The sequence below is a fragment of the Anabrus simplex genome, chromosome 2 (genome assembly GCF_040414725.1).
Source record: "Anabrus simplex isolate iqAnaSimp1 chromosome 2, ASM4041472v1, whole genome shotgun sequence".
NCBI classification, from domain to species: Eukaryota; Metazoa; Arthropoda; class Insecta; order Orthoptera; family Tettigoniidae; genus Anabrus; species Anabrus simplex.
In genome coordinates this window covers 756,446,738-756,518,826 of record NC_090266.1, presented here as the reverse complement: position 1 = coordinate 756,518,826, position 72,089 = coordinate 756,446,738, and positions in this window count along the sequence as shown.

The following is a 72,089-nucleotide window of genomic DNA, read 5'->3' as shown; positions in this document are numbered from 1 at the left end:
CGATCACCATCAATTTGACTGGGGAAGGATTATGACGGACCTTCTGCCTCCTTGGTTATCCATTGTGTCGCCACTCCGCGCACTGACGTTTAAGTTCTGGTTCGTATGCCCTGGCCAAAAATTCATCGATGGCGATTATTCGTGACAATAATTGATCGCCATCCTTTTGCCAGCCTGCGAGGTGGTCGGAGCACATTGCATAGCGCACCCACCCTTGAACTTCCGTCAGTGCATGCGGTACCCACCGCGATGCGATTTTGCGCAGTTGGAGCTCTTTACGCAATATCCTATGGACGGTGCTTTTCTCGATGCCACTGACCCTCTCTAACTCCAGTAGCGTCCATCGTCTGTCTTCATCCAGAAGCTGCTCGATGACTGCACGTGCCACGTCGGTCCTCACACTGACAGGTCGTCCCGAACGTTGCTGATCACTGGTTGACACACGTCCTTGCTGAAACTTCCCAGCCCACCGTGCTACTGTACTGTATGGTAGGGCCTTATTCCCCAGGCCTTCCAATAATTCCTTGTGTCATTCCATCGCATTTCTCCCTCGGAGAACGGCCATTTTGATATAAGCGCGCTACTCAACACGGGTTACTTCCATCTTGCACGACACTCACCAACTGACTGATTTCACAGCCCTCGCTGCGCTACTACCAGATATCACCAGAGCCACTTGTTGTTCTGCATACACACTATGCCTGCAGAACTTCCACACGACACATATACGTTTATGATCTGTTCACATATCTACAAGGAAAGACATGGTTGCCGTGACTTTTGCCCCAATCTTCGTAGATTTGAACACCTTGATATAGGGTGTACCTGCAATTGTTTGGAAGTTAACACATTGGCTGATAGCCTTGCCGTTATATTTTTTGGGCAATATGTTGACATATTTGTGATGAAATCGAGCCTCCTGCGTCGATTGACACCTTGATATAGGTTGTAGCTGGAATTGTTTAGAAGTTAATATTTTGGCACTTTGAACGCTAATAGCCTTGCCGTTATGGTTCATATTGGCAATAAGTTGATAGATTTCTGATAAAATAGAGCCTCCTACAACGATTGACACCTTGATATGCGGCGTAATAAAATTGTTTAGAAGTTAACATTTTGGCACTTCAAACGCTGGTAGCCTTAAAGTTTATTAAAAAATAGTCAATTGGTTTCGATGGAAATATCAATGTAAGGATTGATCTTTCGAATTGAACCTTATACTAATAATCTGATGATGGGAAAATTGCCGTTATCGTTCATATGTGCAATATGTTAATATATTTCTGATGAAATTCAGCCTTCTGCGTTGACTGACACCTTGATATGGGGTGTAGCTGCAATTGCCCTTAATTAGTCCCATATAAGAGCCCTTGTATAGCAGCCATCTTGCGCATTAGCCCCTGTGTCAGCCTTCTGTTATGTTACGACCCTATGAATAAAGCATACGTATTAAGCCTTATAGTCGCCATCTTGTTCCAAGTTCAGCTCCAAATCCTGGGAGGTTAACTTATGTTAACGCGCGGTCAGCGTAACGTTAGGCCTGCAGTTTGCCCGTGTATCTAACTTGAAGTGTGCGTCGGGTATTTTATTCTTCATTAGGGAATTCTGATAATACGCGAAATCCTGCGGAGCAAAATTCCAGCACCACGTTGTTTTTCTTATTCTTGATGCATACATTGAGTATTCAGTATGGTGATAGGTTAGGTCCTCTATATTATTATCAGGGTGCGTGATTGTACCTAAGTCGCGAAGTTGTGGAAACAATGAACTTTGTATTCCCTGTCTCAGGAAGGCTAGTCAACTTGCTCGCGCAGTTACTTTTTTTTTGCTAGGGGCTTTACGTCGCACCGACACAGATAGGTCTTATGGCGACGATGGGATAGGAAAGGCCTAGGAGTTGGAAGGAAGCGGCCGTGGCCTTAATTAAGGTACAGCCCCAGCATTTGCCTGGTGTGAAAATGGGAAACCACGGAAAACCATCTTCAGGGCTGCCGATAGTGGGATTCGAACCTACTATCTCCCGGATGCAAGCTCACAGCAGTCACTTTTTGGCTGATATGTGCATGCTAGTCTAAATGCGAAAAAAAAAAACCAACGAACTTAGTATTTCATGTCTTAGCAAATACTTCCAAGTCTATTCAACTTGCACGTGCAGTCAATTCTTTGCTGATATGTGCATACTAAGCTAAATGCTAAAACAATGAACTTGTTATTTCATGTCTCAGCACGTACTTCCAAGAATAATCAACTTGCTCATGCAGTCAATTTTTTCTGAAATACATTTCCTATCACGACTTGACTTTTGCAGCATTCTCAATTCGTACTAACAGTCCACACTTAGTCTTCAGGGGAAAAGAAAGCTTGCCATCGATTTTTTTCTCTTTTACAATTCAGCTCTTTACTTAAGCTCTTTAGTGCTGAGTCCAAGTAAGCTCCAGGTTCGAATCCTAGTCGGGGAGTTGGGATTTCCCGCAGCTCAAACGTTAGGTGTTTCGAATTAAGAATAACACTTGAGATGCATGTATATCCAAGTGAGCTCCATGTTCGAAACCCAATTCGGTCGGTGACTTTTTGTTAATTTCTTGTGGCGGTAAAGCTTTTAACGTACAGTCACGTTTGTTTGGTGCCTACGTACAGGAATCACAGGTTCGAATCCTAGTCAGGACGGCGATTTATTGTAGCTCTAAGGTTGCGTGTTTTGAATTTAACGAACAATTATTTACTTAGCATGATACTCAGCAGTCCAAAGGGAAGAGAACTGGGTTTCAATCCCTATCATGTGTATACAGCGAATATTTTTTCGGTTCTGAACGCGAAGTTTTAATCTCTAAGTGATGTCAACATTACCGTAGGCAGCTAAAAGTCTCTATAATTCAAATCTATAAGCACGAAATGTTAAAGTAAAAAATTCAGTGTTCCAAACACTAAAAAGCCAATAGCGCGTCATGCATCAGTTCACACACTAGCGTTTTGGATGCCAAAAAAAAAAAAAAAAAGGCGTATGGCTTTTAGTGCCGGGAGTGTCCGAGGACAAGTTCGGCTCGCCAGATACAGGTCTTTTGATTTGACTCCCGTAGGAGACCTGCGCGTCATGATGAGGATGAAATGTTGATTAAGATGACACATACACCCAGCCCCCGTGTCAGCGAAATTAACCAATTAAAGTTAAAATTCCCGACCTTGCCGGGAATCGAACCAGGGACCCCTGTGGCCAAAGGCCAGCATGCTAACCATTTAGCCATGGAGCCGGACTTGGATTCCGCAGTCGGTTAGCTTCGAGTCTCAAAGATGTTTCCCAATATTACGCCCCCTATGGATAAAGCATATGTATTAAACCTAACACCAACTTCCTAGCACCATGCCGCCATCTTGCGCAAATCTCAGCTCCAAGCCCCCTGGGGGTGCCTTTCAACATTACGCTCCTCATGAATAGAGTACATGTGTTAAGCCTTACACTATCTCACAAGTCCTATGTCTAGCCGCCATCTTGTTTCAAGTATAGCTTTCCCCAGCCTCAGCCTCAAAGCCCCTGGACCATGTCTCATCTTGTCTAGTTAGGTTAGGCCTGCGATCGAATCTCAAACTTGAGTCTGTAACGCTCTTGTAAAGTTAAGCCTGGCATCAAATGCGTTCCTGTTAGGTTAAGCTGGAACTCTTGTCCATAATCAGGTTGGCAGTTAGTTTAAGCTGGCATTCTTGGGTATCAAACTTGGGACTGTATAGCTAACCCCCTTAAGCCTAGGGTCGAATCCAGGACCTGTGAGGTTAAGCTTGGAGTCGAATCTGTACCTATTATGTTAAATTTACACTCTCGACTACAATCACGTTGGCAGTTAGGTCCAGCGTGCACTTTTGACGTCAAACTTAGGTCTGTAAGGTTAACGCCCTTAAGCCTAGGGTCGAACCCGTGGTCCGAAAGGTTAAACATGAACACGTAGCCAGTGTAACATCGTGTGAGGTTAAGGGTGAACTCTTATCCGACCACCTTCCTTTTCAAATTGCCCGCCAAGTAAGGTCATGTGAGGTTAAGCATGTGGTTTCGTCAGCACATTCCATGAGGTGGAGGCCTCTCCCGGGGGCCAGGTGATGGTGGTAGCCGCAGAACCATCAAAAAATAACTACTGACTTGTAAGTAGGCAGCAATCAGCAATTTGTGAGAGTAGTGATTGATTGTTGAATATAATGGTAAGTGTATATACGGGGTTATTCTAAATGTGTTACCTGAAAGTATCAAGTAATAATTTCGAAACTACTGATTACAGTTTATTCAGACGCATGTTGAACCTCGTGCCATATCATCAAGTTTTTGACCTAGCCAACAGACTTTGCTCAATGCACTCATCTCGCTTGTCCGGCGGGAAACGTGGTGCAGTCGCCATGGAAGTGTACAACGGTGTGGAGTATTATCTTTGGTTTCATAAAGTGAAGTCACAAATTACCGTCACATACCTCGTGTATCAGACCACGTTGTGGAATGCGTGAAATGAACGTAATAACGAATTCCATAGAAGTCGACACCTAGAGCAAATTTAGAGCTGGCCGAATAGAGCGACGGCGACTGTAGTGTAAAGAGCACAGGTTGAAATTTGGCCACACGTTGTGTGCTTATGACAAACAGAAATGTGGACATGATATACAAGATCGAAGAAGACGGTAGTTTTCTAAACACTCCTGCACTCGCGCGGGATACGTGTTGGTAGCCCAGCCATTTTAATTTCTTTTATTTTCCGCGTAATAGCCAACAGCGATGGAAGAACGTGGTTTCTAGTACGTTCCTTCCAGCTAATCTTGACGACTTTGTGAGCGTTTGCACTTCGAATGAGTTGGATCAGTGCATAATTTGGCGTTGAAGTTGACCTGTAGCCCGCGCGAGTAGTTCAGTTACTATGTCGGCGGCTGGAGCTTGCAAGTAGGATGTTATCCGATAGTGGCTACAGGAAAATAGTGTTGTGCAAAGTGACAGTGATGATGGAAAGGAAGTCTGAGTTACGGAAGAGGTACACTGTTCTGATGCCGATAGTGACGATATCAATCAAGATGGTTATCAGGCTTCCTCAGATGACCAGCAGGGGGATAGTGATGGTAGATATTACTACGGGAAGGAAGTTTACCGGACTGAAAAACATTCGTACACGAGCTCAGAGCACAATTCTTCACTTGTCAGGTCCTTAAGTTGAAGCTATGGGGTACAGACTGAGATGGAATATTTATAACTGTTTCCACATGAGAAAGTTGAGAACATAGTTTCGACCTTTCCTAAAATATAAATTGAAGTGGTACAATATACACATGCACGTGAAAGAGATGCAAGGCCTACAGATGAAGATGAAATTCGTGCGTTTTTGGTATTTTCTTTCTAATAAGGTAATCAGATTTCAAAGCAGGCGACAAGGTAAGCCGGTGCTATTTGTGTGATCGGAGTAGACACATCAACGAGGAGGAGAATCTGCCTCAATTTTTCATCTCGTGTGCGGAGGGATTGAATAGATGAATGAATTAACTACGTTGTTCTTTATGCATTTCCTCAAAAACATAAATATATTGAACCCATGGACTTTGTGTCCCAAGAATTTTGAGTCTTAAAAGTTACCACATGACTCCCCATGTCAATCGTCATGAGAAGCTTGAATATATATTTATATCGCAGAGGCGATACGAGGCAGGACGATGGCAGCTTTCTCTCGCACGCTATGAGATGTGACGTCATCCGCGCGTGTCGAAGGTGGATGGATACAGAAGAAAATTTTGGTTCAATAAGTATATTTAAATAAAGGAATTAGCAATGAACGTAGTATAATGAGAGTCCTGTAATTATTTGTAAGACAACTGGTCTTTAGTAAGACAGATTTGAGATTGGTAAGCCATTTCTGTGGATATTTCATGTAGGACGCTCGTGTCTATTTTACCCACGCTGAGTCGTCGGAATATAGTGCCTATCAAATGAGGTCAATTAACCAGTTAATTTGGTACGAGATGATTTTAAATGATCATGAAAAATGTCACTAGCAAGTTAGCACCTACTTCGTTACCTCAAAAACTGTTTTAAATACATTTGCACGAAGTCGAAAAAAGTACACAATTTTCATGGCGGCAAGAAAAAAATGCCTGAGGGGGGACCGAAGCTATAAATATGAGGGGACGCCATCTTGAAATACCCTACAATTTATCATTTGAGCTCGCGTGAGAGAGTTATACTGTTGAGTAAATCGATCGTCGAGAAATAGACTGAGTCCAAAAAATACAAATTTTTGGCCGATGTGGCCGGGGTCTTGACTCCAAGTGGAGGTAATTTTTTTTATCAAGGAATTAATCTGACGTAAAGACGGTCAAGATGCCAAAGTAATATTGGTGAAAATATAATTATTGTGTTGTCAAGAAACGTAGGCAACAAATCCAATAATTCGAGTTCGATCTGCCAAGACACCGAGTGAAGGGCATTTCCTTTTTTTATGCTTTGCTTTTCAGGAAAGAAACATGAATAAAACCAAATGTGAAGCCAGAAATATTAAAATGACTAAATAAAATGCCAGAGGGTTGCTGGTGAGCCAAAAATGGAAGCTGACGTGCAGTTAAGGGAGGTGGAATGTCATCCTAGCGCCTATTATACCTTGTTTTGTGATATAAAATTCATATGTATTTGTAATGGGTATTTATGACGCAGTTTGGTCGCCCATTTGTTTTGTGAATATCAGAAATATGACGAAAGGTCATTTGTTTTCTTTTTCTGCTTGGATAAATTTTATAAATTATTATGAGTGCCGTGTAATGTGTTGTAGATAGTCAATAATGAGGATTACAAAGTGACATCACGTCCAAAGTAGATCGTCATTTCCGTGAAGTTATTGCCTGTATTTTTGTGGTATCAAGTAATGATGTTTTTATCTGACGTAAATGTTTTCTGTTTGAGTTATGATGAAGGTAGTACAAGTTATCCGTGGTTACCTATTTTCAATCGGGTGTAAGCGCACAGTCGTGTTGAGTAATGCAGATCGGTGAATTTTGCCACGAAGTGTAATGTTATTCTATGTCCGTTTAAACTGTGTCTGATTGACAATGAAGAACAGTAAAGTTTGTCAGTCATTTTTGTGAAAATCCAGTTTTTAAAATGAGATCATGTTATGCGAAGTTGTTCATTATTAAAGTATTTGTTTGTAATTATGTGTCGTGGATTCTAGGGATTATTATTCCATTCTTTGTCAGAGAGATTTGTCGAGTTTGAGACAAGAGGTTAGATTTGTCGTATCAATTGAGGTAGGATTTGTGAATCAGGTAATTGGAAGCCTGTAAATGACGCCGGTACTTCTGCGTGAGCCCGAGGAAGATATTTGTATAATGTTTGAGATGGGAAAGTGTGAGAGAATCCACGTAAGTATTAATATGCGACGTGTATAATTATTGAATGACATCTCAAAAGTAAATCTATGTGCATATCTGTTTGGGTCAAGAATGTTGTATTTGTTGTTGTATTTGCGAAGTCGAAGAATTCATTCTTGTGAGACCAGTTAAGCGTGAAGGTAGGACAGATGTTTTGTTTCAAAGTGTTGACAAGGAGGGTTGCTTGTTTCCGATACCGCCAACTGATCGAGTTCGCCGCTCGGAGATAGCGGTATTTGTGCTGCCTGTTACATGTTGAAAATGAGATTGTATTCTTTAGAATGGAAATCGTAATGTGCGAGAACTAGTGAAACTTTTCATCCGGGAGTAACGTGCAGGTTATTAGATAATAGTAATTTGTTTAACCGAGATCTGACGGTATATTTGAAACCACGAAGTTAGACTATAATGAGCAAAGTTAGCCAAGTTCAGGGTGTATAAAATAGAATGATGGTAGTAGTGATTGATATCTTTTTGAGGGGTGCACAAAGCTTTATGGAAATGTCATGATGGGATATGACATAGTAATTGGCTTACATTTTACGGAGAGTTACTTATGCAGAATTTTGTTTGTTCTGAATTATTAGGGTTATCCAAGTATTAATTGTACCGGGCGGTACACCTCTACGATGCAAGTTCAAATCTTGCGCCAATTGAAACTTTTCTATAGGAGAAACCCTGAACTGTAACAACTGAATCAACTCAACTGTTTATCAGAAGATGTCACTGGGTGTTTTTGAATTGCTTTTGTTGACCAAGAAGTGTGGGCATTCTCTAACAGATATCTCCGCTAAAAAACTATGATAATGCACTCTGGTGCGAAGGAATGAACATTCTTGGAGAAATTTTGTATTCATAAGTTTTGTCTTTACTAAATTTGGTTCTTTCATTTGAGGGTTGGCAATATTAAGCTTTCTTTCCGCCTGTTTTGAATTTAACCAATCCTAAATATCTGTAATTAATTTCCCACCAATAGGGTGTTTCTTCATCGATTTGTGTGTAACTTTTGCTGTTGCCAATAAACGTTTGTGGGCGGGTCTTAATCATTCATGAAAGGTCTCGAATTTTCAGCGAGGGTATAAAAACTGTTGATTTTCTCGTCTCCGGGCCACTTCAATAACATCTAGCTTTGCGTGTGGATATGTAACAGGGGGCGGGAAGCGCCTCATTCTTCGGGCAACAGATCTTCAACAAGGTCATGGCCATTTAACATCTTTTCTTGCTAGCTCAGCAATTTAACTCGCGGGGAAGGTTCGAAACCTTTAATATGTAACCAAACTTTTTAAAATGTAAATCCCATTTCAGTCTATGTAAAAACTACAAATCTCTTTAACCGTTTCTTCTCTTCCTTAATGTATTAAAGTTTTCTCATACGAGTCACCTCCCTAGCTTATGATTAGCCCCTGTGTAATCGGCCTAGCGCCACTTAGGTTTTAAAATTTGTATTTAGGAGTGCTAATTCACGCCTCCATCCCTTTTGCGTTTTGGGCCATTTAAATTAACCTAGTATTTGCCCACTGAGGCCCAGTAGATTGGGTACGAGATACCCCTGTTTCTTTATAAGTTATGCCTTGATGGCAGTTTAGTGTAATAGTCTGTTATTGCCTTTATAGGCTCGAAAGATCGAGAGCGGGTCAGCTTTTTATGGTGTTGTGGTAAAAGTGCCTTAGAGAGGCTTGAGATGTGAAGTTGGGAGCAAGTGCTCCATGTAATGAGGGGTTTTCTGCCCTTTGGTAATTTGTGGTTGTTAGCTGAGAGCTCAGACTTTGGGGCTCGTAGCCCAGAATTTGTAATATCCTCTTAACTTGTGCTTTCGTTTGTAAAGTTGCATTGTACCTGATTTTTCTTTATTATTTCACCTAGTGAAAATTGTTAAATCTTGTTATCAGTTGAAAATATAACCTTTATTTAAATTTTAAAATTCATCTTTCGGACTTGTAGTTAGACCCATTCCAGCCCGCACCTTCTTTCACCTCTGCTGATCCACCAATATCTCGGAACATTAATAATTGCTAGTATTAGATTAAACTTAAAGTGTGATGTCGTGAAACAAGATATAATATTGGAAATAAATTATGTAAATTTTCTTCCAGCTGCACGATAATAAAAGACGATAAACATGATCAAAGAAATTAAAATTAATTACGTCAGAATTTGGGTAGGGACTTGTGAAAGAAACCATTCGTCCGCAGAGATAGAATTTGTTGTTAATTAAGATTCATAAAATCATTTAAATTTATTAAATTATTAAACTCAGTGCAAACCGTATTCGTGAAATAACTTAAAATCAAGTGAATAACTTGAAGGTGCATTCTGGAAATCTTAGTTTATTTTTCTGGGAAAGTTCAAATATTAACGTAACGCTTAAGGGGACATATCCGAAGGTAATGGATTTCACAGCCACAAAGTATTGTGAGCGTTGTTGTTGTTGTTGTATTATTTTACTTTGACTGACTGAGTATTAAATGAGCTGGGATTAGTAAAGTGGAAACATTGGTCAGCAACCGATATAACGTAATTGTGTTTAGCCCTCAGCTTAGAAACTTGGATGGTCATGGGGTCATCAACCTCAGTGACTTAGATTAAGGCCATATGCCACTATAGCAACATTTTCCTTGCGGTCATCATCCACAATGTCTTTAAAGTAGATTAGAAATTTAGAGGTCGGTACATGACATAGTCGCAGGTCACATTGATTGAATTAAGGGTCCATGCCGTACAACCACTGTATGGCACACACCGATTGGACTGCCTTAATTATACCCAGAGTCCAGAGTTCGTGTTACGAGGACTGGACCATCACGAATCATTATGATGGTACATGCAGTCTCACATGGAAGCCGAATTTAAGGATTGCCAGACTTTCCTTTCTTCATTCATAATTTGTGACAATGGTTTCTAGTAAGGATGACCATCAGTCCATTAAGTCAAAGGCTCAAACCAGCATTCTTCTCCTGTGTGTTGTAATTATTGTCGTGTTGATGGGACAAGATGAGTCCAAATGATACTGAGTTCTAAAATTTTTCCTCGTTGTTTCTTAAATAAAAACAAAATATTTCTTGAATAGACCTTTCATTCGAGTAGCTAGATTCAATAATATAAAATCCCACCTTACCTCAGCAAGTGACGAAGAGCCCGAAACGACCCAAGAGACATATCTCATACTAATTGCTGATACGTCAGGAAGGTAGGTATCCTTTATGGACCTCCAAGGTTTCAATATAATAATAGGCTCAATAAAAGATAAGATCGAGAAACTGACTAACAGATGATTCAGGCTGAATTTTTTTGTTTTTTGTTTTTATTATATCTCAATATTCAGTTCGCTTTATTCGATATTTTTATACTAAACTATTCGCAATAAACCTCCGTTAGAAATGTGAAAGATTTATTGTTATAATAATTGTGTCGGCTTTACATCCCACTAACTACATTTTTACGGTTTTCAGAGGCGCCGAGGTGCCAGAATTTAGTCCCGCTGTAGATATTTTACGCGCCAGTTTATCTACCGACACGAGGCTGTCGTATTTGGACACATTCAAATACCAGCGGACTGAGTCAGGATCAATCCTTCCAATTTGGGGTCAGAAGACCAGTGCCTCAACAGTCTGAGCCAGTCGGTCCGGTTACTTAAGTTCTGGAAAACTAAAAATGTCCTACACTTTTTCGAATTTACGCTCTTTTTCAAATACGTAAAAGTGGAAATTACATGGTTTTACTAATTATAGAAATAAAAGTATATTAATCTAGAAAGTCGCTTAACTGTGTGTAAGGGGAAATTACATGGTTTTACTAATTATAGAAGTAAAAGTATATTAATCTAGAAAGTGGCTTGAACTGAGTGTAAGATGTATTAGACTTTCATGATAATTATTTTCTAAGTATAAAATACAGCATGTAAAGAAATTAAATAAACGAAAAAATAAAATAAATTCGTGGGCTTCATACGTTGTGTTCCTGTTACAAATTTCACGCGAATGCCGGTGGTTTAATAAGCTTGCGTTTAATGATGACGTGACCTTTCACCTTAGTTGTACAGTAAACCGCCACAATGTGAGAATATGGGGCGCACAGAAACTGATGGACTGCCTTGAACCTACCCGGGACTCGCCAGAACGGAATGTGTTTTGTGCATTAAGTTCGCCGAAAGTGTATGGAACATTTTCTCATGAGAAGGCTGTGACTGGCATCACATACCTAGATCAACTACCTGATGACACAGATGTAAGTGGATATAGGAGAACATTTTATTTTCCAATCTTATTTCATTACCACCGCGAGGTCACTACGTACCTATTCCACACCACTCCTGCTTGGATTGGTCGTGGTAGGAACATAGCTTGCTAACCACGATCTCCCGACTTAACCCTGCTGGATTTTTCTCTGTGTGGTTACGTGAAAGATGACTGGCACATCCCTCCAATTCCAAAAGCTCTCCAAGTACTTCTTCAACGGTTCAACGCTGGGGTTGCTCGGGTAGATGCAGACATGCTTAAGCGTATCTGGGATGAACTTCCGTACAGGTGGAATATCTGCCGAGTGACAAAAGGAAGTCAGATTTAACATCCGTAAAATCTTGATGGTATGACACATTTTTTCATTGGAAATAAACTACGGAGTTACTTAATGTTATTTTCAGGTAACTGATTTAGATGGTAGTGGCGGCGGTGGTGGTGGTGGTGATTGTTGATTTCAGACGGAGTAAAACTAGCAACCATCCTCTATATAACACTAATCAGAGAGAAGAAATGGAGGGGATAAAAATAAGAGGTGTCATACTGAACGAGGCTGCAGAGTGCTTAGGTATTATTTCACTTCGAAAAATGAAGGCACAGGCCAAAGGAAAACAAGGGCCACGGAGGGAGTGGACATGAAAGAATCCCTAGACCTCGCCACCTAATACCGTCGGGGTCGGAAAAGAACAAGAGTTGACCATGGGAGGTCGGATAGGATACATGAAAGTGAGGAGCCTGGCATAATTAAGTGGAAGCAATGCCAGGACTCAGCCCAGGGACCATCGTTGCCGACCCACGCTCCCAAGTTGAGAGCCCCTGGGGCCCCTTTTAGTCACCTCTTATGACACTCAAGGGATACCGTCAGTGTTATTCTACCGCACCCACCCACAGGGGGACTAATTTAGAATAACCTTGTAGGACTATATGTAGGTATGTAAGCATTTATTGGGTCACCGTGAAATAATGTAGAGCTATAAAAGTGACGGCGTTCTATTCCTAACAATATAATGGAGTTCCGGCGTACGGAAATTAAGGTTTGAAAGCTTACATTTTCGCACGTGCTTGCTCTGCACATGCCGCGATTTATAGGTCTGAGAATAGAAATACTAAGCGATTTGGCTTCCGTTAGGTCTACATTACAAGTGTCGCTGTGAGAAATAAGTTCACGGAAGTAGATATTGTTCGAACTTCATGCTACATACACGTGCAGTGCATTTCAGAGTTCAGTTTGCAAGTCTCTAAGTACTCCGTGGCCTCGTTCACTTTCAAGCTTTTTGTCTTTAAACCACTAAAAATGAAATCTCTGTAGTTGCAGTCGCCTAAGCGCGGCCACTATCCAGTATTCGGGAAATGGTTGGTTCGAACCCTACTGTCAGCAGTGCTGAAGACGGGTTTCCGTGGTTGCCCATTTTCACACCAGCCAAATACTGGGGATGTACCTTAATTAAGGCCATGGCCGATTCCTTCCGATTCCTAGCCCTTTCCTCTTCCATCGTCACCTTAATACCTCTGTGCCGGTGCGACATAAGGCAACTTGTCTAAATAGAATCTAACCATTATCGCCTAGGACTTCCTCTGCTTCTCTTACCCTCCCCGACCAAGTCTCTCATTCACCCGGGTTAGCTATTCTCATTCATTCGCCTCACTTAACCGAAGCTCTGAAGCAGTTTTATACACACAGCTTCCTCCATGTAAATCATCCCTAACTTAACCAATGTCTTCTCATTCTTCCTCCTGTCATCGATCCCACCTCTTCTTGAGGGGGCGTTAGCCAGATATAAGTCATAAATTATCATATTTACCAAAAATAATTACGAATTAATTTACCACTTAATCAAAGCAAAATTTGTGACATAACTTAAGCCATCAGTTGCCCTGAAACTAGCGTGCATAATCACTGTGGTTTACGTCATATGTTGCTAATAATTGTTAAAAAATGTTTATAAATATTATATCACTTCACTAAAACAATGTACATCATCAAGTCATCCAGCAAACCCAGTGCTCTGGGCCTCTGTATTTATTCTCTTGTAAGCCGGTTTAACAATCAGTATTAGTTACTTTTTGAATTACCTTAATTTTTCATCCTTAATGCTTTAAAATAAAATTACATCTAATTCTGACAATAAAACAATTTTACAGAAAAAATTTTCGTGACATTATACATGACAGAGATTGTCTGAAAGAACATAAAAGCTGCTCGACTAAGTTTAAGAAAGCGGAGATTGTTATTAGTGGAATACTGTGTAGAAGGGATACTGACTGGAGGGTGATTGGGGATTTAAATGAGACTATGGAGTGGGTATGTGGGAAACTGGGAGTGAAATTTCTAGATCCAAATGGGTGGGTAGGAGATAGGGATCTGCGCTCAGATGGCCTTCATTTAAACCGCAGTGGTACGTATAAGTTAGGAAATTTGTTTGGAAGGGTAATAGGGAGGTACATTCAGGGAAACGGGATGGCCTAGGGAGCGGTGATAAGGGAACAGGGAACTGGAAATCAAGTAGGGATGACATAAAATTGTTAGTGTTGAACTGTAGAAGTATTGTAAGGAAAGGAATAGAATTAAGTAATTTAATAGATATATATTCACCAGATATTGTAATAGGTGTTGAATCATGGCTGAGAAATGATATAATGGATGCAGAAATTTTCCCACGGCACTGGATTGTGTATCGTAGAGATAGGATAGGAAGGGTGGGAGGCGGAGTGTTCATTCTGGTGAAAGGAGAATTTGTAAGCTACGAAAAAGTTAAAGATGAGACACATGAAATTCTAGGTGTAAGGCTCATTTCTAAAGATAATAGGCAACTTGATATATTTGGAGTGTACAGATCGGGAAAGGGTAGCACTGACGCGGATTCAGAATTATTTGATAGGATAGTCAGCTATGTGGGAAACGACATGGAAAGAAATGTGATTGTAGCGGGAGATCTGAATTTGCCAGATGTCAATTGGGAAGGAAATGCGAACGACAGAAAGCATGACCAACAAATGGCAAATAAGTTAATATGGGAAGGACAGCTGATTCAGAAAGTGATGGAACCAACCAGAGGGAAAAATATCCTGGATGTCGTGCTGATAAAACCAGATGAGCTCTATAGGGAAACTGAAGTAATAGATGGTATTAGTGATCATGAAGCTGTTTTTGTGGTAGTTAAAAATAAATGTGATAGAAAGGAAGGTCTTAAAAGTAGGACTGTTAGGCAGTACCACATGGCTGATAAAGCAGGCATGAGGCAGTTTCTAAAAAGTAACTATGATCGGTGGAAAACGGTAAATATAAATGTAAACAGACTCTGGGATGGGTTTAAAGAAATTGTTGAGGAATGCGAAAACAGGTTTGTACCATTAAGGGTGGTAAGGAATCGTAAAGACCCACCTTATTATAATAGAGAAGTAAAGAGACTAAGAAGGAGGTGCAGACTGGAAAGAAATAGAGTTAGAAATGGCTGTGGAAGTAAAGAGAAATTGAAGGAACTTACTAGAAAATTGAATCAAGCAAAGAAGGCAGCTAAGGATAATATGATGGCAAGCATAATTGGCAGTCATACGAATTTTAGTGAAAAATGGAAGGGTATGTATAGGTATTTTAAGGCAGAAACAGGTTCCAAGAAGGACATTCCAGGAATAATTAATGAACAAGGGGAGTGTGTATGTGAGGATCTTCAAAAGGCAGAAGTATTCAGTCAGCAGTATGTAAAGATTGTTGGTTACAAGGATAATGTCGAGATAGAGGAGGAGACTAAGGCCAAAGAAGAAATAAAATTTACATATGATAACAATGACATTTACAATAAGATACAAAAGTTAAAAACTAGAAAAGCGACTTGAATTGATCAGATTTCTGGGGATATACTAAAGACAATGGGTTGGGATATAGTACCATATCTGAAGTACTTATTTGATTATTGTTTGGTCGGAGGAGCTATACCAGATGAATGGAGAGTTGCTATAGTTGCCCCTGTGTATAAAGGAAAGGGTGATAGACATAAAGCTGAAAATTACAGGCCAGTAAGTTTGACATGCATTGTATGTAAGCTTTGGGAAGGCATTCTTTCTGATTATATTAGACATGTTTGTGAAATTAATAACTGGTTCGATAGAAGGCAATTCGGTTTTAGGAACGGTTATTCCACTGAAGCTCAACTTATAGGATTCCAGCAAGATATAGCAGATATCTTGGATTCAGGAGGTCAAATGGACTGTATCGCGATTGACCTGTCTAAAGCATTTGATAGGGTGGATCATGGGAGACTACTGGCAAAAATGAGTGCAATTGGACTAGACAAAAGAGTGACTGAATGGGTTGCTATATTTCTAGAAAATAGATCTCAGAGAATTAGAGTAGGTGAAGCTTTATCTGACCCTGTAATAATTAAGAGGGGAATTCCTCAAGGCAGTATTATCGGACCTTTATGTTTTCTTATATATATAAATGATATGAGTAAAGGAGTGGAATCGGAGGTAAGGCTTTTTGCGGATGATGTTATTCTCTATAGAGTGATAAATAAGTTACAAGATTGTGAGCAACTGCAACGTGACCTCGAAAATGTTGTGAGTTGGACAGCAGGCAATGGTATGTTGATAAACGGGGTTAAAAGTCAGGTTGTGAGTTTTACAAGTAGGAAAAGTCCTCTCAGTTTTAATTACTGCGTTGATGGGGTGAAAGTTCCTTTTGGGGATCATTGTAAGTATCTAGGTGTTAATATAAGGAAAGATCTTCATTGGGGTAATCACATAAATGGGATTGTAAATAAAGGGTACAGATCTCTGCACATGGTTATGAGGGTGTTTAGGGGTTGTAGTAAAGATGTAAAGGAGAGTGCATATAAGTCTCTGGTAAGACCCCAACTAGAGTATGGTTCCAGTGTATGGGACCCTCACCAGGATTACCTGATTCAAGAACTGGAAAAAATCCAAAGAAAAGCAGCTCGATTTATTCTGGGCGATTTCCGACAAAAGAGTAGCGTTACAAAAATGTTGCAATGTTTGGGTTGGGAAGAATTGAGAGAAAGAAGAAGAGCTGCTCGACTAAGTGGTATGTTCCGGGCTGTCAGCGGAGAGATGGCGTGGAATGACATTAGTAGACGAATAAGTTTGAATGGCGTTTATAAAAGTAGGAAAGATCACAATATGAAGATAAAGTTGGAATTCAAGAGGACAAACTGGGGCAAATATTCATTTATAGGAAGGGGAGTTAGGGATTGGAATAACTTACCAAGAGGGATGTTCAATAAATTTCCAATTTCTTTGAAATCATTTAGGAAAAGGCTAGGAAAACAACAAATAGGGAATCTGCCACCTGGGCGACTGCCCTAAATGCAGATCAGTACTGATTGATTGATATAATACGTTCAGGAAAAATTATAGTTAGTAGAGAAAATAGTTCCCGAGAAAATTAATTTGTGAGAAAATGTATAAAACAAATGACAAGCACAATAAGTACACTAACTCAGTCGATGCACTAAATTGTTCAATAAATATACCAAAATGCTCAAAAAACAGTTCTCACAGAGGTTCAATGGATCCTTCTAAATGATATTACGCGAAAAACAGAAAAATATAATATCCACGGTCTTTTCCGGTTAATGCCCCATTAATAGCAAGCATTCTTGCTACTTACATGTCTGTTACTTCCAACGTACGATTTTGGCATCCTGCGTTTACCCAGCGTTTACTCTCATACTATAGCAACAACGATTAAGAGGGCTCACTTCTTCCACCCACAAAATAGTGTAAAAGTGAGCTCTCCGATTTAGCATTGTTACATCCTAATTCGTTTTCCTTTAATATACTGTCATCCTAGGAGAAAATGCCTATTAAGTATTTGAGATGATCCTCCTGTTCCGATTTCCCGTATTGTGACGTGCGGTGAGGAGAGTTTCTCCACTGGGACGGCGGCTTCTTTATCCCATTGCGAGGAAATGATTCTCAATGGTACGGGTTCTTACATATCGGTGTTACGTAACATTCAATTAACGAGTGATGAGGTCATTGTGACACATCTACCCGCTCTTACCATCTGAGCTAGCCGTCGGGGTTCCCTTAAATCAACATCTTGTACACAATGGGTTTCCACATGAATTCTTAGATCAGCTCTTTGGATTGATGACCTAGCAGCTTTCAAGACTCGAAAGGCTAGCGCTCCGCTACATGAGTTACTAAGCCTAAGTTTATAGTGACTTGATATGCTGCTATGTTTAAATACCACCTCTGCCTATCATTCTTAGATCAGTTCTTTGGGCTGACGATCGTGCAGTTTTCAAGACTCAAAAGGCTGGCGCTCTGCCGCCTGAGCTACTCAGACCAAGTCTCCATAGACTAGATATGCCGCTATGAGTTTAACGTAACCTCTGTCTGTCATTCTTAGAACAGCTCATTTGGCTGATGACCTTTCAGTTTTCGAGAGGTTATACTCTCAGCTAGACCGATTACAAAACCGAAAGAAGCTTCGGTGCTAGAATTAGATTTCATCTTAGGTAAGATCTATAAATATGTATGTCGCCTATACAGTATCAAGACAGAAACGCACAGCCTCCAAATACAGCTGTAGCGCGAACTGTTTTCGGTTCTGAACACAACGCTTTAATCTCTAGGCGATGTAAACATTACGGTATGAAATTATAAGACTCTAGGGATCGAAAAGTTAAAAAAAATGACTGTTCCGGACACTAAAAAAACAGAAGTGTGTTACGCATCAGCACAAAAGCCAGCTCAGTTCATTGCGTGGTCGCTCAGCTCCGAGTCCCTCACGTAACCGTCCAGAGTTACGCCCATATAAACAATGCATAAGTTTTATGCCTCCTACCCTAGTCCCATAAGAGCAACGTGTGATCTTGTTCAGGATTCCAAGTCCAGCTCCAAGTCCCTGATGTCACCCTCCAAAGTTATTCCTATATAAGCAATGCATACGTATTAAGCCTCACACTCCCTCCCTAGTTCCGTAAAAACATTGCATTATTGCCACCTTGTTCAAAAGTAGAAGCTCAGCTCCTTAGCCTTGAGATAGCTCTTCAGAGATAGGCATATATATGCAATGCATACGTAATGGGCATTCCGCCACCTCCGTAATCCCACACGAACAATGTATCCCGCCATCCTTTTCAGGATTCCAAGTTCAGTTATAAGACTCTGAGGTCACCCTGCAGACTTCCGCCCATACAGGCAATGCAAACCTATTCGTCCTTACCCCCCCCCCCATAGTCCCAAGGCAGAAATGCATAGCCATCGTCTTGTTTAAAAGCCGTAGCTCAGCTCAGAGCCATACAGTAGCCCTCCAGATTTAGTCAATTATAAGCAATGCGTATTATTCGTACTAGGCATACGTATTACGCCGCCTCCTTAAATCCCATAAGAACAATGATGCCGATCACTGTCTTCCTCTTCTTCAGTAGATCTGACACAGCTCCAAGACCTCAAAGTAACTCTCCAGATTTAGCCCCAGTGAGAGTAATGTATCACTAGTTTCCCCCATAGCAAAAAATTCTAAGTTACAAGTTGTGAGAGACCTGATGAAATATATACGTAATGCATAGTGTCAAAGTTTGGTCATACCGGATATTTCATTCGTGTTAATTGTAACAGCATGCAATTTTGCTCACCAGGCTTTTATTACTAGCAGCTGTGTTCAAGGATATTGCATACATCACATGCCCAGGTGGCTTCACCGTATACATAAGCGGATTCCTGAATCCACACAGTGGTCGGTATCTCATATCATTATGTTCTTAGAAAGCACGTGAATATCCACTTCATATTTTCTGATCTCCTAATACCATCAGTCTTGGCAATTCACATCCATAAATTCAGGCAGGTCAGAACTCCCGTCACCATACCAAGCTATACTCGAGAGAAGTGCCTATTCCTCGAGTACACTCTCTCTACGGGGGTTGGCAGCATCTGCTGTGACGCAGCTCTTACAAGTTAGCCCCATAAGAGAAAATACATGCTCACTAGTCCCTGCGCCGGCTCATAATTAGTATGAGGAAGAGATAGCTGAGGAGGAGCAAGGGGAGGTTTAGTTTGAGGAAGAGGAGGAGTTAGTAGAGGGGGAGGATCAGGCGGAGTTTGAAGAGGAGGTAGAAGTTGAGGTTGACGAGGTGGTGGTAGAGGCGGATGTGGAAGAGGAGGTGGAAGCGGAGGTAGAGGAGGAGGTTTAGAGCGAGGAGGAAGAGCTGGAGTTTGTGGAGGAGTAGGCGAAGGTTAAGTTTGAGGAGGAAGAGGATGAGGAGGATGTGGAGGATAGGATTAGGCTCGTTTAAGTTGCAGAATTAGCCGAACCCTACAAGAATCTAACCCTTGAGCTAGAGATCGTCTTAAAAGAGCATGCATGAAATAACCTGTAAAGGAAGGATACATATCAAATTCGCAATTTTCTAAACACTTCTACCCTATATTTTTGCAAATATACGGACAAAGAGCAGAAACGTTCTGTGGAGGTGTGAGAAAAATAAATCGAAACATTTTGAGCTAAACATAAATTTTCTGCAACTATTGGTTGAGGATATATTTAATTTGCAATGTAAGGGATAATTTCACCACCCTGACCTATTTTTAACTCTAAATGTTATTTAAAGTATCATCCGAAACTGTTCTCCCCTGAAACGCTTTAAAAATCAGGGCTGAGTTGATAAATTTCAGGATATATTTTAATAAATTTTGACCTAAAATCAATTGTATACAACGATCGGGTGAAGAGATAATGAACTGTTTTCACCCCATGTGTATTTTAATCTAAATGTCATTTAAAGTATCATCCAAGATTTCAGAAGTCAATTTTACCCCGACATTTTGAAAAGATACAGTCGGGGTGAATTTATATATATCACCCGTTATACGATAATTTTTAATAAATGCTCACCTAAATCAGTTTTATACGATGATTGGTTGAGGAGACAATGAATTTTTAAGTTAAGGGAGGCTTTCAGCCCCCCCCCCCCCCACCAACTTAACATTAAGTTTTGAGCCTCTGAAGTAGCTGTCTAAATTTAGGTTCATAAGAATAGTGTATAGTCGCTCTCTTGCCTACTTAGGTTATGCCCGTTAGGTTAAGCTTGTACTCTAGCTCAGCTCCAAAGCCCTGAAGTCACCCCCACCATAAGAAAAATTACAGTGGCCATCTTGTCCAGTTAGGTTAAGCCTGTTACATTAAGCTTGCACTGTTAGGCATCGAACTCACGTTTGTTCGGTTAACACCCCTAAGCCTTGGTTGAACCCGGGCGTAAGCCTGAACACGTAGCCAGCGTTACGTCATGTAAGGTTAAGCCGGCACACGTGGCCAGTCACGCTCAATTTTCAAATCTCCCGCGTTGTGACGTCAAAGACTCGTTAGGAGCAGGTCTCTCCCACGCGCGTGTGGCCGAGGCGGCCGCCGATCCCGCGAAAATACACTACTGGTGAAAACACATATTTTGGCCTATTGATGTAGGCCTACTCCATAGCAGGAAGGGCATTGCAATTTTGTTAGATATTAAATGCTGCATTGTACCTCTTGCATACATCCAAAAAGTGGCCTACGCCCATACACTTTTCCGTATCATTCAGGAAAATCGAAGACTGCTCCAGCTTATATTGCTTCAATTGCGGACGACAGCCGCTTCCCCTATTCTTATATTACAAGGGATGCGTTTATATAGCCTACACGCACCACATTGTGTCATTTCTTGGTGGTTTACATCTGTAGTAGCCTAGCTGTTAGACCCCTTGACAACAACCATCATCATCATCAGGCTGTATGGATCTATATAGGTATACACAAAGTGCCCTGCGAATGCCGTACTTTCTACTTGTATGCATGGGACGGCCGCTCGCATAATGTTCCTCAGAGCTGCCCGTCAAATGCACCCCCTTTAATTAGTAAGGCTCATTTTCGAACGCTCAGTAGTAGGTTGGTATTTGGTGCAGTACAACTGCAGTTGCTGTCAAAATACCGACAATTGCTGGTATTTTCAGCAACGACGAATGCATAGACATAATTTTAATCAATGGAAAATCTGGTCGGAATGCAGCCTAAGCTCGCAGACTGTTTGCGCAGGAGTTTCCAAATATTCGCCTGCCTTCTATACACGCATCTCGTTTAAAAGAGTTTCAATTATGAGCTAATGGATCTTTGAAGGCACATTCCACATACAAGCAACTTTTTGGTAGAGTGGAATGTCTGGATGTGTATAAATTAACGAGTTACTAAACTTTACTTTCTGCGTTTTAGGCGTGTTTAAAAATGTACCCTATTACAGAACGTGTAATGACTGGTATTTGTTTCACATCCGAAATACAGTACGTTGTAGCGTTCCTTTGTAAACCAGCTATTAGGCATTCCATTCATCCTTAGTGCATGCGGGTCACTTAAATGTAGAAAGTACTAGGCTGGAGGGCCAACTGGTATACGTACACATCTACCCCCCCTTTGTATATCATTAGATGTAACGCTGAGGGTCCAGCTCCTTTGCTTCTTTTACTGAATGGCCAGCATAGTGGGCTTTCTTTCAGGGGGCCCCGAGTTTGATTCCCGACCAGGTCGAGGATTTTTACATTGTCTAGTTAATTCCTCTAGCTCGGGGACTGTGAATTCTTCTTCAACTTATACATCTCCATTTTCGTACTACACATCACACTGCAAAACCACCACAGAAACACGCAATAGTGAATGTATCCATCAGGATAAGGTTGACGTCTGTAAAGGCATCCGGCCGTAAAATTGGACTGGATTCATACAAAGTGCCGATCCCTCGAAACTGGGAACGAACTATATGAAGAAAAAGAACAAACTGTGAGGTTCATCGCCCTAATATTATTGACTTTATGCTGAATATTTAATTCAGTTCAGTTCTTAAAAAGTGCTGAACAGCACGCTTGACGTCATGCGAGGCAACGGAAATTGTGTACGCTGCCACTACACGTACGCAGGCTGAGGAATATATTCCCATCAGATGCCTCACCGTAAGTCGCATGTCGAATGAGGCCTGATACTGCCACAGAGAACCAGACTTCTTCGCTTGATATTCCGTCTTAATTTTCTCTTATGTAATCCGCATCGTTCAGCCATAACAGTAGCACACTAGGGTAGTGAGTCGAAGAAAACTCGCCCTCGCTGATCGAAGAACGTTAGCATGACCTCTCTCACATCGGGAGAGGAGCGGTTAGAAGGAGCTTTCAATGGTCAGAAGTTTTCGTCTATGAACTATCTTGCACATTTTTGTCGTCAAAGAAATGATGTTATACGGTCCGTAATTGATCCCGCTCTTCTCTGCAAACACAATCACTTCCTTTCCATCAGTCGAAGGTTGTAGCACCCAGTTCTCAACTCATCGTTCAGTGTGTGCTTTACACGTTTCAGTTTGATATTCCAAGAGTCACGTATTGCCATTTATTTCTTTGCAGCCCTGTGAGCTGTGATTTGTGCGGAGCGACCACTGCGTAGAATATGATTTCATATTATATATTATCTCCTTTGTCTTGATCTCCATAATGGAAGGTTGAATACACCATATATTCCGGACTAAACACATTCCTCAAGCGTTCAAATATTCCAATTGGTCTGGCACCTTCCGCACCCAAAACCTGAATAATATCTTGGTTTAATCCCTGGACGACTCCAAAGAGGTCGTGCCCTGAACAAAAAACTCCTTCATGGAAAATAGTGTCATGCAAAACACGCTCTTGGCTCGGTTCATATTTGTCGAGTATGGCTATGACCGAAGTTTGCTTCTCAAAGGCGAGGTGAGCTATGTTCGTTCGACTTTGCCCCTTGAAACTCGCTCCTTCACGAGCTATCTGAGTCAGAGTTAGAAGTTCTCGCCTCCCTCCGTCCTTGCTTAACCGTACTCTGCTAAGTTTGACTCGCGTACCTTTATCTCTCGAAATATTACGCTTTCGCGTCAATGGTGGACTCATTACTGGGCATGAAACTGTCAATAATTTAACTCATAATTTTAGACTGTGTTTCTACACTATACTGGGCTGAGGCTGCCTCGTATGTAAGAAAAACTGGAAATAATGTAAATATCACTCGTGTCGGAAATGGTTAATGAAGTTAACGTGGCGCCACGTGTATTGCTCCTGGCTAGCGTACTTTGCTGATCTATATACACATTATTTATGCATAAGCCATATATCTCACTACTAGCCATATGGACGTTATTTTGTGTAAAATGTGTAAGTTAATATGTTCTTATAACACAAAGTTTAATATAAACCAAAAAATTACTGAAAAACATCCTGTTTGCTTAAGGTTTTCTATCCAAGGAGGTATGGCTAGTGCGGAAGCTCTGATTCAAATTTGGCAATGAATTGAAAACTAATTAGATTTGTTATGGTTATGGTTATTATGAATTAATAACGAGTCATTGAATTGGTCTGAGTCTAGCTGACTCCTACGACCAGTAAAAAGTATTCCTGCTTTACTAAACTTTCTTTAGCTGCTTGCACTGGTTGCTGGAATGCACTACGGTCGTCTGGCAACTACTGACAGAGTAGGCAGACTGATTTTTATGTTCCTTCCACCAACGCAGTAGGTCGTCATCATCTTCAACAGCAGTAATCCCTACTTCTTCACCGGCAGCTGAGCTGTCGCTTATCTACTCACTGAAGTATTTCTTCTTCTTCGTCGTCTTCTTCTTCTTCGGCTCCTGTAGGCTGGTCGATGCATGCACAGTGCGATGTGAAGGATGTATAGAGGAAAATGGATACAATTAGAAATAAAGTAACTAAACAAGGTGTTTGATAGACGTTGGAATACAATTAAGTAACTACAGACTGCAAATTATATTACGAACTTGATATACAGATACGTCTGACTTCGTCCATTACGGCCTTCCTTTCAACTTCTTCTAACATGTTCAGGTGACGAAACGGAGGCCATGGAAATGTGGCTATTTTGTGTACAGGTAAAACATGTACCTTTTTACTTAAGAGCTTACGGAATCCCTGAATGTAAAATCAAGGTTCAACATAATATTAATGTAATGGCTATAGGCCTATGCATACTACTTAATTGGCATAAACTGCAGAAGTAAATCATTTACAAATATCTCACAATCTGATTCACTGACTGAGCAGTATTGCCGCAGTTTTCATTTTTACAAGTTATTTTACGTCGCACCGACACAGATAGGTCTTTTGGCGCCAATGGAACAGGAAAGGGCTAGGAGTGGGAAGGAAGCGGTCGCGGCCTTAATTAAGGTACCGCCCGAGCATTTGCCTTGTGAGAAAGTGGGAAAACACAGAAAATCATTTTTAGCGCTGCCGACAGTGGGTTTCGAACGCACTATCTCCCGAATGCAAGTTCACACCTGCGAGCCCCTAACCACACTGCCAACTCTCTCGGTGCCGTAGTTTATGGAACCACGACAGTACTAAGTGAATTGTTGGTGCTGTTTCATGTCCCAAGTTCGTTGGCTGAATGGTCAGCGTACTGGCCTTCGGTTCAAAGGGTCCCGGGTTCGATTCCCGGCCGGGTCGGGGATTTTAACCTTCATTGGTTAATTCCAGTGGCCCGGGGGCTGGGTGTTTGTGCTGTCCCCAACATCCCAGCAACTCATACACCACACATAACACTATCCACCACAATAACACGCAGTTACCTACACATGGCAGATGCCGCACAACCTCATCGGAGGGTCTGCTTTACAAGGGCTGCACTGGGCTAGTAATAGCCACACGAAATTATTATTATGTCCCAGGTCTATTTTTTAACCTCACAATTGAAGCCATCCACATTTTGGAAGGCATTATGATTTCGCAACAATGCAACAATTTGATCATACTGCTTAAAAACAGACTGTAACATCGTATGGAGACTATTCTACCTCGCAATAGCTTCTTTTTTTTGCACCGAGCTCGATAGGTGCAGTCGCTTAAGTGCGGCCAGTATCGAATAATCGGGAGATAGTGGGTTCGAGCCCCACTATCGGCAGCCCTGAAAATGGTTTTCCGTGGTTTCCCATTTTCACATCAGGCAAATGTCGGTGCGACGTAAAGCAAATAGCAAATAAAGTAAGCTTCTTTATGCACCGTTATTTGAAGCTGGACAGCAATACAGTTTTTCTTTTCAGGTACCTCACCAAAGCCTTTTCGGCGTTTACTGTGTTCTCAGGGACTGGAACATCTTCCACAATAAGTCCCGCCTTGTGAAATACGTGCGCAAGTGCTGTATTTATGCAATGGACAACACAAGGAAGATGTCTATGATCACCAAGAGCATTCTTTAAGCCTGAACCCTGATCTGTTACGAAAAACATGTCTTTAAAATCACACTGAGTTATATTTAACTCGGACATCCTTTCGTAAGATTTACTTTCACTTGTTTTCTTTGTATCTGGAAATTTCGTAGTAAAAAGCACATTGCTGAACAGCTTCCACTCTCTGTCTATACGCTGCGTAGTCAGCGTGACTTAACGGATCTGGTCGTACTGGTCAGTCCATATATCTACAGTAGCCGAGCTACATTGTAGTGCATGGCAGAAATAATCAGACGCATTACTTCTCTTCGTATTTCGTCTGCCTTTGCATGGACGTTTCCACTAATGGTGGAAAGATGTGGTAACACATCATCCTCCCTAGTAGGCAAATTTCGCATCGAACATGCCCTGTCCAACGAATTGGAGCATGCTAGCTTACACGTTCTACTCATGAGTGGTGGTGATTTTGTAAATAAGCAGCAAGACACATGTTGCTCCATCTTGGTTACCCATCTCAAGTTCGAACAATTCACGCCACTAATGGAAAACCTACATCTGGATGCATGTGTAGTTCAACTCACAGATGTTATTCAATCACAGCAATGATTCCATGGTTTCTCAAACATTTCTACCTAAAATTGGATTACGCATATTACATGAGAATTATTTTATAATACTACACAATAATCCACTGGGTCTTGCTGCCCATATCTAAAATAATAATGTTATTTGCTTTACGCCCCACTAACTACTTTTGCGGTTTTCGGAGACACCGAGGTGCCGGAATTTAGCCCCGCAGGAGTTCCTTTACGTGCCAGTAAATCTACCGACATATTTGAGCACCTTGAAATACCACCGGACTGAGCCATAATCGAACCTGCCAAATTGGGGTCAGAAGGCCAGTGCCTCAACCGTCTGAGCCACTCAGCGCGGCTGCCGTCCATATCCAGGGCTATCATGGTCAAAATCTAGCTTGCAGTTTTTTGGTTCACTGTTGATATAGTGATAACATGTATCGGACCCCCAGTTTTACGTGGACACGAACCATTGAAATTATACTTCTCGTTTCCAAAAAATTCCCAAATGCATTGGGCGTGTTTCCAACCGTGGCCACCTTCGGGAGAAGTTGGTGACAGCATCACTCGGCTATCTCGCCTTTAAATCATGGTCAACGTCTCCGTACGAAGTTTCTCTGATAGCATGCTTGGCTGTGGTATCCGAACTTGATAAGGAAGGAAACATCTGGGCTTTCATGTTAGATACCACTCAGGCATTATCCTGGAATTGAAGAAGGAAAACCAAGGAAAACCGCATCTAAAACGACAGAGAGTATAATTTTTAATAATAATAATAATGATAATAATAATAAACAAAGACAAAGACACCTCCGTACAAGCCATGAAGGCCCTTGGAGGAGTGAAAGGTAAAGGTTTCCACCATTGTTAACCGCGGCATGTGATGGGGTAGAGTGGTTAGCTCTTAGCCCGGCCGCCTTTGCCCCCACGAATTGACCTGGTACTCATTTTTGGTGTAGGCTGAGTGAACCTCAGGGCCATATGCACCTCCGGAAGTGGAAATCTTGTTTCTTAAATTTTACGACTTCCTGAAGGGGATTCGAACCCACGTCCTTCCGGTCGAACCGAGCACGCCTTTACCGCCTCGGCCAGGCAGCCCCTTAATAATAATAATAATAATAATAATAATAATAATAATAATAATAATGTTGAATCCCAAACCCAAGGACTGGTGAAATCTTCAACAGTTCCACCACCGGCTGGCAAAGGAAGAAATTCTGATGCTTTAGTGAAATGAGGACTGAAAGACAAACCGGTTGCTTTCCTCATGGAACCAAATGGCATTATTGCCAATCAGTTTTTCAAGTGCAATAAAATGAATACGTCAACAGAACCTGTAAGCGACATCCTCATAGGAACTGACTGCATAAGATGTAAGTTTTCTATTTTTTTTTTCAATTTGCTTTACGTCGCACCGACACAGATAGGTCTTATGGCGACGATGGGATAGGAAAGGGCTAGGAGTGGGAAGAAAGCAGCCTAATTAAGGTACAGTCCCAGAATTTGCCTAGTGTGAAAATGAGAAACCACGGAAAGCCATCTTCACGGCTGCCGATGTAAGCTTTCAGCGGCACTGAAATGTGAAAGGCGTAGGAGTGGGGAGGTAGCGGCCGAGGTATTAATTAAGGTGCAGTCTAAGAATTTGCTTGGTGTCACAATAAGAAACTACGATAAACCATCATGCCTGATGATAAGTGGGGTTCGAACCCTCCATCTCCATATGCAAGCTCACCGCTACGTGGCCCGAACCGCGGTAGGAGATGAATTCTTCTCGAACAATATGAATTTTCTTCCTTTGCGGGTTATCCTCACATGGCGGAATGCAACAATCGTACAAGTATTTAAATCAACCAGATAAGATTTGGGATTCGAAGCCAAGTCAACCGGGCAAGAAGCCACTATGGTGACACTAAGAGCATGGCGGCAGTCTCTGGTAATCCTGTTAATTTAATGCTAATAAATTATCGTTGCTCTCCAGTAGTTGGTCGACAGTTCTTGCAGGATTATAAGTAGCTTAGATATTGGTGACAAACAAAAGCGGAGGATTCTAGCCGATATCGTAAATAGCCGATATCCTCTGGTGGTTTTAGCAGCGAGGGCCGTGTGCAAATGAAGAAGGGGATAATTCTGCCTTATATCGAATAGAGGCGCTATTTGCTTGGTGATTCTGTTGATGAAGGGGGAGGATTATTAAGACAATGGCCCTTCTAACCTGAGTGTCTGCATCATGTACTTGGAGCACGTAGGCGGAACCCTCGCTGTCCGTGCTGATGATTTATATTATTGTAACCCAGGAAAATGGGAATTGCATGACTAACATCTCAAAGACTCGTGGAAGTACGGCCAGTAGGCTGTATGATCTGCCAGGTACTCTTCTTCATCCACGCTTTAATATTAAGTAGTAAACGCCTGCTTCAAACTCACTTCAAGCGATATTTAATTCTGTTATCGTAATATGATGAAATGTAGACTAGATTTCCTCTAAACATTGATTTCCCAAAGGGAGCATCATGCTTGGGTTAATGAACATTGTGCAGGCATGGGTGAGTGGTGTATTACAGCGGAGAACAAGTCGGCTGCTGCTTACCATTAACCTTTACCAGCACACAAGAGCCTTACAGAATAGAAGTAAGGAAATTTACAAGCCCCTCTTATGCTCTAATATTTAAATATTATATCATCCAGTTCCAATCACATACAGTCCTATTGCATTTAGCGAAATCATAGAATTCAGAAAACTACTTAAATGAAGTAATGTTCTGTTGTGAACTGAACCGATATTCATTAAGTTCCTCTTTGCAAAGAATTATGTTTGGTGTATGTGATTCATGCCGATTTGAGTTTATTTTTAATTTAATTTAGTGATATTGGCTTTACGTACTACCAACTACTTTTAGGGTTTCCGGAGACACAGAGGTGCCGGAATTTCGTCCTGCAAGAGTTCTTCTACTTGCCAGTAAATCTACCGACACGAGGCTGACGTATTTGAGCACCTACAAATACCACCGGACTGAGCTAGGATTGAACCTGCCAAGTTGGGGTCAGAAGGACAGCGCCTCACCGCCTGAGCCACTCAGCACGGCGACTTCATAGTAATAATAATAATAATAATAATAATAGTAATAATAATAATAATAATAATAATAATAATAATAATAATAAAGTGCTTCCTGAAAGGTAGATTGTACGGGGCTAAGAAACACGTAGGCCTATGCCAATTATTTCATACACTTGGTTTTACGTCGCACAGACACAGATACGTCATAAGGCGACGATGGGATAGGAACAAGTTAGGAGTTGGAAGGAAGCGGCCCTTGCCTTAATTAATTTACAACCTCAGCATTTGCATGGTGTGTAAATGGGAAACCACAGAAAACCATCTTCAGGTGGCTGGAACGCATTATCTCTCGAATACAAGCTCACAGCCACGCGCCCCTAATCGCACGGGCAACTCACTCGGTATATATGCCAAGGTGTGATATTAGCCTGTTAATACAGTACGAAATTGTAAAATAATAATAATAATAATAATAATAATAATAATAATAATAATAATAATAATAATAATAATAATAATAATAATAATTGTTACGGGATACACGTGGAGCAGAAAGAGTTAAAAATTAATTTAAAAACATGAACTGAAGGTTGTATTTCTTCAAAAACAACAACTTAACAAATTTTCACTCAGTGAGCATAACAACATGTTAGGTACAAAAGCAAATAAGGATGGAACACTCCAAGAATAGGGAATTTAACGGGTTTGGGCTTCAAGCCCTCGATTTACAGTTTCTGAGCTACGAGCTCAACTTTACAAAATTTCAATTCAATTCAAATTCAAAGGAACAATTTAGTCAAGGGCAGAAATCCACTAATTCAAGAGCACCAGCTCCCTAAATTACAATATCTAGTCTTCCAGAGGCACTCTTTACTATTGCAAAACTTTGAAAAGAGCTAACAGGCTCTCAGTTTCTTCCAGCCTACTCAAGGCAACATTACATCAAAATCTGACAATCTCTGGCCTCTCAAGGCAAGGCTTACAAATTGAAATAGTTTTACACAGGGGTATCTCGTACCCAACCTACACAGCCTTTGCGAAAAAGAACAGGTTAATTAAACGGCCCGAACACAAACTGAATGGAGGCGTACACTGCGCTCCAGATAATGAAAAATTAAAACCTACAGGGCTCTCGGCCGATGAAACAGGGGCTAGCCCCAAACTACTGAGATGGATCGCATGGAAATAACTTTAATACATTACAAAACAGTTACTAAATCGTAGTCGCCTCAAACCAAGATGAAGGGGAGCTCGAGAGGGTAACTCACTCTCTATCCCCGATTTACAGTTAAAGACATAATGAAATATTACGTTAGCCGAAAGAAGATTTAAATTTTAGAAAAGTTGGTTACATCATTAAAAATTCGGACCTTCCCCTCGGATATGTCTGCGGATGTAGCTACAAAAAATAGGATTTAGGTGGCCATACCTGGCTGATGTTCTACCAGCCGAAGAAAGATGCGCCCCGCCTTCTGCCTTAACACACACACTCAGAAATACGATGATCAATTGACAAGGTATCCAGAAAAGCCGCAGTTTATATACCCTCAGGGAAGGTTCGAGAGGATTCTGGACTAATCCAGATACACCATCTCAATTATATTGGTTGAACTCAAAAGTTACACTCAAAATCGAACAAGAAGCATGCGATAGGCTGAAAATTAATTACAGAAATTTTGCATTGGCCAGATAAAAAATTGGCGGAATGAGACGGAGGTGTTGCAATCCTAGAATTACACAAAGAAACAAATGACAGTTGGGAAAACCTATAAACCCAAAATTTCTTTCAACAACAACTTCCTTTACCTTGCACCAGAGTGCACGATCATAGTTTTTGGTAGTGACATCTGTGGAAAAATGTCCAAACTTCTTAATGTGTAGCAAGACAAAACGAGGAGAAATTCAATCAGTTTAGGAAACTTCACAATAACACAATTACTTAATATTTCAGTAGTGACATCTTCTGATTAAAGTTCCAAGTTCATGTAGTATCAGTTCACCTTTTGGTCGATAGAGGAGTTCATTAAGGCGCTTATTTTGAATGAGCGGGGTTGAGGTGTACCTCCTGGTACAACAATAATAATAATAATAATAATAATAATAATAATAATAATAATAATAATAATAATAATAATAATAATAATAATCATAATAATAATAATAATAATAACTACACGCTACGGGCTGCGTAACTTTTACCTAACGTTCGGAAGATGGTGGGTTCAAACTATGTTGTCAACAGCATGTATGATGATGGTGTTTGGTGCTTTCCAATTTTCATACCAATGTGCTGGGGCTGTACGTTAATTATAGCCATGTCCGCCACCTTCCCAGTCCTACCCGTTTCCAATTACAGCGTTACTGAAAACCTGCATTTTTAGTGATACGTTAAGCCACCAATAATAATAATAATAATAATAATAATAATAATAATAATAATAATAATACAGAGCTATTTGGGCATGCGGTTAGGGTCACGCAGCTGTGAGCTTTCATTCGGGAGATAGTGGGTTCGAATGCCACCGTCAGCAGCCCTGAAGGTGGTTTTCCGTGCTTTCCCATTTTCACTCCAGGCAATTACTGGGGCTGTACTCTAATTAACAACACGGCCGCTACATCCCCAGTCCTATCCCTTTTCCATCCTTTCGTCGCTAGAAGACTTGTGTGTGTCGGTGCGACGTAAAAACAATTGTAAAAAACTGGCGTACGTGTTTTGTAATCACCTCTCAGGAATTAGTTGTAATAATAATAATAATAATAATAATAATAATAATAATAATAATAATAATAATAATAATAATAATAAAACCGGGCGAGTTGGCCGTGCGCGTAGAGGCGCGCGGCTGTGAGCTTGCATCCGGGAGATAGTAGGTTCGAATCCCACTATCGGCAGCCCTGAAGATGGTTTTGCGTGGTTTCCCATTTTCACGCCAGGCAAATGCTGGGGCTGTACCTTAATTAAGGCCACGGCCGCTTCCTTCCAACTCCTAGGCCTTTCCTATCCCATCGTCGCCATAAGACCTATGTGTGTCTGTGCGACGTAAAGCCCCTAGCAAAAAAAATAATAATAATAAACTCGCCGGCCTATGTGGCACAGGCGGTTGAGGCGCTGACCTTCTGACAGCAACTTTGTATGTTCGATCCTGGCTCAGTCCGGTGATATTTGAAGGTGTTCAAATACGTCAGACTCGCGTCGATAGATTTACTGGCACGTAAAATAATTCCTTCGGGACTAAATTCCGGCACCTCGGCGCCGCCGAAAACTTTCGATGTGTTAGTGCATTGTTAAACCACTAACAATATAATAATAATAATAATAATAATAATAATAATAATTGTTTAACGTTCCTTCAATTGTTTTCAGTTTACTGAGGTGTGGGGGCTGGGACAAAAAACTTTCTTCGTAAAGACGTTTCCTTTAACGTGCCAGTAATTCTACAGTGAATTTTCGAATCCGACTGCGTCGTGATTGAATCACGCAATTTTCAACCTTCTGTAGAAGCGAAGGAGTTCAACCAACATTAAGTACGCAGGCAGTATTGTTGCGTCTAAACCAGGGAGTGTTGCACTGCATTATATTTTTTGGGAATTGGATTTGATGGCTGCCTGGGGACTGAAATATTGTAGACGAATATTAGCTCTGGTTAGTGTGGAAGATTCATAAGGACAATCACTGAACGTAGCACAGAACCAGCATTTTACCACTCGACTTTAGATTCCAGATCCACTCATGCATTTTGACACTAACGGTCGGTTACATACCTCAGACTGGTTCATTGCACGGGTATTTAAAGTTCAAACCTCGGTTACTCCAGATGAAATTTGCATTGGACTAGGTGTATGTGGGGTTAAGTTTTCTCCCGTTTTCTCCATCAATTTCTTTCCACCAATATCTATAATCATTCGTCATCAGTCATCGCCCTGTTTGGCTGTGGCAAGCCATCTAGCCGGCTCGCTCACTCAGTTGAGGGTCATCAGAATAGCCATGCTCTATAGCCTCGTTTACACGGATAAAGTGAACATACTAGTCTACTGCAGTGTTGCCAATGCCTGTAAATTAAATTACCCACCCAAGATCATCAAAATACCCAATTCTTCTCCATAATACCCGCCATTTCCAATAATAACTGTACCGAGCTCGATAGCTGCAGTCACTTAAATGCGGCCACTATCCAGTAATCGGGAGATAGTGGGTTCGAGTCCCACTGTCGGCAGCCCTGAAGATGGTTTTCCGTGGTTTACCATTTTCACACCAGGCAAATGCCGGGGCTGTACCTTAATTAAGGCCACGGCCGCTTCCTTCCACTTACTAAGCTTTTCCTATCCCATCGTCGCCATAAGACATGTCTGTGTCGGTGCGACGTAAAGCAAGTTGTAAAAAAAAATATATATATATAAAAAGTAATAACTGTAGCCAAGCATACACGTAAGAAAAATCAACAAACATTACACATTATGTTAAGAATTAGACAGATGACATATGATAAATTATCGTTGCTCTCCAGTAGTTGGTCTACAGTTCTTGCAGGATTATAAGTGGCTTATAATCCGAGCTACTTGGCGCTAAGCGAAGCCATAGACTGCTCCTCATCACACCTCTTATCGATTCGAAAGAAATAATGCCTCCCATGCCATCTATCCCTTCCTTTTCAGCGATCAATGCTACGATTGCTTCTATTTTCAGCCTGTTTCTACTAGCAATTTTTAAGTTTTCAAAGTAGTAACAGCTCGTTCAACCGAAGCACTGGCAAAGGGAAGGCATAGGAGGATGAATATAACATTTCGCAAATTTGAAACAAAATTGGAATTTGGCTGCAGATTTCATATTAAAACTTCCTTCCAATATTCATTGTCAGGTTTAGAATAATCTCATCCGAAAGTTTCATGCTCCAGGATAGCATGATTTTTCTTTCGGAATCCAGTTGCTGACAGTTGAATACATTCTTTAAAACAGGGAACTATTTAACTATCGTGAGCAAGATTTAATAAGTTTTAATAGGATTTGATAAGACATGTCGTCTTTTGATCTGTGATAAAAGCTCTAAGTAGAAATTCAAGCAACTTTTGAAAAATAAATGTTTATCATATTTCTGTATTTCAGAGTTGCTTTTGAGTCCCGCAAATGTCTCCTGGGCTCCAATATCTAAATATATGTTACCCAATCGAACGAAATGCGTTTGATTTGCATGGTCCAACTACAAAATTGGAGTTGCTTTAACAATATCAATCATCAGGACTGCCGACGGTGCGATTCGACCCCACCATCTCCCGAATGCGAGCACACTGCTACGCGCCATTAAACACACGGTGAGCTCGCTCGGTTTGAAATTCTTTAAATGTCTCTCCCCTCCCAAAACTTCTACTGAAATAAGAACCTTTCGCAGCAAATTTCAACACTTCTTGGAAGTTTTAAGCATGCTTTTTAATAAAAATAATAATAATAATAATAATAATAAAAAACTAATACTAATAATAATAGAGTTATTTGCTTTACGTCCCAGGAACTACTTTCATGGATTTAGGAGACGCCGAGGTACCGGTATTTAGTCCCGCTGGAGTTCATTTACGTGCTAGTAAATCTACAGACACGAGTCTGACGTATTTGAGCACCTTCCAATACCACCGGACTGAGCCAGGATCGAACCTGCCAAGTTGGAGTCAGAAGGCCAAGGCCTCAATCGTATGAGCCACTCAGCCCGGCCATATTTTAAAAGCAGAGAGATTAATCATGATTAAACTATTGTGCTTAGTATCCACAGTACCTGGCAAATCGTCAAGCATAAAAAAACCTAGTTATAATCAGGCTTGAATCCGTATCATGCTAGTTGTGGGAATTCTTTGTTTAAGCTCGAAAAAACTGAATGATGTCCTCTACTCATAACATCTCTTGTGTCGTAGGTAAAACCAATGAGTCTATCAGGATTAATGTTCTTTGAATTTAAACAATCCTTCACAGCCTTGTACAGCATATCCGTAGTACCTGACAAAACTTCAAACCTATGCACACAAAGAAAGAGAAAGAACTGGTTTTAATCTGACCTGAATCGAATCTAAATACACAACTGGCAATGCACATTCTTTCATAATACTTAGATCAGTCGTTTCATCCATGGATGGTGAAGTCTCGGTTATCATAGAGCGACTCTGAAAATTAATTCCGTAAGGCATTCTGTAACACTTTTAGATCTGCTACGTTTTAAGGCAAGCTTCTGAGCGACGGATGATTCGGGAAAGATGTTCTTACAAAGGGGAATTATTAATGTATGCAATGTGCTAAATCGTAAATCATTGGTAGCAACACGTGATGTTAACTTATTTTCTTCTCATTTCATATTACAACTCAGTATATCAAGATTAGATGCAACAGTTCTCAATTTATTATTGTGTGGTAGATTTTAAATGCCTCAGCATTTCATATTTATAAACTGTTGTAAGCCTATCACGTATCTTGCAGGCGTTGCAGTGCTCCAAGTTATGTACATCTCTCCGTTTGTTGCTTTTTTCCAACCAACCTGTGCACTCCGGTAAATTTAGCCAAGTATCACTAAATCTGTTTATTTTCGATTTATTTTCGAAGATATTGATGTAAGGGAACATTCTGATCTTTTTCAGAAGGCGTACTGGATAAATTAGGATGTTTCAGGTAAATTAGAAATGTCAGAGTCTTCTAACATCAGGATTGTCTGTAGATTTCACACTTTCTTTTTTGCAATTTGCTTTACGTCGCACCGACCCAGTAAGTCCTATGGTGACGATGGGAGAGGTAGGGGCTAGTAGGGGGAAGGAAGCGGCCGTGGCCTTTATTAAGGTACAGCCTCAGCATTTGCCTGGCGTGAAAATGTGAAACCACGGAAAACCATCTTCAGGGCTGCCGACAGTGGGGTTCGAACCCACTATCTCCCGAATACTGGACACTGGCCGCACTTAAGCGACTGCAGCTATCGAGCTCGGTCACACTTACTTTAGGTAGGCACTTATCCATTTTAAAGCAACAATACAAACACTAAAATGAATTATATTACTAAACTATTTCTTTCTCTGACCACAGGACTATCACCAGCAGAAGGACGTTCAATCAGCTAGAATGGTTAACCCCAACAATAGTTCATTCCACGTTAGGAAAACTGTATTGCTCTTATGACAACTAGGTTGCCATATCGAACGGTTCTGCTCAACAGCATCACGGGTAAACGGCGGCACATATTTGTGACATTCAGTTTAATTTAATTCAAGTTCAAGATAAAAAGCGGAAGAAACTAAGCTACAAATTATTTTTATTAACTGTAGGGGACATGTGGTTTACAGGGTCAATTTTTGGTTTGTACAGAATCAGAGGTAACTACGGAACATAAAAATCCTCAACATTGAAGTGTAAGGCAAATTAGGGGGAGAAAATAAAAAATAATATTTGTTATGAGCTCGAGGGGTGAGCGATGCGATTAATTGCATTTTTGATACATTTCCCCCAACAACGGCACTACTGTGTTGTATCGCTCAGAAAAACAATACTAAAAATTAAATGCGGTCGTGGAAAAAGAGGTAAAATTAAAATGCGCTTAAGAAAGTACAGCACCGATCTCGATAGCTGTAGTCGCTATCACAGCTAATCACACTAACCACTACACCACAAAGGCGGACTTATTTTAATAACTCACGGGACAAAATGCCTCATCCTTTTTATCTGTCTTTCATAATACATTACGAAGTACTGTATAATATTCCTTAATCACGAGGAATTATGGGTGTTTCAGAGGAGTTGTTTTCGCTCCTTGTAGGTCCATAAGAGCAATACTGTTTTTTTAGCGTGGAATGAGCTATAGGCATGCAGCAGTGAGCTGCGAGTTACTACTCAACGATAGGCCTTGTACTAAACTGCGAGAGCGAGCGAGCAAAGAAACAGGGGAATACTTCGGGTGGGAAAGTCCACCTGTAGCATAATATTATCTATTATACGAGTCACTATTCTCCTACATAGTGTAGCCTGCTATCTATAACTAGTTGTCCGGCTCCATGGCTAAATGGTTAGCGTGCTGGCCTTTGGTCCAGAGGGTCCCGGGTTCGAGATTTTCGGGATTTTAACCTTAATTGGTTAATTCCAATGGCTCGGGGGCTGGGTTGTGTGTGACGTATTCAGCATTAGACATCATCCTAGATAGGGCCCTCATCTTCACAGACATGCACGTAGCCTAATAGACCGTCTACGAGAAAAAGACCCGCATCAGGCCTCTCCGGAGGCCAAACGCCATTATTATTATTATTTTAACTAGTTGTAATTAAATGGCTTAGTAAACCAAACACTATGGTGCAAGAGCCCCTAAGGGACATGGCCTACCAATCGACCACTGTTCAACCTTTCTACTGTGTATAACGTTGAAATCGTACTTATTGACTTGAAAAGCAAATTTTATTTAAGAAATGTTCAAATATGAATTTAGCATTCGTGAGATAGTGGGTTCGAACTCCACTGTCGGCAGCCCTTAATATCATTTTCAATTTTCACATAAGGCAAATTCTGTGGCCGTACCTTAATTAAGGTCACGGTCACTTCCTACCCACTTTGTATCCCATCGTCGCCTCTATAGTGCCAGTAGCTAGCTTGCCTACTCTACTCGGTCAATTTCGGTGGAAGAGCACTGGCGCTGTTCTCACCGGGTGAGAGCAATCACCACTAGTAAATGCTGTCTGTTCAGCGGAACATCGTGTCGAAACACAAGTACTAAGAAAGTGTCTAAAAACTTCTCAGCAATTGTCTGTCTGTTAGGTTATCAGCCCAGAGGCTGGTTGGATCCTCAAATAGCACCACCAAAGGTTATGCGGTTATAAGGAAACCCCAAAAATCAACGGCAGCACCAAAATGAGGCGTACTAGGCCAGCCGAGGAGTGAGGTAGTTTGCCATCGCTTTCCTCACTGGGTCAGAAAGTGCTATTGCAGCACGACTGACCCTATGAGCAACACCATTCATAACACTCAGATGCACTAGTCGTGCTCTGAATGTCATTACTCTGCACCACGCATACCCCAGCAGCTTCAATATTGTCACAGCCATGGATGAGACTGGGATCTCAGTGGAAGCTACACTTTACTCTGGCTTGTGCCAAGAGATGGATACAAAAGTACTGTATCCTTCAAGAAATGGCAACAGTATCAGCAATTATAGTTGAGGAAAGTGAGTAAATGTTTAGATAAGGAGGACAACCAGGAGAGAAACGATTGGATGAGAGGTTATTTTAGCAGGAGAGTTTCTCAAGGAGCCTCTGCTCTACTTTCGAGCACATACAGAACCTAAAAACGTGGTTGAGGTTGACTCCTGGTAATTTTAAGTAACGAATCCTTCCTTACCATTTCGCGAATGAAATCCTCCTCTGTCCTTTCTTTCGTATTCTTATTTTTGTTGCGATTGCATTTCATATTCCATAGATATACATGCTCACGGTAGAGTTCAACAAATTTATAGGTTTCCTCGTCATCGACTTCATTGTTAAGAAGCACGTTATTTAACACTTGGTGATCCGTTCACACTAGGCTAGTATGCAGTAGAGTAAGCCGCCGAGTGAAAATCGTGCTGGTGGCAGTAATTTAACTTATTCCCAGGATATTTACTCCAAACGTATTCTATATATACTAATATAAATCTAACAATAACACAGGTGGATAGACCAATTCTACACCCACAAATACATAGAGATGATGATTAAAGAACATTGGGGAAGGCGTGTGGGGCAGTAAATCTACCACTGGAAGCATGGGGTGACCATAAGCTCACCGGACAAAAAATTAGTTACCCCTGGAGAAATCATTACAAGAATCACTTAATACATTGTAACTCCTCCTCTGGACTTGATAACCGCCTGGATTCGGTTAGGAAGTGAGTCCACGAGGTTGTGCAGGTAGTCGCATGCAGGTTAAGCCAACCGCGGAGGGTTAGATCGCACGATTCCACCAAATTGCGGGCATGCTGACGTCGGCGTTTTACCCGCTGTTCCAAAATATCCCACAAATTGTAAATGGAGTTCATATCAGGTGATGTTTCAGGTCAGTCGATATCTAATAGAGTTGGGGATTGTTCATAAAACAAATCACATCTGCGTCCAGCCCGATGAACTTTGCTGTTGTCATCTTGAAAAATCGGTGTATCAATAACTTACTCATTATGCAGATGTTGACTGAAAGGCAACACCTGATCATCCAGAATGTTTAAATAAACATCCTGGTTCATATTAGTGGTCACCTCTGTGAGCGGGCACTATCCATGTTACGAAAAACACCCCCAAAACATCACAGATGCTCCTCCGGCTTGAACCTGACCTTGCACAAATCCAGGATGAAATGCTTCATTTGACCTTCGGTGCACTCGACGACGTGCGTCATTAAAATACAGGCAAAAACGTGATTCGTCAGTCCACATTACGTTCCGATAGTCAGCTACTGTCCACGTTCCATGATTTCTAGCCCATTGAAGACGCGCAGCTTAAATGCCTGTGTGAGCAATGTCCTCTTGCGAGGTGATCGAGTCAAAATATTAATTGCATGCAGTTCTCGTGGTAATGTTCTCTCCCTAACAAGTTGGGATGGACCTTCATTCACTGACTGCAGTAATTCGTGTCAGGTTTGCAAGTGATTTTGATTCACAAGTCGTGAAACGCGTCTCCGGTTCCTCTCAGTTAGGATTTTTTTCCGACCACAATTCTGACGTCGTGTTATGTGGCCACCTGTAAAACACCACTGCTTGTAGAAACGTCGAAAAGTTAGCTGAAAAACACCAACAAATCCAGCAACTTCACGCGCCGTATAGCCATGGGCACGGCCACTCTGCCACATCTTTATATCTACGCATGTTGACGTACACTGTCCGCCTGAAACATTACTTTCTCACTGATCGTTACCGCCTTTTGCTCACGTAGAGGCGGTGCCCGTGCGGTTGATCACGGGACTCGATCGCTTCGCCATCTGTACAGGTTTAAGGATCCATATGTGCGTGCGCACTAGAGTGGCTAATTTTTTTTCCGGTTTGCTTATGGCCAGTACTTAAATTGTGGACGCTGAGCCTTCAAATGTAAGATATTTCACCAAAATGCAGGACAATTTATACAGCAGTAGGTCAATAAATGAGTCGCTTGTTTGGTGGAGGATGGATTTAAAAATTTTAAAAATTCAATCTATTAAGTAGATTGATTTTCTTACCGTTATGTGACATTCTTAGCTACACTCAAAATTACCTGCTGATATGATATTTGCCAATAACTCATTCGTCTTCAGTATATAACTATACAATTCTGTGCATTCACAATGTTTCAATTTATACTTCACAAATAAACAAGACTTTTACTGAATCAATTTTGAAATGATTAGAAGTATCAGTTCATTATGCAGACATTAAAGAAAATAAACCGTTCTTATTAGCATTATTAGAATAAATACTCTGCAATATTCAGGAATTACGAATTTTGCTAAAACTTTGTCATAATGTGAAAAAATATCCATTTCTCTTCACATGTCAAATTTGCCATTTCAGCATGTTTCTAAATATACAAACTTTTTATTTTCTCCTTTTAAATTTTTATTTTGAAAATCACCAAAGAACGACATTTCAAATGCAGGACATTTTGGCTATTATTTTCAAACTCCCCGACATGGGTTCAAAATATAGGACATGACCGTAAAATGGGGGACAACTCTACAGGTTTCTACCTACCCTACTCCGCACACTCAACCTACATTGTTACGTAGCGCTAGAAGCCCTGTTAGATCGGTATACTCTACCATGTAAAGGAGGCTTATATGATGGTGATGCATTTACGCCACAGTACCGCTGTAACTGGTGTAAAGGTATCGGGAATATTAAAGTTATCTGTGAATTTTTAAACGATTACGTTCTAAATTGTTACGCTACACAAATTATAATGGAATATTTTAAGTTATATTTTGTAAATTTTGACATTCCTGACACTATTTTCTGCAAATTTCGCACGGATTCCTAAGCGTTTCATTGTAACTATTATGTTACACTTTTTGTAAGTAATGGTTGATTATCACGCATTACTTGCTTTTATGTAATTCTTATTGTTCTTTTCTTGTTAAAATGAAAGTTCTTGTTTTGACACAATTTATTGTAATATCTGGTTTTCATGTCGTTGGTGGTTGTTATGCCATTTATGTTTTCTTTTAATTTAATTTAATTTCATACAATTTCGTTGCTATTATACTGTAAGCAGATATTGCTACCGCGGTGTCACACAATGGTAATTTATTTCTTAATAATAATAATAATAATAATAACAATAATTTTTACGGGGATGCCCGTGGAGCAGAAAGAGGTTAAAGAAGGTGCCGGGGTGAATGGGTCTATCTGCAATATAAAAGTTGAGTTAAAACTTTAAAAGGTTATATTTCTTTTCCAAACTTAACAATATTTTTCACTGAGTGAACATAACAATATATCAGGTACAAAAACAATCTTGAAACCAGACTAGGAAAATCGAAGATTCAGAACTTTAACAATTTTGGGCTTAAAAACCCTATTTTGCAATGTCAGAGATACCGGATTCAGTTTACCAAAACTTTAATTCAAACTAAGGAATCATTAAAATCCAAGGACAGAAATCCCCTTAATTCAAGAGCACTTGCTCCCTCAATTATCACGTCAAGCCTTCCAGAGGCACCCTTCACAATTACAAAACTTTGAAAAAGAGCTAACAGGCTCTCAGTTTCTTACAGCCCACTCAAGGCAATCATCAAAATTTTACACTTTCTGGCCTTCCATGGCCCAACTATAATTTGAAAGAGGGTATCTAGTACCCAACCTATAGGGCCGTAGTGAAAAACAACAGATTAAGTAAACGGCCCGAAACACAAACTGAATGGAGGCGAATACTGCGCTCCAGATAATGAAATATTAAAACCTATAGGGCCCTCGGCCGATGAAGCAGGGGCTATTCACAAACTACTGAGGTGGCTCGCATGGAAATCACTTTAACACATTAAAGAAAGGAAACCGTTACAAACGAAGTCATCTCACACCAAGATGAAGGGGAGCTCGAGAGGGTAACTCACTCTCTATCCCCGATTTACAATTAAAGATTTAATGAAGTTTTTACATTAGTCGAAATAAAGGCTACATTTTAGAAAAGATTACATAGTTAAGAATTCGGAAATTCCCCTCGGATTAAGCTGCGGAGGTAGCTACAACATGAAAGATGTAATTTGTGTGGCCATTACCTTGTAGATACTCTAGCTGCCGACGAAAGAGGCCGCCCGCCTCCTGCTTGAACATACACACTCAGATAGACGACGATCAATTGGCAAGGAAACACAAAAAGCCGCAACATATTGCACCCATAATCGAATGAGCCTAATGGAAGTGATAATTAAATTATTGAAATTCGTATATGTGAATACTGCAGAGGCAGGGAAAAGCTAGCAGTCTCACAAAGCGCCACCCAGGAGCCGCGTTGGCTGGATGTACATCCGTCGAATATGCTTTAAGTCACGAACAGGAAATAGCTAACTAAAAGCCTCCCTCAAATAAAGTTTATGGCCCCGCAAAAATGCAGACTTTCTACTTAGTTTCTCACGGGAAATCGGCAATACGGAATGTGCCCATCCCTAGTGTGTGACAAGGAAAGAGAGAATACCTGTCACCCCTTGGCAGAAAATGGTTGCACTCGAGCCACGATGCGCGGCAAGATTTTAACCAATCACAATTTACAGAATTTAACTGCCTTGTCCTAGCGGGAATCTGTATCCAGTGTTTCGTGAATTGGTGTCGAAAGTAGTAGTGGAATACTGTGTCCTGACCTGCAAATAATATTTAACGAATATTTCACGCGAATACGTGGTTAATTATTTCTCAAAATATAAGTTTTCAACATTGTGTGGAAGAGTGGTTGCGCCCAAGGAGCAATGTGTCATGGCGGCAAAGCGCCGTGCTCCGAGTGTAAATAGGCCCTATGACGCATTTCAATTCATAAGATAAGCTACGATCATTTCTGATAGCGCAGTGCAACATACAAATCAAATTTTGGAATATTTAGAGTGCATTTTCCGAACATTTAACCTACGGACAAGCGAAAAAACGATCCAAGGTGCCGTATTACTACGCCGCATCCCCTCCAATCGGACGATTTTTGAAGTGGGGGTGTGAGAATTTACGAAAGCGGTAGCCGCAGTGTGGTGATATCTCAGTCCTACTTGAAATTTGAGTTCAGACAGGCAATTCTTTAGAAAGTGCAGCGCTAAGAGACGACTCAACATTTGTGTGAGTAGAATCTTAGTCAAGCAATGAACATTTACGGAGAACTCTTAAATAACATCAGATCGTAGGAAACAATCAGACAATTATCATAGCAAGAATGACAATGGTAGTTGTTTTACAAAACTTTTCATAAATGAACATTTAACGTAGTGAGACAGGTGGAGAATGGAGATGGACAATGGGAGTTTTCATAACATGTAATTATACAACATTCCTTAGCTCACACGTAACTTGCACGCTAGTATTCTAGTGGAGAAGTATCGCTTTGGAGGACTGTATTTTCATAAACATTTCACCATGCCTTACTTGGGAACATTACAATTAAACGTGCGCAGTCTATAAAATAGCCATTTCATCTGAGACATTGGGAGCAAACGGTAGGGAGAGACTTTGTCTACTAGTGGAGCTTAACAGTACAAGGACTGGTGTCCATTTTCATTATCAAAGTGAGGTCGATGGCTGCTAAATCCCTTGTGTAAACAAGCGGTAAAGGAGGGAGATGGGCAGAGACGACCAGAAGGAGACCACGCCAGGTAGCTGTTCTTCCTGACAGTGCACGTCAACTCATCGACAGCTATCGCTGTGTAATTTATGTTTTCTTCATATGATTGTTAAAAGGCGTGTGTGGGAATAAATATTACGTGTGCGACGCAAGTATGAGAATGGATCCAATTCGTGTGTATAAATTGTTAAATACCCTCGGCAAGATGAAGAAGATGGAATAAAGTTATGTAGCGGGGACTGTGGAGGATCCAACCTGCCTTCCAGCACAAAGGTAAAATGAGCATTTTATAATGATGTAACAATATACTTGAGGGCTATGAACAATCAGTGGTCAAATCTAGGGTAGCGATTTATGTAGGCTTATAACTAATAAAATTTCACGTACCGGATGGTGTAATTATATTTTAGATGTCATTTGAAATTAGAGTTAGAAGTGAGACCAGGACAATCACATCTGACGACTCGGGATGTGAATGCCATGGTGTAATAATAATAATAATAGTAATAATAATAATAATAATAATAATAATAATCAGAACATAGTCGTATTTTTCTCAGGAGCTTCTCTCACATGTTTCTGGATAAATTTTTGATATTGAGTTACTATTTTAACATACGTGAGTCTAAAATTTCTGTAGATATTTAATGTTTAGTGCATTTTCAGATTTTAACACAAATAGGAATATAATAATATAAGTGTTTTGGTGATATTTGATTTTGTGGACGCTGCCGAGTTGTTTTAGAATTTAACTAGTTCTAATTATAGCGCATCCAATTTTATTATTCATTTGCGTGATCACATTTTAGATGATCGTTTTCGTTGGATATCATACCTTATGTTTTGCGGTATATTTATTTAACACGTAACTTTTATTTTCTTTGTGAGTACATGGATTCATAGTTTCGATAGCTGTGTATTTGACAGGCAAATCTTGTTGTTACAGTAAATAAATAAGGATAGAGAAACCATTGCCGGTCAACTCTGACAATTCATGGCATGTGAATGTGAAATAAGATCAAATAGATGAACAAAGAGATAGTAATGCCCCTGATGATAGCAATTGAAAAATGGAAAATATGAAGCTTGAGGACCATGCTGTATAATGGTGTTGTAATAATGAATGCGAACGACACAGTGTATTATTAAAGATTGGTCCGTATTCAAATGAGCGAGGCTACTTTGACAAGTAAATGCTGTTTTGAGAATGAGATGAAGGTGAAATGAGAGATAAACAATTTAACTAGCATAGTTAAATCTTCGACGATATACGTGATAATTGTAGGTAGAAGGCTTATATATTCATAATTTTTCCAGGGACAAATATATATCACTCGGAAATATGCAAATCAAAGGCCGAGTTGAGACATGGAACAGACTGACCGTGCAAAGTGTAAAATTTTGAAAGTCAATTGTAATCATGATGCCGTGTAATATTCTTAGTTAGAATACTTGAATGTTGTGGGATGTCATGCCCAGACATTTACGTCTGATGTCACGAGATTGCCGTCAAATTCACCCAGTTGTTATTTTAAAATCAGTTTGATAACGACTTTTTCTGCATCTTGATCGTGCGTATTTTTATTTAAATTTGATAGGCAGTGATCACGTCCATGTTGGGATTTTTCTTTAACGTTTGCTCTTTTTTCTGCGCGGATATTATTGTCACCGCGTTTTAAATTTTTTATAGTGACGGAAGGTACGTGAAAGAATGTTCATGATTAAATGATGTAAATAAGATAGGAGTAGTTAGATTATTTTGAATTTATTTGTTTTCTTTTGGAGCAATGTGTCACTCCATTGTCATGTACATTTTGTAAATAATAAATTTCATGTGTTAGGTTAGCAAGACCACAGAGCGTTCATAGTCAGAATCAAAGTAAACATTTATGCTCTAGGACATCGTAAATCACAAAACCTTTGAACCCCACTAAAAAGTTTAATTAGGTAAATGATTCGATCTTTGATAAAATGTTATGTCATAAGTGCCGCGAATTAAGTAGAGAAGATGGAATCTGCCTCCATCGATGATGATGTCATACAATTTTAATCATTCTCTGTGCAAATACAGACAGCGGCAAGTAAAATAAAATTAATATCGTAAAAGGGTCGAAATTCATTTAATAAGGTAAAACTAGGGCACTTGGCCTAACTTGTTCTATTTTATTTATAAAGTGTCCAGGCGATCACAGTTAGTAATGTGTAAATTAACTAAATAAGTGACTGTTCATCCTCAACGTTTGATTTGATAACTCTTCTTGGTTCAGCCACTGTTTATTAAGTTTGTGGCTAGGAAATAGAAATGAAAATGAGATAACGTGTTCATGGATTTTCCTTTATTAACCATGGTTATTGCACACAATAATGTTTTTACAGTTGGGTAGTTATCAACTTAATTGAACTTGGAGTCAACAAGCTTAGGACATCCACATTTTGAAATCAGTGTAATTAATTAAATCAATTATTTAATGTTACGCAAGTCCAGTTATTTGGAATATGATTTAAATGCATTTCATGGTGTCTTATTCAAGTGCTGTATATTTGTGGACCAGTGGTCTGTTGTGGTTGTGTCTCGAACACAATAGGCACCGGTTCGATGGTGATTAGTATTATTTAATTTTATCGACCTTCAGTCAAGTTCATTAAGGAAGATGTTTTATTAATGGTGAGGAGATTTGAATTGTAGTATTTCCCAGTAACCTTGTTGCATTTTAATTTAATTTAACTTCATTTCATTTTATTTTACATATTTTGCCGATTTTGTTAATAAATCATTTTAATTATTCAGATTTAATTCAGTCTCTGGGTACCGTCATTTTAGTAGTTAGTTGACCCCTCGTATTTCATTTCCTCACCCCCGATCGTGTGTGGCCTGTCAACCCCGAGGAAAGCCGAAGGACGTGACCGTCCCTGAGAAGATAAGAGTCTACATGAGCGGTAGGTATTATGTGATGTCATTTATTTCACAGGAGCAGCCGGCGCATCAATCAAGCATTGCATGCCTTGAAAAGGGCACAATATATACCCTCAGGGAAGGTTCGAGAGAATTCAAGACTAAACCAGCCACACCCTCTCAATTTAATTGGTTAATCTCAAAGTTACACTCAGAATCGAGCAAGAAGCCTGTGATAGGTTGAAAATTAATTACGGAAATTTTTGATTGATCAGATTCGAAACTGGCGCAAAGAGAAAGGAGGGCTACCAACCCAAAAATAAATGAACATAGATCAGTTATGGAAAACCTCGAAATACAAAACTTCTTTAAGTTACAAGTTCTTTCACTTTGCACCAGAGTGCATGATCATAGTTTTTAGTAGTGTCATCTGTAGAAAAAATGTCCAAACTTCTTGATGTTTATCAAAACAAAACAAGGAGAAATTCAGTCAGTTTAAGAAACTGCTCAATAACAAAATTACTTAATATTTCAGTGGAGATATCTTCTGATTAGAGTTCCAACTTGTTGCGTTATTAGTTTCACCTTTTGATCGGCAGAGGAGTTCATTAAGGCGCTTATTTTGAATGCGCGGCGTAGAGGTGTATCTCCCTGTACAATAATCATCAACATCTCGAAAGCATATGACGTGAATTTGCTTCCTTACTAACAAATAATTAGCAAGAATATTAACGAATGTTCTAATGTTCCTTATCTAGATACTTGTCTTACCTACCTTTCGAGACGACTGATTGAGCTCCACTCCACATCAGGGCAGGATGTTTCACCGTTGGTTAATAGGAGGTTTAAATCGAGATTTGAATTTCGGCCCTGACAGCTACGTTGCGTTTTGGCCCTAAGGTTCACCACATATACATAAATATACAAACCTAACAATAACACAGGTAAACAGACCAATTCTTCACTCACAAACACACAGAACTGATGCTCGAAGACGTATCAATCTTATAGAACGAAACATCAACTTAATCCTTTTCGTTTACTTAACTTGAGTCAGTGGCTAAAGTTAACGTGATCTCCAGCCCGGTGTATTCAACTTTCTTCATTTTATCTGATATTTATTTCCTGTAACTTATTAGGATCAGAAACACCATCTGATCTAAAGTAGTAGTGACTTCGACTGTGGGCTAGTTACTGGTTCCTGCAACAAAATTAAACAAGTCACCGGTATTTCAGCCTTCTTTGAGGTGGTTCAAGACAACTGTTAGTAACGTGATTATGACAGGAGAACGTTAAGACGAAGCCATGGCCGGGTAGGCCGCGTTTGGTGACAGACTGGTACTGCCAAACGTTGAAGAGGATAGTTCCTGAAAGTCCCCATACATCGAATGAAACAATCACCGATGTGTTATACAGTCCTATTATTTTTCTATAAGTGTGTGTCGAGAGTTTTTAGAAATTTGATTCCCTCGTCAAGCAGCTTCCCATTACCCAAACATATTTCATCTCTAAGCGCTTGGCGCTACCTAGAATGATGTAAAGAACGACGCCACTAGACGGTGGACTACAAGGGACGTGTGATTCGGAGTGATGGATCTTGCTATAAGATACTATGTGGCAAAGCGATGGTAAAGGGTTTGAAAGCAGCAGTGGTTTTCATAGAATGTAGGCCTATTTGGTCTCTCGTTATGGAATCTATGTAATATGGAACTAGGAGGCCTATAATATGTCAAAATGCAAATTGTCTGCTGTAGATCAAATTCGTGATGGTTATTCTCATTATCAGCACGATAATACTCTCCATGACGCGAAAGAATTGTTTTCGTCAATGTGAAAATAAATTGGCCAACCCAGATTCCTGACTTGAATTCCGTTGACCACAATTTTGGGCGATTAAGGACATGGTCTTTCCTCTAGATCCCAACGACGTACATCGTGATCTTTTCTGGCAATAGCTCTTCACAAAATTTGGGCAACCAGTTCTCCAGAAACGTACAGGCATATGGCAGGAAGTACCGTGACTACACTACTATCGGTAAGTGAGTCAAAATAGCAGTTTCGAGTAGGTGTCCGATTACCTTTGCTAAGACAATGTATTTATGCTTAATATTGTTGTGGGATAGGTATCAGGGACAAGGATCATTGCTACAAGCAATTCCTTATAATTACTTAGGTGGGCACTATTTCGGCTAAGGCCTGGAATTGATTTTCCAGTACGTGAGATTAGGAGAGGATTTCCTTCAAGTCGGTGCATAAAGCTTCACCAATTAAAACATAAAACCAAACCCAAACCCCATGGCACTACAGCCCTTGAAGGGCCTTGGCCTACCAAGCGACCGCTGCTCAGCCTGAAGGCCTGCAGATTACGAGGTGTCGTGTGATCAGCACGACGAATCCTCTCGGCCGTTATTCTTGGCTTTCTAGACCGGGGCCGCCATCTCACCGTCAGATAGCTCCTCAATTCTAATCACGTAGGCTGAGTGGACCTCGAACCAGCCCTCAGGTCCAGATAAAAATCCCTGACCTGGCCGGGAATCGAACCCGGGGCCTCCGGGTAAGAGGCAGGCACGCTACCCCTCCACCACGGGGCCGGCACCAATTAAAACATTTAAGACAGCAACCGTAATTTATCTGGAGCGTGCTTGAAACATCACAGAAAGCAAGACGCCGACATTAGCCTGGAATGAGCATCAAATTATCACAAAAAAGACACATTTAGGACGAGGGCTAAAATCAACCTGTGGGGGATTGAGTGTCTAATCCTTCGTCTTACAACCTTTCCTTGGATTGTGTTGTAGCGTGTGCTTCTGCGTGACAAGAAATAGGAAAACATTCGTTTTCAGTGCCGGGATACTAGTCTCGGACTCTCAGATAGTAACTTTCCAGCCTTACATTCTTACGATCTAGTCCATGTTACTCAGAGATGAATGTATAGAGACCTACCTATTACGCGTTGCTGAGTGGCGTAACCACTTCAGTTAATGAAATGTTTTGTTGGCGCTCCATGACAATGGTGTGTATTGTAATATTTGCGCGGAAGTGTTATGTTTCTGATACAAGAGACATGGACGCATGTGGTGTGTAAATGCCTCAGGCACCCCCTTGTTCATGTGTGCCTAATGAAAAGGATAGTGTTGAGTTGAGGTTATTTCCGATAATTGCAAAAATTCTGCTATATGAGTAACGTGTTAGGGGTCCCGTAAGGTTGCTGCTGGAGGGTCTTTCTCGCCCCAAACAGGCGTCTCTCGCTTCTCCACCAGATATTAACAGCTTTTCTTTTCTTTCTTCCAATAGTGTAACTGAACAAAGCACGGCATCAGATTGCTATTCGTCACATTCAAGACTAGCGTCACGTCCAGAGTAACGTTTATTTTTATCCCATAAATTACGACGAAATTAATTTCTACGGACATGATTAGAGCTCTGTCTTCGAGAAACCTTCCTGTAGTGTTGTTTCAGTCAAACAGTACGGATGTTGGTAATAGTTTTATAGTGTTATAAACACTGTTATGAAAACGCTGTTGATGACAAACATTTTTGAATAGAGTTTAGGACCATAATTCGTGTTATTTTTGTTTTTTACTCCATAGAATAAGCACATGAAATCCAGTCATTTAAACAGTGAAATACTAAGGAGCCACCTCATTATTTTTTTAATTCATAAGACTGTGCTCGAGGACCGCAAATGTACTACCTTTGAGCTTGAAAAGTAGTGCAACTAGATTTTTCTTTTTTTCTTTGCTCTTTGTTAAACGCCTCACTAAGATAGGTTTCCGTGACGGTGGGAGAAGAACGGACTGAGAAGGAAGCGGCCGTGGCCTTATTTAAAGTTGATCCCCAGTATTTACCTGGTGTGAAAAGGGCAAACCAGGGAAAAATCATCTCAAAGGCAGCCGATGGTGGGGTTCGAACTCACCATTCCTCGAATGCGAAATTACAGCTAAACAGCCCGTATCGTGCAGCCGACTCACTCGGCAAGTGCAGCGAGTATGATATGAAAATTAGCACTTCCAATATTAATGTGAGGTCAGTTAGGAAGCAACCTAAGAGGACTGCGTGTCAGATAGGGATAAGCAAATCGAAACAGGTAGATTATTTCAAATACATAGAATGAGTATTCTCCCTGAATGGTAGAACGCAAGTAACTGAAATTAAATCTAAGTGTAGCAAAACAGGAGCAGAGTGTTCGCAGTTGATTTCAATGGTATTACGTAAGAAGAAGTGAACCTAAAAGAATTGCATCGCTCTGTTTTCAGACCAACTTCGCTGTGCGAAGTATCTTATTCAGGATATCTTATTCACAAATTGGAAGTAATTACATATGAGATCAGAGGAAATGATTGCTGATACAAAGAAGTGGGGACAATGGCAAGAAGGTACTTGAAATGAGGAGATAAAGGTAACGATAGGAATTAATTCGACGTGCGTTTAAAACTGACTTTGGTGGTGTGGCCATGTGAGGTGAACAGAGGAGGGTACGTTACCGAGGAGAGTAACAGACTCGATCTCGGAGAGTAAAAGAAGGAGAGGTTAGAATAATTTTTTATGTACCCGTAAAAGGTTACGTGAAAATATATGAAGTCACAGAACTAGTTAAAAGTAGAGGATAGTGGAGGCACATAATTAATTCGCAGAGGTTATCAGTCTGAACGGTCAAAGCCTCTAAGGAAAATGTATATAAGTACAGGTTCTACTAAATGAGTTATACAAAAAAGAACGTGAATTGTGAACAAAGTAGAAAGGGGATTTAATTGTATTATACTGCAAAACATTCAGTATAAATTCAAGTTCCGTCTGCAAGTATTACAAACGTTCTGTATGGATTCCTTTTGCAACACGGCATAGTAAAACTTAGTGCACAAAATACATTTTACTTTTGAGATCTCTTACATGTTCGATAGCTTCAATAGACCAACGACTAAATGAATGTGTCAGTGAAGTCGGCTAACCTTCACGAATCGACCAAAATAACTTTAGACTAGCTTCTCTCAATTGAGACGATAACCCTGACCATAGTAAAGGAAATGGGTATTTTGAAGGCCAGCCTGCTGAGCACAGAGTCCATGAAAATGTTTTCAATCTCGAACTTAGTTCCAATTTCCAGTTCACGGATCGTCTTGGCAAGCCTTTGTGGTTTCCCTTCCACTTTCGTCCCATGTATATGAGTAGTTTTTTTTTTTTGCTATTTTGCTTTACGTCGCACCGACACAGATATGTCTTATGGCGACGATGGGATAGGAAATGCCCAGGAAGTGGAAGGAAGCGGCCGTGGCCTTAATTAAGGTACAGCCCCGGCATTTGCCTGGTGTGAAAATGGGAAACCACGGAAAACCATCTTCAGGGCTGCCGACAGTGGGGCTCGAACCCACTATCTCCCGATTACTGGATACTGGTCGCACTTAAGCGACTGCAGCTAACGAGCTCGGTCATGTATATGAGTGTTACGACAAATGTGAACTAGAAACTGAGAATAGGAGATATCCGTGATAAAGAGAAAGTGACTTTTCACAAAATATTTTACAATAACAAAGAAGTTTTTAGCTACCTGTTCGTTATTTTGTACAACACTCGCATCACCTGTTGCTTAAGGTAGCTAGATGTTGGGTATGGAACTTGAATAGTTATGTGAGGCAGTCCTCGTGTAAGGCTGTAAAGTTGGATGGCCAGAAAACGGATAGTGAACAGCCTAATTCCCGTTAATTGTGTCGGTTGCTGAATGTGACGTGGTCGGATGTGATATAGAGTGAGGGACTATGTTCCAATAATAACCAAACTAAAAGAGAAAATAGTTGGAGATTGACCTCATTCTAACAGAAGCACATTAATCTATTAAGAGGTTGGCACCGCACAGGAATCCGCAAGGTGTACGGAAACATGTTCGTCTGACGGATACACGGAAGATCACTACACAAGGACGAGCTTAAAAGTATGGAAAGCATGGAACGAAGTATAGCGACTGATACCCAACAGGACCACATGGAGGTTCCTATCAGCTGTCGTATGCTTCTCCAGGTGTAATAGAAATAATGTAAATAAGAATTTGTCACTTTGATCCTTATTCTCACAAGGGAAAATCACGAAGAAAATTATACGTTCCACATAGCATGGATCAAAACACCATAATGATCTTCATGTTTAGCAGATTTGAACAACATAGTCTTTTTTGTATAAAGGACCGTGTACCACGATCATTGTTTACAAAACTGATAAGAATACTCTTCTTTCCACAAACTTACAACACCTCCTTTACTTTCTCCGTTTTATCGTATTATCTATTCAATTTCAGCCGAATTTGTAAGAAATAGGGATGTGTAAATTTAATTTCGGTATCTTACAGGATATCTTGCAAGGATAATATTGTCTCGAGTACTGACACAAGATTAATGAATTGTGAATACCAGAGAATACAGCGAATACATTTATTTGAAATTTTATTTTGGAAATGTACTGTACTCAATTCGTAACTCGCCTTTCTTCAACAAATATGGTGCTGTCTTTTTCTGTTTGGGTTGTAACGGTTCAAATCCCGTTACAAGATGATATCTGTACTTTATTATTTTATCTGTATTATTATTATTATTATTATTATTATTATTATTATTATTATTATTATTATTATTATTATTATTATTATTATTATGTCAGTATTATTATTTCATCTGTGAGATTACTACTATTTTGTTATAATTATTATTCAATTCCATTACGCAAAGCATGTCGCTTGCGTATTTGTAATTGAGTGTATGCATATATACGTATATGTAGATTAACATTAAATACCTGTACAGTGAGAGTTTCGATGTATCAGATGTGGATGTGACGTCGTTATATTGCTATACTACTGGCGATTCTGCCAGTCATTGCTACGTCATGGCTACGTCATCGTGAACTTTTAGCATTTTGCTCAGAGTCTCAGCCGCCCCAGGGGATTTCACCATTACGTGCAACGGTTTGAGGCGTTGTGGGAGTATGTCATTGTTATTTCTGGAGATTACGTAGCTGTGTCAACCAACGTCTATAAAAGGTGGGTGCATATTGTAGCGTCAGTCATTATTTAAACGGAAGCAGTACAGTGAAGAAGTCTACTAGATGAAGAGGCCTCAGTCGGTCAGTCAACGAGTGTGAACGAGAGATGGAGAAGACTCAGTGAGCCATTAATCATTGGTCATTGAGAGAGTGAGGCCAAAGGTTGGTCGGTCACTTAGTTAAAGACACGGACGCAAGGGCTTACCATGGAGTCAGAGAAGGCAACCCTGGACCTGCTATGAGGTGATACCATATTGACTTACAAAGAAGTCAGATGATATGGAGAAGAAGCAGTCGCAAGGATGTATCACCAAGTTAGGCGTGACACAACTACAGTAAACACCAGATCAAAGGAATACGTCGTAATTACACTAAAAGTGTTGAAGGTACAGTCAAGTGAATCAGTGAGGGAAATATTTCGTATAAATTGTTAAATGTCCGGTCAAGAAGAATTCAAATTCATGCCTAGTTTCTTACAGTTGCAATGTCATAATTTCATATTCTCATCTGTTTTATCGCAACAAGACTCACTATTTTTTGATATATTATTTAAAGAATATATATTGTTCTATCAAACGAATTCATAGTTTTATTTCATTGACAGTAAAATATCATAACCTCAAAATTAATGGGGAAACCGAACGCCAATCTCCTTTTCCCAGAACTTATATGGTATGTTGTCAAAAGTAAGCTTATTACCCCACACCCTAGAGATAGTCAAGAGTCTCACTCTATTATTGCTGCACTGAGTGGCAGCTGGCGCCCTTCAAATAACGTATGTGTAAGTAAGCAGGTAACAAGAAAGTGTGAGTACAAGGTCCGACGAGTATTTTATTTAATGAATATTAATTTTCATAATTTCCATTTTAAATGCAGATATTCAGATTTTTCAAGTTAAATGCAGTTTTATATATCTTTGTAAAATTAGAAAGACAAAAGGAAAGTTTCAGGGTGTATATCAAGTTTTTTGTTAGAACATTCGTCTGAAACTAAAACAGGGTGTACGATATGGTATTGCTTCGATTTCCAACGTCTGCAATACTGGATATTCATTCTGACTAGGTTTAAACCTTGTGTTTCTTCTTTTCACTTTATAATAGCAAATAGCAGACTAGTAACGTTTATTGTTAGCCCCACACAAAACATTCATTATGAACATCAGTAACACGTACTTTGTTCAGTAAGACAAAGATACAGTATCTCCATACAGGCCATGAAGGGTCCTTGGATAAAGTGACGGTAAACGCTTCCACTATCCGTAACCTCGGAACCAAGAGGGGCGGAGTGATTATCTACCTAATTCTGTTTGAGATGGCACACTTACTGAATTCAGAAAACTTTAACAGCAATATCTCATTAATCAGACCTCAAATTTCAGTGTGACCACTAGCTAAAGTTAAAATTTACATTGTAATATTAGTCTCATCACAACACTTATTCTCGTTTCCTAAATTACCGAGCAAGCGGCCGCGTGGTTTGGATCACGTAGGCATCTGCATTCGGGAGATAGAGAGTTCGAACCCCACTGCCGGCAGCCCTGACGATGGTTTTCGGTGGTTTCTCATTTCAGCACCAGGCAAATACTGGGGATGTACCTTAATTAAGGCCGCGGTCGTTTCCTTCCAACTCCTAGGCCTTTCCTATCCCATCATCACCGTAAGACCTATCTGTGTCGAGTGACGTAAAGGAAAATTCTAAATAATAATAATAATAATAATAATAATAATAATAATAATAATAATAATAATAATAATAATAATAATAATAATAATAATAATAGAAAAAATGTAAATTGTTAGCAATAGCGTTTCTAACTACCGTTCTTACTTTATTATTTGCAGCTATTAAGTAGTAAAGATTTAGTCATTATACGTTAATAATATTTGTAGATCTTTTACAGCTTTTTATAATGATGCTGATGATGATGATCACCATCTTTCATTACTATCATTTTCTGTATTGGTATTCAATTACTGGTTGTAAGCAATTTTTATTTCTGATTATTGTTGTAAATGCATGGTACCTCATATTTCAGTTAGACGGGAAACGCGGGAGTCCTTGGGTAGCAGACAGGCATCCCCTATATAGAAGAGTAGATATGGTGTTTTTTCATGGCTTGGGGAAGCCTCTTACACGTTATTTGTCTATGTAAATTCAGCCGCATCATTTGTCTAGCTATGATCTTCGTAGTGATGTGTGTACGAGTATTTGTAATTAATTCTCTCACTTACTAGGGAAGGCTTGTAATGAGTACATAGCATAATTGCGCAATCCGGCAGAAGAGAGAAAACCGAGCTCGACAGCTGCAGTCGCTTAAGTGCGGCCAGTATCCAGTATTCGGGAGATAGTAGGTTCGAACCCCACTGTTGGCAGCCCTGAAAATGGTTTTCCGTGGTTTCCCATTTTCACACCAGGCAGATGCTGGCGCTGTACCTTAATTAAGGCCACGGCCACTTCCTTCCCACTCCTAGCTCTTTCCTGTCCCATCGTCGCCGTAAGACCTATCTGTGTCGGTGCGACGTAAAACAACTAGCAAAAAAAAAAAAAAAAGAAAGAAGAAGAGAGAAAACTGTGTGTTCGGAGACTTGTCCTAAGAAATGCAGATAACATTCAACTCGAATGACTTAGCGCAAGGAGGTTAAGAGAAATGCTAAGGAAAAAAAGGAAGTACAGCAAATGGTGTGTATTAAGATCTCACGGTAAAGGAGCCATCCTCTATCAGGAATACACACCGGCTAACCGATGGATCGACATCCTAAATGGACTCTCCGGATCAGAATAGAAAGGCGCTCTGAAAATGCAACACAACGTGGTTCCTGTACGGGCCCTCCCTGGACGTAGCCGGGATGGAGTCCACTGCAGACACTGCAGTCAGCCTGAAACCCTACCTCATGTTCTTGGTTCATGTTCACGGTGAGACTTGCTTAGGAATGTTAGTTACAATGGAATAAGATTTAGAATTCCAGCAGCAAGCTCCCAGAAAGGTTACGAGGTACACGAAGAGGGTGGCATGTGTTGCTGATGGTGGAAACACTGGGAGAAAAGATACGATCGCAATTGACCAAGAAAAGGACTTTGCATATATTCTTTACCCCACCATTAGATGTGAGTTAGACTCTAGCAACCAGCAGAAGTAGACGTAGAGAAGCGAGACATCTATGATACAACCATCAGATACTTCAAAGAATCATACATATCCTCTATAAGGGTTATAGAACTTTTCTTCAGAGCGAGGAACCGTATCAAAATACTTAGTTGAGTTTTTCAAAAGTGAGGGCATTCCCAAGAATCTATACTGTGATTTAGCCATCTTGGCCATTAAAGGCTCCGTCCAAATTGTTAGAAATCACCTGTATCCTACTGCATACGAGAAGAATTAACTCCAGAAAACTCTTCATGGTTAAACATACATTCAGTATTTAAGTGTAATGGTATACTTTGTCAGATTTAGGCAGCCTATCATTGCAGGAAGTATAAATAAATAAATAAATAAATAAATAAATAAATAAATAAATAAATAAATAAATAAATAAATAAATAAATAAATAAATAAATAAATAAATAAATAAATAAATAAATAAATAAATAAATAAATAAATAAATAAATAAATAAATAAATAAATAAATAAATAAATAAATAAATAAATAAATAAATAAATAAATAAATAAATACGTCTATCACAGTGCGAAGTTCAAACATTCTTTTCTTATAAACCACCGCCCATACATTCCTGGATATTGTGTCATTTGATTACAGAAATGCGCAGCTTTCTTACCATTTGTCGATCATTTCTGAACATGCCGTGAACTACTCAACTGTGTCACTCATAGTACACAAGCTATTGAATACTCAAACAATTACCTTTCGTTATCTGGACACTATTATCCTACGTTCCTTTTTCCAGTGAATGACTAGAAAAAAAGTTAAATTTAAAATATTTAATGTCCCCAACTGGAAAGAGAAATCCAGTGTGAGAACTTCCTACCTTCTTGGAGGAACCAACAATTTGGAACATCGATATATGAAGATTTAGATACATAGACAGATAGAGGAAGGGCAAGAGAGAAAGAAAGCTCGTTAGATATCAAAGAACATAATAATAATAATTAAGAAGATAACAATAATAATAATAATTTAGAATTTTACAGCCTGGTACAACGCCCAGTTTGATAGTGATCAGTTTGATAGAGGGCATAACACAAAAATAAAAAGGTCGTCGAAGAATGAGAAGCTGGTCACATATATTCTGGATTGGGGGTTAATTTTCGGCTAGGGTCGAAAAAGGATGAGGCTCTAGTCTATTATTTAGGGACAATATCAGTATTTGTGAGCCTCCGTGGCTCAGACAGCAGCGCGTCGGCCTCTCACCGCTGGATACCGTGGTTCCAATCCCGGTCCCTCCGTGTGAGATTTGTGCTGGACAAAGCGGAGGCGGGACAGGTTTATCTCCGGGTACTCCGGTTTTCCCCGTCATCTTTCATTCCAGCAACACTCTCCATTATCATTTCATAGCATTTATCAGTCATTCATAAATTACCCTGTGTGTGGCGACAACATTGTACTAATAGCCTAGTCTATATAAGGTTCAATCATTACATCCCTGACCCAGTCACAGACTGGAAAACAGGCTGTAGGCTTTCATTTCATCAGTATTTACCTCGAACTGAAGTGGAAAACCGAAGAAAACAACTACTACTCTAGAATGGGTGAACTTGGGATTAAAAATCCACGGTTTTCTCAGTTATGTTAGCTGAAGGTTAGTGCACTCTCCTCTAATCACTCCGACCAATGTCAAGTTCGTGGCAAAGCCGGGAACCGTACCCCAGCCCAAATGTGCGAGCAGAGAAGCTACAAGAACAAGTAAGATGGTGAAGGATTACTTTTTTTTCAAAATAAAGCACTATCGATCTTTTCGCGATACTGTGATAGTACATACATCACACCCCCGAATTATATGTAGAAGTTAGAGATATTATTGTCAGTATTCGATTTATTATTATTATTATTATTATTATTATTATTATTATTATTATCAGTATTTCATTTGTATGTTTTGTCATTTATATTGGTAAGCTGGAAGATATCCACATATGTAGGTATGAGTAATTTTTTTGCACCAGTGGGAAAACATTGCTGTAATAACTCTGGTAATTTGAATGAGTCATCTGGCTACCCCAGTGTGTGTTGTGATGTACTTGTGTCAGGGAATTCCATTTGTCATGTATATATCCCAGCCTGATGAGATGAGCTTGTTGTTGTACCAGGGAAAGTTTGGTGATTCATGAAAACTCCCCAGAGTTTGTTATTATCTTGGGAGGAAGAAGTAGTTCAGGGCTTGGTCTTGATTTGAGATCACTCATGATTGGCTGGCAAGCACCAATCCAGACGTCTCATCTGAGAGGAGGGGGATGTTGATGTCTATAAAGGTTTGTTGATACGGCGGCAACCAGATGATTGTATTAGGAGATTGTAAGAAAGAGATTGTATGAGAAACATTGTAAGGGTGATTGTGAAGGTGATTGTATAGGAACGAGAAGGAAGATAACTACAACTACAACTGACGGACTGTACGGGAAGGAAGTGGTGCGGAGACACGGTACTGGATTGACATGGCTGCAATGGACTGGACTTCAAACGTTCGTGGAGCGTAGTCGTGTTATGTTTGTGGAAAGTGGCTGATTGTGAAGAGTGCTTGCGCATTAAGTATTGTAGCACTTGTGGCGGCCTAGCATTATATGTTGGTGAAAGCTATCTCAGACTTTCCATAAATTTATATGTTGAGGATCGACAGACGTGTGTATATATCTTTACAACAAGTGTTAAAATATGTGAACACAGTAGTACAAGGTACAGTATCTGTGTGATGTGATAACTGCCGATTATGAGAATCGGTAAGTCGAATTGATAAAGAGACAGTGAAGGGTATTTATCTTCATACATGTACATTGTTCATCGGACTATTTACAAATGGTAGCTTAGTTCTCGCTTTCGTTTTCCCACGGTTTTCATTATTGTTGTTGTTGTAAATATGGAGTCTTCCAGCAATATTTTATGTGTGTATTATGTGTATAATGTTGTATGTTGATGAGGTGCTCATGCACGGAATTTGTTCAGAATATAGTTAGCTATTTTAGAATCAGTGTTATTGATAAACCTAGGTGCAGTTCCTACCTAATTAGTCGTTTTCAGGAGGTTGGGTAAGGCCTGCAGCAGATGTACCAGTACGCAGCATTATGTACACGCCCTGGGATATAAAGTCTATCATGCTCTTATCTAAATTCGAGGGATCCATTCTGGTGAACTCTGGCGCCCATACTACGGACATTTCGGTTAATTATGCTTATTAATTTTATTAAGTTTTTGAGTAATTTTATTTATATATTTTATTCATGATTTTATTTATTATTATCATCAATACTATTTACAATACTCTCGAGATACGTATAGTACCTCACACCACAGTTCACTTCTTATTTGTCTTACTTTCTAACCACCATGCTCATTCAACTTTTTTCTTCTTCTGTTTTAAACAATACGTGTGTCGAGACAAGAACGAAGTTATTAACGTTAATTGCGTTCTGGTCGAAAAGGGGAGGTGGTAGCAAGCTTTACGGGGTGCCACTGCTCCTCAACTCAGAATTCCTGCAGTGTTTGGAGTTGCGTTATCTCAGAATACGCAGCAGTCCTAATTAAAAATAAACCCCGCGGAAATGCTATCGCAATGCATTCAATGTCGCTAAGCGAAAGAGCAGAGGAAGTGAACAGATATTCGTATTCTGCTAGGATATATGGGCTGGAGCCTTCATCAACTGGGGGTTTAACAGGCAACACTTCGACCAGCCGCAGGGAGGAGGCGGTGGAAGGGGGAAGTTTACCGCTTGCGGGGTCCAGAAAACTTGTGGCTTGCATGCTAGACCATGACGCGTCACAATGAAGCGTTTAGCTTGGTGTGACGCCTAGCTGGAGGCGCAACGTTATAGGCCCTCCATGAATTCTAATTAATTGCTGCAACTTCTTGTTGTTGAAGCAAACAAACAACACTGTACACCCTGACTCCATAGAACTCGCAGCCGGAAAAGCTTGCTTGGTCTTCTTCTGCTCGCTCAACTTCTCAGATATACAAGATGTATGGCCGGTGGGTACGCTATGCTCTTCCGGAGCTACATTTCCGTCCACTAGCCAGCAGTATGAAAGAGTTCTGTCTTTATGTCCACATGAATTCCCACATTCTAATACCATTCCTATTTTAATTTAGTCGTGAGGGTATTCACTCCTAGGAGTTTAGTAACAATAAGACAGAGAGAAGGGGGCATTTCGAATTTTCGGAACTACATTGTCTGCTAGCTATTCGCAAACTTCTACCAAGAACAGAGAACAACTTATTGAATGCCTCAGACGTTAGGGAGCAGGATTTCTGAACCCAGTTGGCGGTTTCAATCGTGACTCAGTCCAATGGTATTTGAAGGTGACACGCCAGCCCAGTGTCCGTAGATTTACGGGCACGTAAAATAACTATACCGGGTCAAAATTTTGGCACATCGGCGTCTCATAAAAGCCGTAAAACGTTACTGGAGCGTAAAATCAATAGCATTATTATTATTATTATTATTATTATTATTTTTTTGCCAGGGGCTTTACGTCGCACCGACACAGATAGGTCTTATGGCGACGATGGGATAGGAAAGGCCTAGGAGTTGGAAGGAAGCGGCCGTGGCCTTAATTAAGGTACAGCCCCAGCATTGGCCTGGTGTGAAAATGGGAAACCACGGAAAACCATTTTCAGGGCTGCCGACAGTGGGGTTTGAATACACTATCTCCCGAATACAATGAAAATATGAAGAATATCTTTGATCATTTTGAATGGCTGCTACCGTAGTTTAGGTGTTATGCTAATACTACGGTCTCAACCAACTGCCCTGACTGCAAATTTAAGACTGGTGATGACTGAAGTGGAGTGCATTCAAACTCGGCTAAAATAACAGAAACGACAATAATTAAAAATCTCATTCCTGGTCATCCTAAACATGGTTTACTGGGGTTTTCTAATTCATTTCCGGACGGATACTTAACTGCAGTATAAACATGTACGCCACTACTGCTTCCAACCCAACCCTAGCTCCAATAAAATAAATTAGAGATATACACAGCAGTATACATGTCATAGATTCATAGATAATCAGACTTCACAAACACAGAGTAGCTATATGGTAATGTTACAAAGCAATAAAATACCTTTTTTGCAAGTTGCTTTACGTCGCACCGACACAGATAGGTCTTATGGCGACGATGGGACAGGAATGGGACGGAAGCGGCCGTGGCCTTAATTAAGGTACAGCCCCAGTATTTGTCTGGTATGAAAATGGGAAACCACGGAAAACCATATTCAGGGCTGCCGACGGTGGGGTTCGAACACACTATCGCCCGAATACTGGATACTGGCCGAACTTAAGTGACTGCAGCTATCGAGATTGGTCAATAAAATACTCAGAATAAACCTAGTCACATGGTTACAGTGTCTGCCGGTATTTGAAGAGTATGATATATAACCAATCCATGGTTCAATTAATTAAAAATGCATGAATAATGTTAATTTCTTTACGTCCCACTTACTACTATTACGGTTTTCGGAGGCGTTGAGGTGTCGAAATTTAGTCTCGCGGGAATTCTTTTACGTGCCAATAAATCTACCGACACTAGGCTGACATTAGAGCACCTTCAAATACCACCGGACTGAGACAGAATCGAACCTGTCAAGTTGGGGACAAATGCATTATCTAGAGAGATAGAGATCAGATCTGACAGATTTAACATGCAATAAGTTATATGAATAAAATGTCCCAAAGCCCGTGAATGAAACAAGACCAATAAAGACACTCGTCACCACAAACAAGAGCGATCAAATTGGGAAGAAAACTTCCAACGCCATTCGTATGAAATAGATGTTTTGAATTGTGTACACATTACCTGGTAAAGTGCATTGGTTTTCTTGCATAGCCATTATAATTCACCCATTTTTCATAGTACTAATACCGAAGAGTACTCTACGAGACCTTACAGTATCTACTTCCATATCATTTTAGTTCTCGTTTCTCCTACAATGACTTCCATCCACTATTTTATCTGTATTACGCAACATATGGTTTATCCTATCACCTCGTGATCGAACTATTTCTAAGCTGTGGAAATAATCTTCATGGGTCTCGGCATAACTAGCCTATTTGTGAATCCATATTATCTTTAACATCATATTTTGTTACTCGGTTGAAGTCGCACTAATACATCGGAGGTTTTTGGCGGCGAAAGAATGGGAAAGGGCTAGGACTGGGTCTTAATTAAGGTACAGCCCTAGCATTTGCCTCGTGTGAAAATGGAAAGCTACGAAAAGCCATCTTCAGGGCTGCCGTCGGGGGGTTTCGATCCCACAATCTCCTGAGTCCAAGCTCAAAGCTACGCGATCCTAACCGCATGGTCAACTCGCTCGGTCTCTGATGACACAATGTAATAATAATAATAATAATAATAATAATAATAATAATAATAATAATAATAATAATAATAATAATAAATAATAATAATAATAATAAAGCAAAGTCATCTCCAAACAGCCCACGGCGGCCCTCGGATGGTTGGAAGGAAACCTCGTAACCTCGGCACATGTTGGGTTAGAGTGGTTAGCTCTACGCCCGGCCGCCTTTGCTCCCAGGAATTAACCTGGTACTCACTTTTGTTGTAGCGTGTGCGAACCTCAGGACCATATGCACCTGCGGAAGTGGAAATCTCGTTTCTTAAATTTCTCGATTTCCTGATGAGCAATCGAACACATTTGCTTCCGGGTGAACCAAGATTGCCTTTACTGCCTCGGCCCGACAGCTCCTAATGATAATAATAATAATAATAATAATAATAATAATAATAATAATAATAATAATAATAATAATAATGTCCGCCTCTGTGGTGTAGTGGTTAGCGTGATTATCTGCCATCCCCGGAGGTCCGGATCCGATTCCTGGTTCTGCCACGAAATTTGGAAAGTGGTACGAGGGCTGGAACGGGGTCCACTCAGCCTCGGGTAGGTCAAGTGAGTAGAGGTGGGTTCGACTCCACCTCAGCCATCATCGAAGTGGTTTTCCGTGGTTTCCCACTTCTCCTCCAGGCAAATGCCGATATGGTACCTAACATAAGGCCATGGCCGCTTCTTTCCCCCTTGCTTGCCTGTCCCTTCCAATATTCACATTCCTCTACAAGGCCCCTGTTCAAAATGGTGGGTGAGGTCTCCTGGGCGAGGTAATCGTCCACCTCCACAGTTGTATCCCCCGACCCGAAGTTTCGCGCTCCAGAACAATGCGCTTAAGGTGGTAAAGGTGGGATCTCTCGCCGAGTCCGACCCTGGGGGTAAAGAGATTAAGAAGAACATAATAATAATAATAATAATAATAATAATAATAATAATAATAATAATAATAATAATAATAATAAATGTTCTATTTGCTTCTTATTGAACATTTAAGAAATAATTACATAAAACCTGCAAATCCGGCAAATAGCTGGTCTGGATTACCCGCGGGCAACATTATTATACATATTTTATACATGGTGCTTATTTCAATCATTTTTTTGAGCACTGAGTGTTAAGACATTTAATTAAACAAGAGTTCGTGGTGAAGTTCCTTGATATATATATATATAGTCTTGTGTGTTAATAAATACATATAGCAAGCAAGCTGATAGATTAAGAAGAACAGATTTGATAAAGGAAGCCTGTTGAATTTCAGATCAACAAGCGACTTTCTTACGACATCATTATAACGTGAGTGTGCTCCGATTGTCTGGGGTAACTTCGCTTGAGTAAGTCATTTTCTGCTGCTGTTTTAAGGAGCTGAACACCTTGGTCACCGGCCCCAGAATAATTAGTTTGTTATATGCAAGTCTACGTGTCTGAAGACGGAAAGTATTCCAGTATCAAGACTACCACGGTTCATTTCATGTTTCATAGTTGTGCACACAAATCGTAGTATCACGAATTCTATCTAAGCACAGGGATCTTTTTTTTTTTTCTATTTGCTTTACGTCGCACCGACACAGATAGGTATTATGGTGACGATGGGATAGGAAAGGCCTAGGAATGGGAAGGAAGCGGCCGTGGAATTAAGGTACAGCCCCAGCATTTGCCTGGTGTGAAAATGGGAAACCACGGAAAATCATCTTTAGGGCTACCGACAGTGGGGCTCGAACCCACTATCTCCCGATTACTGGATACTGGCCGCACTTCAGGAATCCTTATTAGCTGATGAATATCGGTCCAGATTCGAATCTTGAATTAATACTCTATTTGGAATTTCTCTATTTTGGATCATAGAAATACAGTGTATCGGTAAATTTAAAAAAAAAATCCATAGTAAGAAATATATACTGTAGCTGCATGTCGGAAAGTTCATCCTGTACTGTATACTGAAGATCTTCTAAACTTTCTCAAAAGTGTGATTTTTAAAAAAATTTTGATTCGCAAGTCGGTATGACCATATTGTTCGTCACCGCATTCGAACACATGACATTACGTACTGTAGATTTGTGTTATTAACACAGACGTGAGTTATTCAGATATGACATTTCATTTAGTACAATAATAATAAATGTTACTGTATTACAACTGATCAGGCATCTTCTCATGTTTTAATCAGACATATACTCAACTTAATCCAAACGATATCCACATTATACCCAGTTTTTCGAACTGACGGCAGCAATTTCTGCAGTTGAAGCGACCGAGGACAAATCCTATTCGTTACAGAACTCTTCCCTTACCTCGCGGAAACATTTCCAATCATGGAGGTCACCAACGACCAGTATTCCCCAATACAAGCTCCTGGCCTTGTACAGAAATCGACTGAATGTTTTTTCACCCTTTCGTTCTCCCCAGCTCCTGGACAGGTAAAAAAACTTAAACAATTGGAACTATAGCACTCGATATATAAGCAGTAGGCCCCATTTGATGAAGGATTATTTCATATTTGTTCTTGGAATTGCGATGCGACATGTGTTCGTGTGATCACGGCGAAGGCCAGCCATAGAAAACCTTTGGTCTCAGTTTGAAATTAAAGTCTGGTGGGGGAAAAATCAATCCTTGCCATCGGTTTTATCGGAATGCTAAAATTACACGTTTCCACGTACATGGCTGCAATACGACAAGACTCGCCCCGTCCACCAATATTAGGAGACGTGTATAGTTGGGGCCTCTCCCTCGCTCACTGCCTCCTGGTCTTTTCCACAGACATTTAATGAAATCTACACGCCGAAAAATCATTAAGTGTGTTTATTCATCTGTTCGAGTAATTTTCGTCACGGAAGGAAGCATCAGAATATGTCATAAACTGCAACATGGTTTGGAATTATGTATTCAGACGTACAATCGAAATAATTTTAAACTGACAAACTGTTTACGGAGAGTAATAAAAGGGAATGCATCAGTTAAGCAAATCACCTTAATTAAATTCTTACATATTTGCTACCTAAAATCAGACATCCAGAGAAAGTGTACAGGAGAATGCGTGTAAGTATTAGGCCTATAGCTAATAAATAAATATCACAGTAAAATATACATTTCTTCCTCGTCAAAGATTCAAAAGTACTAACAATAACGATAACGAAAATTACATGTATACAAAATAAGTTTTTTCGAAGCGATGCACAATTAATGGATTTTATTCAAATTCTTAAGATACAATGTCGCATGTTTTGTCTTACATGAAAATATATTGAAGTGATTCTTTCAAGTCTTTCACTTCTTTGCAGCCACTGGTCCATTTAAGATATGCATCATACATTTCAGGAGGGCTTTACGAATTATGCATGATTTAACAGAAGTATTTTAGTTTCAGTGTTAGAACAGAAGATCACGTGGGATCTGTGAATTTGAGCACCGTTATGCGTAATAAGGAGTTATGTTCTTCGAAAACATGTTGCCGCTTACAGCAAGAGGTGCAAAGAATTGGTAATAAACTTATTCATGGGGAAGTTCTCCCACGGGCCTACAAAAAGGCGTGACTGTTAGAAAATAATAATAGCAATTGTGACGATAATTTATGGGCCTCGAGGCATCGTGGTCTATCGTACAAACGTGAGAGTTGATAATTTTATTTTTGTTAGTGCGTCGCACACATATATCGAAAAGTTTCGCTGACGCAAAGATAGGAAATGGTTAGAATTGTGAAGGAAGCGGCCGAGGCTTTAATTAAGTTACAGACCCAAAATTTGCCTGGTGTGAAGATGGGAAGGCACGAAAACCATCTTCAGGGCTGCCGATGGTGAGATTCGAACCCACCATCTCACGAATGCAAGCTTAAAGCTTGTGATAACCCTCGGGTTTCCACATAAAATATGCCCTGCTGTTGGGCAACCACCTCGCAATTAACTGATTGATTACACATACAATGAACGGAAATTCTAATACTTTAATTAGTGATGGGCGCCAGCTACAAATAAAGGTCACAATTATGGAGCGAGACTTTTGAAAAAGTCTAGGGTATGGGGTAATAAGCTTACTTGACAGCATACCCTATAATAGGTTCCGGGAAAAGGATATTGTCGTTTGGTTCCCACCTAGGATTTGGGATTACCTGTTTTACCATGAAATAAAACAATTAACTGCACTTGATACTAAACAAATAGTATTCTTAAAGTTTGAAATAGAAATCGTGAGATTTGCTGCCTTACTGAAATTACAATATAAAATTCTGAAATTAAAATGGAATGAAGCTCTATGCCTTAAATTTAAAATCGGTAGGCTTCCTACCATAATGAATTTCATAAGGCGTACATCCAGTAGACTCGTGTAACGTAGTATTAGACCATCGTTCGACATCACCTAGTTGTAAAAAACCACGAACTGTGATTGTCGTGTACGTAGGCCCTGAATATTCTCCCGATCTCTTTCATGACACGTTCGACCATATTGGCTTGTGAGTATCGAACTGACGAATACACGGACATTTGAAATCATCCTATAGGAAATTTCTCCATCACTGGTTCGCATTACCTTGGACACTTTAAAGTGTTGTTGTGACATGTTTCCTGGAACTGGCATCAGCTATAATTATCTCAGCCCTGATTTGCTGACCTATTCTCTTATCGGTGATTCACCTTCACCGACGAAAGATTGCATGGCCTATATATTACAGCACAATGCTCAATCAGTTACACACGTTTCCCACCGTACCGTGGGTCTCCGTACAAAAAACTACCTTCATCTGTCACAGAAACGACACAAATCGACTCAACTAAACATATACGGAACACACCCCAATCATCTAATACGTTTGATCACTGAAGAATTTCAATTCATTTGAGTACTCACTATGCGATACACGCTGTTTTATAGTCTCTCATTGTCACATGGTTCACCCCCACGTCATGGATAATTCAGAACATGGCCTCATTCAAGTCAAGCTTAGAAATATTGCACCTTGTGTGCCAATAGCCACGTGCAGGGTAAGACCATATGGCTGTGCTGTACGATAAGACTTCCCTGAGACCACTTCCTGCTTCAAAATGAACGCAGTGCCGCATGGGTAACCTATAGTATGACTCCACACAAAATGTAGCTGTATTTCACCACCTAGTGCAACTCCTTAAAATTTCGTTCACATAATAAATTAACGTCTTACACGTAGCAGCAAATCGCGTCGTATATATATTCCCTTAATTCTAAACACACACATACGTATGGTACATAATTGATGAAATGAAATGGAGCGAGCGATAAATAATTAATAGAGAAATCAGATGATGGAATTGAATACAATAATAATAATAATAATAATAATAATAATAATAATAATAATAATAATAATAATAATAATAATAATAATAATATGTGCCGAGGAAGTTTGTAACGGGATTTGAATCGTTACAACTCACTTCCCTCGCAAATTGATCGATGATGAACTGTGAATCGAATGATTTGTGAATAACTTAAAATAGTACTGAAATGGACATACACAGACAATTTTACGTAAGTACACAATATTCTGTTTACAATATCTCAATACAAATTACAAAATATCAATCTTCTGAATGATCGTATGAGAACTATTCTCGCACATTGCCATACCAGACGTCCTGTAGTGTCCTGTTCTCTCTTTATCATACAAATTCACAACATTGTTACACTTATATTTCTATGTACTGGAGTTCAGTGCATCAGTACGACACTTGATTCACACGCAAATTCACTGTAGGTACGGTTATTATGCCAGCTTCTTATATGATTTACTTATCTTACTAACATCTCAAAAAATCTCACGTAAAGTACTTCAAGTTTATAATGTTTATAAGTACCGACAATATTCCCTTCCTGGTCTTGTAAGGAATATGCACACTTCCCGATACGGTTCACAATATTGAAATACCCCTGATACAAAAGAAATAATTTAGACACAGTTCCTGCCTCTGCTGATGATGGAAATGGAACTCTCAGTAGCCCCTTGTCACTCAAATTGAACTCATCCAATTTTGCCCTTTTCTGCTGGCGAATGCGTTTATTTCCTGCTTTGATTAAATTTGCCCTTGCCAGCTGGATACAGTAATCCTTAGGATTTCCCTCTTCCAAGGTTAAACCTAACATACTGGCAATTTGATCGGTAGGCTTCCTACCATAATGAATTTCATAAGGCGTGCATCCAGTAGACTCGTGTAACGTAGTATTACACCTTCGTTCGTCATCACCTAGTTGTGAAAACCACGAACTGTGCTTGTCGTGTACGTAGGCTCTGAATATTCTCCTGATCTCTTTCATGACACGTTCGACCATATTGGCTTGTGGGTATCGAATTGATGAATACATGGTCTTAATACCCAGTTCATTCAACTTGATGGCCATAATCTGATAATATTCTGAGTGGACATCCAAACTCAGGAATATATCTGTCAATAATCTGCTTCAAGCAACCCCTTCCAGTAGCTTTTCTCAGAGGACACATTTTGACATATTTGCCGAAGGCTTCAATCAAGACAAGCACATATCGGCATCAATACCGAGAATTTACTAACTGTCCAAAAAGATCTACGCATATAAGCTGACCAGGCTTGTCTACAATGACTACCAGGCGTGGCCCCTCTAAAATTCTGTTAGGATGCTTACTGCGTTGACATAGATCACAAGTCGCAAGTATTTTCATAATACTCCTTCCCATATTCCTCCACACGAAATTCTCTTGAATTGCATAAAGAACCTTTTTTTCCCCAAAATGACCAAGTTCCTTATGGTAATACATCATATCTTCCTGTAATGAATTTGGTACACAAACTTTAAATTGTCCAGAATGGCATTTCCTTGACAGGAAACCGCTGCTTGGTTTGTGCTCATGTTTACATTCCTCCACTACAGCATCTGGCTCCTTATCTCTAAGCGAGGTCAGGATTGCATACATCTTTTCCTACCGCTCTTGCTCCAACATGAGATGACGTAACCGATCCCGTTCTGTCGGGTCAGTCACACTACACACACATACTAATACTCCTTCTCATATATCTACATACATGGACTCCGTATCGCCTGAGAGATTCCTACTGAGAAAATCGACGAAGACATTGTGTTTACCCTTAATGTGGCAAATAGTAAAGTCATACTCACTGATAGCCAAAATCAACCTTGTCATCCTATTGCTTGTTCACTTACATGTCTTAATAAATACTAATGCCCGGTGATCTGTCCATATCTCAAACTTATTTCCTAACACATACATCCTAAACTTACTTAACGAATAAATAATGGCTGAAAACTCAATTTCCTTAATGGCGTACCTTTTTTCCGCCAAGCTAGTCATATGTTTCCAAGGAGTCCTTCGCCTGTCAAATGTGAGTGGGACTCCGGTACTCCCACAAGCCCGAGGCTTGCTTAAAGTGTTCTGAGCGTGCTCGGTGAAAATTCTGTGAAGCAGGATGTTACCCGTTCCTGAGCACAGTCCCTGTAAGGATCTCTCCCCTGACAGGTCAGGGACCACCGTTGGATTGTATTGTCCTAGCCATCAGAGAACAAGGAAGGCTATGACTCAGACTATGTCCGAGATGCCCACTCTCATTCCATAGAAACTGGTTTCTGGACATTCAGGACCACTTACTAGACCACTCATCCGTTGCACATGGTTCACGAAGTAGGACGTGACTACAGTAACCCATACCACGAACAATAAAATAAATAAACAAATAAATAAAGCAATCAATACCAGTACACAGCTCCTACCTTCATCCTCCACGGACCAGATGGAAAACTTCAAGTGAACAATAAAGACTGCACCAAAACTCTTGCAGATTATTTCCAGAAGCTACTAAACGCGGATGAACCTGAAGAAAAGCATATTTTCCATGAGCTTTCACACAGGAACCCTGATTCTCAACCACCTACGAGAGAAGAAATAATGGACATTATCGGTGGTCTCAAGAAAAACAAGGCTTCAGGTGAAGACGGCATAGTTGCCGAGATGTGGAAACATGCAGATGACCAGTCTTTGCAGAGCATCCATCAAATGATAAAGGACATATGGACAACAGAGTCCCTACCCGAAGGATGGACGTCTGCTGTGATTCATCCCCTCCATAAGAAGGGAAGTAAGACAGACCTCAACAATTATAGAGGTATTTCCTTGTTACAAATTACCTACAAGATCCTCTCTGTAGCCCTGCTCAATAGTGTCACCACACAGCTAGACTCACAGTTAGGTGAATACCAAGCTGGTTTCCGTAAGACTAGGTCTTGTCTAGAACAGGTACACAATCTTAAGACAGTTCTCAATTAAAAAAGCCGAGGTGGACATCCCTGGGTAGTGGTCCTAGTAGATTTTCAGAAAGCTTATGACTCTGTAGACAGAGACACCTTTTTCTCCATACTATGGGAGCTTGGTCTGGATGGGAAGGCCCTACGATTAGTTCAAGCCACTCTGAGGAACACGACGTCCAAGGCAGAGGTGAACTATCTGAAAGTTGTCCAGTCAGAACAGGAG